We start from the raw sequence: 66,531 nt of genomic DNA on the forward strand, positions 1-66,531 counted from the left end.
CCCACCAAAACTCACAGACCAGGCAAGGAGGGCATTAATCAGAGAGGCAACAAAGAGACCAAAGATAACCCTGAAGGAGCAGCAAAGCTGGAGCATTTGTCCATAGGACCACTTTATGCCGTACACTCCACAGAGCTGGGCTTTATGGAAGAGTGTCCAGAAAAAAAAGCAATTTCTTAAAGAAAAAAATAATCAAACACATTTGATGATCGCCAAAAAGAACGTGGGAGACTCCCCAAACATATGGATAAAGGTACTCTGGTCAGATGAGACTTTGAGCTTTTTGGCCATCAAGGAAAATGCTATGTCTGTCGCAAACCCAACACCTCGCGTCACACCGAGAACACCATCCCCACAGTGAAGTATGGTGGTGGCAGCATCATGTTGTGGGAATGTTTTTCATCGGCAGGGAATGGGAAACTGGTCAGAATTGAAGGAATGATGGATGGCGCTAAATACAGGGAATTCTTGAGGGAAACTGGTTTGTCTTCCAGAGATTTGAGACTGGGACGGAGGTTCACCTTCCAGCGGGACAATGACCCTAAGCATACTGCTAAAGCAACACTTGAGTGGTTTAAGGGGAAACATTTAAATGTCTTGGAATGGCCTAATCAAAGCCCAGACCTCAATCTAATTGAGAATCTGTGGTATGACTTAAAGATTGCTGTACACCAGTGGAACCTATCCAACTTGCACGAGCTGGAGCAGTTTTGGCTTGAAGAATGGGAAAAAATCCCGGTGGCTAGATGTGCCAAGTTTATAGAGACATACCCCAAGAGACTTGCAGACTGTAATTGCTGCAAAAGGTGGCTCTACAAAGTATTGACCTTGGGGGGGGGGGGGTGAATAGTTATGCATGCTCAGGTTTTAATTTTTTTGTCTAATGTCTTGTTTGTTTCACAATAAATATTTTGCATCTTCAAAAATTGTAGGCATGTTGTATAATCAAATGATACAACCCCTAAAAAAATCAATTTTAATTCCAGGTTGTAAGGCAACAAAATAGGAAAAATGCCAAGGGGCGTGAATACTTTCGCAAGCCACTGTAAGTGTCATGTATCAGTTTGCAAACAATGTAAAATAAAAAAAATATATATATATCATTGAGTTAACAAAGCTACATACAAACATGGTCTTTCCTTTTGTTTTCTTAATGAAGGCAGCTCCAAAATGCAGGTATTTCAGTCTTTCTCAGTGCTTTCTGTGGTTCCACGTAGCCCTCTGTGCTTTCTTTCTGCACACACAACATTCTATTATAAGAATTGTGTTATTTGACGTCTTTTTTGACACGCAAAGACCCAAACAGCGTTCAATGTCCCTCCCCCTAATCATTTGGTCTATTTCCACCTCTTAATTCCGCCTACTGTTCTAACTTGGTGGTGAACACGTAGCCTATAACCTGTTTTAGAGAAATGTCATCATTGAATAGTGTAAGAGCTTTCATTGTCTGCTTTATATGCCCCCTTTGTTTATCCTACTGTTCTGACTTGGTGTACACTGTAAGAACGGCCCATGTTCTGAATTTTGTCGCTGTACATTTCAAAAGGTGCTTAACAAATAGTTATATTGACTACTTCCGTCGTCGCTCTGCAAGGGCCGCTGCTTTTGTGACGCGATGGGTAACGATGCTTCGTCCGTGTCAGTTGTCTTAATCAAAATGACGGATTGTCTCTTATCTGCTTGTCGTCCCCTTATGCTATAGTTACATGTACATCTCAATTGTCAGTAGAAACCACATTTGTTTAAGTAGGTCAGCCATATCAGCTATGTTTTTTAAAAAGGCAGTAAATGAGGCTAAATGAACTGTTTCGCTGCCAGACAAGACTCCGCTGATAGCCAGGTGTAGCAGTGGTAAGGTGTTGGGACTCTGCTGATAGCCAGGTGTAGCAGTGGTAAGGTGTTGGGACTCTGCTGATAGCCAGGTGTAGCAGTGGTAAGGTGTTGGGACTGCTGTTGGGACAGCTTTATGTAGGACCTAACAGTTTGTGGGCACCGCTTGGCACCGTTATAGTGCAATTAATGTATTGTTTAGTGTATTTGCTTTTCTGGCATGCATCCCACTTTTATTTTTGTTTCCCCCACCAAGATGTACATGCTAAAAGCCTTATTGCCTTATTGTTGACATTGGAAGCAGCTGTAAATGAAGAGGAGAGCTGCACGTTTTAAAAAACGTGTTCATGATTTTACTCTGACAGCTAGCCTGCATGAGTTAAATGACAGCTAACTATCCACATGTGAAATGCCTGCAGAACTCATGTGCATTGTTTGCTGTCAATCAAGCTAGCTGTCAGAAGATCTCTATCTGATTGGACGTGTCACATTTAAAACAAACATTGCTGCAGAATTACATTTTTAATTGGATCAGTGTGTGTGGGCGGGGCGAGAACGTTTTCGTATTGGTCAGTGAGTGTTTATACCGAAAAACCCTGTTGAGTCCGAACGTAGATATCCATTTCGTCACTGCGACGCGCTGCACGTATAAAGTCAGCAACGATAGGTGTTGCGATGGTATCCTTTCAAAAATAAAAGTGAAGTTGCGGCGATTACCTTTCAAAAAAAATACTATTCTTATTTTGTATATATTCTTGCACAATTCCCGAGACCCCTTAAAATCCTCCGGACCCCCCCCCCCCCCCCCCCCCCCCAGTTGAGAATCACTGCCTGACCTGTGGGGTAACTATAGCCCCTCCCCTCTCCTGAAAACATGGTGTTGACATACAAAGGTAAAGATAAAGGTGGATGATGGTCAAGCGTTGGCAAACAAACTATGAAGAGAAATAAGTGGCTACAGTTGACACTTTTTCTAGGGGGAGGGGGCTATTTAATGAAATGTTGTTTTTAGAAAAGGACCATTTTTCCCAAGGACACGGGGTTATCACTCACTGACTGCTTTATTAAAAAACTGAGTACAATTTGTATCTCTAAACAAGTTGATTATTTATCTTTCGGCTCCCCAAATGGTGTGTGTATATATACTTTGTATATATATATATATATATATATATAGAAGCAGAGTTGCAAAGAAAAAGCCATATCTCAGACTGGCCAATAAAAATAAAAGATTAAGATGGGCAAAAGAACACAGACACTGAACAGAGGAACTCTGCCTAGAAGGCCAGCATCCTGGAGTCACCTCTATACTGTTAACCCTGAGACTGGACAGAGGAACTCTGCCTAGAAGGCCAGCATCCTGGAGTCGCCTCTTCACTGTTGACGTTAAGACTGGTGTTTTGCGGGTACTATTTCATGAAGCTGCCATTTGAGGACTTCTGGGGTGTCTGTTTCTCAAACTAGAAACTCGAATGTACTTGTCCTCTTGCTCAGTTGTGCACCGGGGCCTCGCACTCCTCTTTCTATTCTGGTTAGGGCCAGTTTGTGCTTTTCTGTGAAGGGAGTAGGACACAGCGTTGTACGAGATCTTCAGTTTCTTGGCAATTTCTCACATGGAATAATCTTAATTTCTCAGAACTAGAATAGACTGACGAGTTTCAGAAGAAAGTTCTTTGTTTCTGGTATTTTTGAGCCTGATACTCCAGATACTCATCTAGTCTAAAGAAGGCCAGTTTTATTGCTTCTTCAATCAAATCAAATCCAATTTAATTAGTCACATGCGCCGAATACAACAGAATACAACACCTTACAGTGAAATGCTTACTTACAAGCCCCTAACCGACAGTGCAGTTTCAAAAAATACGGAGAAGAATAAGAGATAAACAATAACAAGTAATTAAAGAGGAGCAGTAAAAAAATACAATATATACAGGGGGGTGTGGAGGCTATATACAGGGTATTACGGTACAGAGTCAATGTGGAGGCTATATACAGGGTATTACGGTACAGAGTCAATGTGGAGGCTATATACAGGGTGTTACGGTACAGAGTCAATGTGGAGGCTATATACAGGGGGTACCGGTACAGAGTCAATGTGGAGGCTATATACAGGGTATTACGGTACAGAGTCAATGTGGAGGCTATATACAGGGTATTACGGTACAGAGTCAATGTGGAGGCTATATACAGGGTATTACGGTACAGAGTCAATGTGGAGGCTACATACAGGGTGTTACGGTACAGAGTCAATGTGGAGGCTATATACAGGGTGTTACGGTACAGAGTCAATGTGGAGGCTATATACAGGGTATTACGGTACAGAGTCAATGTGGAGGCTATATACAGGGTGTTACGGTACAGAGTCAATGTGGAGGCTATATACAGGGTGTTACGGTACAGAGTCAATGTGGAGGCTATATACAGGGTATTACGGTACAGAGTCAATGTGGAGGCTATATACAGGGTGTTACGGTACAGAGTCAATGTGGAGGCTATATACAGGGTATTACGGTACAGAGTCAATGTGGAGGTTATATACAGGGTGTTACGGTACAGAGTCAATGTGGAGGCTATATACAGGGTATTACGGTACAGAGTCAATGTGGAGGCTATATACAGGGTGTTACGGTACAGAGTCAATGTGGAGGCTATATACAGGGTATTACGGTACAGAGTCAATGTGGAGGCTATATACAGGGTATTACGGTACAGAGTCAATGTGGAGGCTATATACAGGGTATTACGGTACAGAGTCAATGTGGAGGCTATATACAGGGTATTACGGTACAGAGTCAATGTGGAGGCTATATACAGGGTATTACGGTACAGAGTCAATGTGGAGGCTATATACAGGGTATTACGGTACAGAGTCAATGTGGAGGCTATATACAGGGTATTACGGTACAGAGTCAATGTGGAGGCTATATACAGGGGGTACCGGTACAGAGTCAATGTGGAGGCTATATACAGGGGGTACTGATACAGAGTCAATGTGCAGGGGGCACCGGTTAGTAATGAGACTATATACAGGGGGTACTGATACAGAGTCAGTGTGCGGGGCACCGGTTAGTAATGAGACTATATACAGGGGGTACTGGTACAGAGTCAATGTGCAGGGGGCACCGGTTAGTAATGAGACTATATACAGGGGGTACTGGTACAGAGTCAGTGTGCAGGGGGCACCGGTTAGTAATGAGACTATATACAGGGGGTACTGGTACAGAGTCAGTGTGCAGGGCACCGGTTAGTAATGAGACTATATACAGGTGGTACTGGTACAGAGTCAGTGTGCGGGGCACCGGTTAGTTGAGTTAGTATGTACATGTAGGTAGAGTTAATTAAAGTAGCAGTGGTATAAAGAGGCGGAATACAGCTCATTCAATGCTATCTTAGTGCCAGCCTCTGAATGAGGTGGTATGTAAACAGCTACAAAGAATACAGATAAACTCTCTTGGTAGGTAGTGTGGTCTACAGCTTATCATGAGAAACTCTACCTCAGGCGAGCAATAGCTTGAGACTTCCTTCGATATCGTGCACCAGCTGTTGTTTACAAAAATACATAGTCCGCCGCCCCTTGTCTTACCAGACGCCGCTGTTCTATCCTGCCGGGACAGCGTATAACCAGCCAGCTGTATGTTGATAGTGTCGTCGTTCAGCCACGGCTCGTGAAGCATAAGATGTTACAGTTTTTAATGTCCCGTTGGAAATGTAATCTTCTCAATAACGTGTCCATTTTAATGTCCAAAGATTGCATGTTTGCAAGCAGAATTGAGGGGAGTGGGGGTTTATTAGATCTCCTCAGAAGGCAGCCCGCCTTCCGGCCTCTCTGAAATAGCTGAGCTGAAATAAAAGATCCCAGAAATGTTCCAGACACACAAATGTTTTGCACAAATTTGTTTACATATCTGTTCGTGAGCATTTCTCCTTTGCCAAGATAATCCATCCACCTGACAGGTGTGGCATATCAAGAAGCTGATTAAGCAACATGATCATTACACAGGTGCACTTCGTTCTGGGGACAATAAAAGGCCACTCTAAAATGTGTAGTTTTGTCACACAACACAATGCCACAGATGTCTCAAGTTTTGAGGGAGAGTGGAGCTGACTGCAGGAATGTCCACCACAGCTGTTGCCATATTATTGAATGTTCATTTCTGTACACAATTCTTGGATGTGAGAATCTCTCCACGTGAGAGACGCAAACTCGGTCTCAACCTTTAAGTCTTTACTGAAGACTCATCTCTTCAGTGGGTCATATGATTGAGTGTAGTCTGGCCCAGGAGTCTAAAGGTGAACGGAAAGGCTCTGGAGCAACGAACCGCCCTTGCTGTCTCTGCCTGGCCGGTTCCCCTCTTTCCACTGCGATTCTCTGCCTGTAACCCTATTACAGGGGCTGAGTCACTGGCTTACTAGGGCTCTTTCATACCGTCCCTAGGAGGGGTGTGTCACTTGAGTGGGTTGAGTCACTGATGTGATCTTCCTGTCTGGGTTGGTGTCCCCCCCTTGGGGTGTGCCGTGGCGGAGATCTTTGTGGGCTATACTCGGCCTTGTATCCCTCTAGTGGTGTGGGGGCTGTGCTTTGGCAAAGTGGGTGGGGTTATATCCTTCCTGTTTGGCCCTGTCCGGGGGTGTCATCGGATGGGGCCACAGTGTCTCCTGACCCCTCCTGTTTCAGCCTCCAGTATTTATGCTGCAGTAGTTTATGTGTCGGGGGGTTAGGGTCAGTTTGTTATATCTGGAGTACTTCTCCTGTCTTATCCGGTGTCTTGTGTGAATTTAAGTATGTATGCTCTCTCTAATTCTCTCTTTCTTTCCCTCTCTCGGAGGACCTGAGCCCTAGGACCATGCCTCAGGACTACCTGACATGATGACTCCTTACTGTCCCCAGTCCACCTGGCCGTGCTGCTGCTCCAGTTTCAACTGTTCTGCCTGTGATTATTATTATTTGACCATGCTGGTCATTTATGATCATTTGAACATCTTGGCCATGTTCTGTTATGATCTCCACCCGGCACAGCCAGAAGAGGACTGGCCACCCCACATAACCTGGTTCCTCTCTAGGTTTCTTCCTAGGTTTTGGCCTTTCTAGGGAGTTTTTCCTAGCCACCGTGCTTCTACACCTGCATTGCTTGCTGTTTGGGGTTTTAGGCTGGGTTTCTGTACAGCACTTTGAGATATCAGCTGATGTACGAAGGGCTATATAAATACATTTGATTTGATTTGGAAGCTGAAAATGTCTCAGTTCTTCCATGGCCTGCATACTCACCAGACATGTCATTAATTCAGCATGTTTGGTATGCTCTGGATTTACGTGTACGGCATTGTGGCTAGTTCCCTCCAATATCCAGCATTTCACTGTGAGGTCTACCTACACCTGTTGTATTCAGCTTTTCACTGTAAGGTCTACTACACCTGTTGTATTCAGCATTTCACTGTAAGGTCTACTACACCTGTTGTATTCGGCATTTCACTGTGAGGTCTACTACACCTGTTGTATTCGGCGCATGTGACAAATAAAATTTGATTTGATTTGAACTTCACACAGTCATTGAAGTGGAGTGGGACAACATTCCACAATCGTCAGACTGATCAACTCTATGCGAAAGGAGATGTGTCGCGCTGCATGAGGCAAGTGGTGGTCACACCAGATACTGACTGGTTTTCTGATCCACGCCCCTACCTTTTTTTTAAGGTATCTATGACCACCAGATGCAGATCTGTATTCCCAGTCATGTGAAATCCATAGATTAGGGCCTAATGAATTAATTTTAATTGACTGATTTCCTTATATGAACTGTAACTCAGTAAAATCTTAGAAATGGTTGAAATTATATTTTTGTTCAGTGTATATATATGTATAAAGTTTATAGCGCTAACTTAAATTGTATATGTATATCTTTTTCTAAATGACGAAATATTAGATTAATTTACCTCAATATCGTTTTGTTAGTGACTTAAACATTTCAGACAGATAGCATTTTTAGTTGAGCAAGAGTAGTGGCAGCAGTGGAACGTGTAGGAAAAATAATTGAGACAAAACAATGGTTTCTGTGAGAATTACAAGGGGGGGGGGGGTAGTTCTCCCTTGGTAGGGTGGGGGGGTAGTTCTCCCTTGGTAGGGTGGGGGGGTAGTTCTCCCTTGGTAGGGTGGGGGGGTAGTTCTCCCTTGGTAGGGGGGGTAGTTCTCCCTTGGTAGGGGGGGTAGTTCTCCCTTGGTAGGGGGGGGTAGTTCTCCCTTGGTAGGGGGGGTAGTTCTCCCTTGGTAGGGGGGGGGTAGTTCTCCCTTGGTAGGGGGGGTAGTTCTCCCTTGGTAGGGGGGGGGGGGGTAGTTCTCCCTTGGTAGGGGGGGGGTAGTTCTCCCTTGGTAGGGGGGGGGGGGTAGTTCTCCCTTGGTAGGGGGGGGGGGGGGGGGTAGTTCTCCCTTGGTAGGGGGGGTAGTTCTCCCTTGGTAGGGGGGGTAGTTCTCCCTTGGTAGGGGGGGGTAGTTCTCCCTTGGTAGGGGGGGTAGTTCTCCCTTGGTAGGGGGGGGGGTAGTTCTCCCTTGGTAGCTTGTTACTCTACTAGAATAAAACGATTGGATGGAAACCTGGTTATTTTAAGAACAAAATCTATGTGATGATTGGGGCGACACTAGCCTCGTCGCGAAACTGTAGCAATAGGATACTGCCTCAAGAACGATTGAACCGAAACTCTTGACCTGTTGCACGTTTTGGCAGGTAAGGCTGGCTCATTTAAATGTAATGTAAAGTCTGCAGTCTTCTCATTATTAGGATCATGTAGATTATTAATAAATAGGGCAGTCAGTTAACTCCATCTACTGATCACATTGTTTCCATGGTTTCGCTTAAGCAGTTAGCTTCTCATCTAATCATCTCGGAATTTGGCCCCTCCACTATAAGGTAAGCCAAGACTGCAAGTCTGGTAAACCAAGCCTGCAAGTCTGGTAAGCCAAGTCTGCAAGTCTGGTAAGCCAAGCCTGCAAGTCTGGTAAGCCTAGACTGCAAGTCTGGTAAGCCAAGCCTGCAAGTCTGGTAAGCCAAGCCTGCAAGTCTGGTAAACCATGCCTGCAAGTCTGGTAAGCCAAGACTGCAAGTCTGGTAAGCCAAGCCTGCAAGTCTGGTAAGCCAAGTCTGCAAGTCTGGTAAGCCAAGCCTGCAAGTCTGGTAAGACTGCAAGTCTGGTAAGCCAAGCCTGCAAGTCTGGTAAGCCAAGCCTGCAAGTCTGGTAAGCCAAGACTGCAAGTCTGGTAAACCAAGCCTGCAAGTCTGGTAAGCCAAGACTGCAAGTCTGGTTAGCCAAGCCTGCAAGTCTGGTAAGCCAAGCCTGCAATCTGGTAAGCCAAGACTGCAAGTCTGGTAAGGCAAGTCTGCAAGTCTGGTAAGCCAAGCCTGCAAGTCTGGTAAGCCAAGACTGCAAGTCTGGTAAGCCAAGACTGCAAGTCTGGTAAGCCAAGCCTGCAAGTCCGGTAAGCCAAGACTGCAAGTCTGGTAAGCCTATAGCCGTTTTCTTTCACACTGGAAGCAAACAAAGAGTAAGCTAAAATAGTTTATTTAATGTCTTGGAATTAAAATATAGTCCTGAATTAGTCAGTCAGCAGAGAGTTAAAGCGTCACTACAAAACTGCAGAATAAACCCTGTTTTTATGGACACAGATCATCAATAGTCGTTCCTGTACACTGCGATGCTCTATGTGTTACATATAGTGTCCCGGGGGCCTCACACAAACCTATTTGACCACAGTAAAAATCCAGCAACACTTCCTATGACCTAACGTCTCTGTTTTATACAGAAAATTGTGTACGGTGCAGTATGTATGTCCAATGTGAAAATGCGATTGTATTTAAACTGATAGTCCACTCTTTCAAGGCAGCAGAATGAGCAATAATGTTCCTTGGGGTGTAAACTCTTGTGGATTTGGAAAGCAGAAGTGCTCCTGTGTAGAATGGACACCTATGTTACTGTGACACAACAGAGAGAGAGAGAGAGAAGTGTGCACAGTGCAGAAAACGATAGGAGTACAGACACAAAAAGACAATCAATACAAAACAATACAAATGTCCCATATGAAACATCGTGCAATGTGAATGAGCTAATTAACAATGCGATTTTAAAAGTGTTTCCAAAAGTTGATTATTATAATTATTATAAAATATATTATTAAAATATACTATTACTGTTGTTATTAATATTAGCATTATAAGTAATGTTTAGTTGTTTGTATTACTGCTGTTACCATGACAACTATCGTGGCTTTTAATGCTGTTAACAATATCAACGCTATAATATTATTTGTGCTATAAAGGCAAATCACTTTTTCCCCCTTTTTTATATTGTTAAACAACATTCTAAGTCTGCTCAACATTTCCTCATAAAATTTTACAAATTTCGCTCATTTCTATTTTTTTTAAATGTTTTTAATTGCCGAGGTCACGGTTTTATTTTTGCTAGGTATTGTTTATTTATTCTGGTTTATTATTGTTGGCGGAATGAAGGTCTGATCTCGCTCTTGAATTTTCACGTGACATTTTTGGAATCAACTCCGTCTGTGAAAATCGGAGACCGCTCAGAGATCAGAATTCCGTTGAAACGGTCAATGAGGGAGTTCTATTCCGCTGGTCTGGATAAAACCGAGCAATGGCCCGGCACGTCATCGGCGAAAGCGGGGAGGGAGGAGCGCAAGTTTCAAATCAAACATTAATCTGCGCCGCCCGATCATCATGGTGCATCGTTCAAAAACATACATCTTTTCCATAAAATAAATGTGTGAATTTTCAAACTAGTTTTCACTGGGTAGGTATAAACAGCGTTTTTATAAATAAAAGTCACTTTTGCATGTAAAAACACAAAATCCTTCTCATCACTGATCACTCCACGTGCTTAATTAAGTCACTTTTGTTTTTAGCCGAGTTGAAGCGGGGAACCTGGCTCATGCCCGCGAGTCAGCCCGGTTACAACGAACACGTTCACTTTTCACCTGTGTAAACTCCTCCCTCGGGGTAAACCGGGCCAGATAAACAAACCCCCTCAATGAGTGGATAACCCCGCACATTGTCATGGAAAAACATTTATCCAATCCACTCCAGAAGTGACGGAGGCAACGAGAATGACTTTCCAACGAACCTCTGATTTACAATGAATGAATGAATTTCTTAATAATTTGCAAATTACTGTTGAATAATTTATTTGTTCTTCCTCATTTGTTTAAGTACAAGTTTGGAATTTCAAAATCATGATTTTGTTAGCCTACCCTTATTCTCGAATGAGACAAGGGAAATGAAATCCAATCTCAGTTGTACAAAGTACATACATTTCCCCCCTCAAATATCACTCAAGAGTATTTTTGGACACAGTGGGCGCACAATGGCAGTTAGTTAGAGCCTGTTGTGTAATAGCTGTGAGTCATTTGGGTAAAGCAGGTTTAAATCTACTAAATCCCAGATGACTAACGAGTGCGGGGGATATTTTGGTCGTATTTGGTCTGATCCAGCCTCATACAGGCTACGTCCCAATGGCATCCACTACTTTCGGCCAGAGCCCTATGGGTCCTGGGTCAAAAGTAGTGCACTATATAGGGAATAGTGTGCTATTTGGGAGGGTAGAATAGTCTCAGAGGCAGTTTACGATGAAGTAAACTCACAGGAATGTGTGGCAAAAAAGCCCCTGGGAATGTCGAATCCTGTGTAAGAAGACGGAGTGTGGATGAGGGTGGAATGGAGAGATGCAAGGGTCAGGAGGGACTGGGGAGGGGAGGTATATAGGAATGTTGACTGATTTGATATGTTATGTTTGGCAGACACTACCCTCTGCTTTAATAGATAATTGAATTACAGTACTGTCTTTGAGAAAATATTTAACAGACATTTTAACTGTCTACATACAAACTATATGAGGTAATGATGACATAAAAGACGCAAAAGTTATTGATGAGTATCAGAAATTAGATTTTGAGAATTTGGTCAGAACCTTCCCTCTAGAGGATATAGATTTACGTCTCTGTGGTTTGATGTGGGGCATGTAGTTTGTCATGCCGTTATTACATACAGGAAATGTTACAAACAAAGACTACAAATGCTAAAATGAGTTAAAAAGTTGTCATTTAGAATCGGCTTGTTATTTCCTGAAAATATTGTTGCAGCATGACTGACCGAGAGCCTCAGCCCCGCACAACGATGACAGTGTTTACAGATTAAAATGAGTGTGGGCTTTTCCTTTTCATTGAAAAGACAATCTGTCTTTTGTCTTGTGGTGGCCCAGGCCAGTCATGCATGTGGCTGTGGGGTTTATCTGACCATGTGACTCAGCATGAATCCGTTCCATGCTTGCGTCTCATAGGGCACCCTATTCCCTATATAGTGCACTACTTTAGACCAGAAGCCTTATGGGCCCTGGTCAGAAATAGGGCTCTGGTCAAAAGTAGTACACTATATTAGCAATGGGGTGCCATTTGGGGCACTGGCCAATGATGGTGCTGGACTTTGACTGATTACATGGGCACGTTTCCTAATGACAAATGACAAACGAACCGCCAAATTCAAAGGGCATTATCACAGGATCATAGGATAAATGCCAGGGGTAATGATGCCAAGCCCTACTATAGTATAGATGCCAGGGGTAATGATGCCAAGCCCTTTCACTATGTCTTCTAGAACCTGATTCACACAGCCATTCCCCTGTCTGCCTTTCACTGTCTTCTAGAACCTGTTTTACCCGTTCCCCTGTCTGTCTTTACTATGTCTTCTAGAACCTGTTTTCCTCGTTCCCCTGTCTGTCTTTCACTGTCTTCTAGAACCTGTTTTACCCGTTCCCCTGTCTGTCTTTCACTATGTATTCTAGAACCCGTTTTACCCATTCCCCTGTCTGTCTTTCACTGTCTTCTAGAACCTGTTTTACCCGTTCCCCTGTCTGTCTTTCACTATGTATTCTAGAACTTGTTTTACCCGTTCCCCTGTCTGTCTTTACTATGTCTTCTAGAACCCGTTTTCCCCGTTCCCCTGTCTGTCTTTCACTGTCTTCTAGAATCTAGTCTACATATTCATTCACCACACACACAATTACTATCCTGATACAGGAATGCAAATTCATGGAAACATAATTAATGTGTGAAGTCCCAATGATATCTCTGTAACCTTTCTTTGTATTTAAAAGGGGAGGAAGTTCAGTATTTATCGAATAATTCCAGATAAATAGTGCTACCGATATACATTTAAATGAAGCCGTCAGAAAAGCCAGTATTTATAAAACACTTAGTCAACTATTTAGGCCATGATTACAATTTATTAACAGCGAATCAAAATCACAAGGAGTAAAATACCTTGCTTTACATGAATAAATAAAAATATACTCAAAATCAATATAACCAACCCAATAAATATTTCATTTTGAAAACATTCCCACTGACTTCTGATCAGGTTTAAATTAAAGCCGTATGAAGGAAAAGACAGGGCAGATCAGCACATCAATTAAAGAATGATAATCTCCTGTTATTAACTGGGATTTCTGAGTGGCAGACAGTCAGACGCATTTTAAAATAAAAAATGAATTTTTAAAAGGAGGAAAACAAGAGTTTGTAAAGTTGTCAACATTTAGTCCTCTGGTTGTTCTGCTGGAGAAAAGGATCTTTGTCTTTTGGATGCCGAGGAACAAAGAGGGCTGTGAGATTCCCAGGGCGAGGTTGTTATTGTTAATTGTGCAACATCATCATTCACTTTTAAGCCTTTTGTCCATGGAGTGAGCCGCCCAAACTCAAGAGACAATTCAACACAAATAAGTTGATTCAATTCAAAAACGAGCCGATTTCTATTTGATTCAATTAAAAAACGAGCCGATTTCTATTTGATTCAATTCAAAAACGAGCCGATTTCTATTTGATTCAATTAAAAAACGAGCCGATTCAGTTAAATTCAGCCCTTGTCTTGTTGGTCCAGATTCAGCGTGTCGAGCTCCTCCTCTACCTCGCCCAGATAATCTCCAGTGAACAGGTTCTCGTCTACAGGGACATCCTCCGTGTCCTCCTTCGTGTCCCCCTCTCCGTTCACTCCGTTCTCCTCCACCACAAGCCTCACTCAGTTTGTCTGTATGGAGGAGAAGAGCGGCAGATGGATTTATTCAGCGATATGAAACGGTCCAATTTTTATTTATTTTTTAAACGTTGACAGTCCCCTATTTAAAACATGATCTAGACTATACCTTTCTATCTAAAAGTTCTGTAACGTTGCACTCTCCGGAACAGACCCCAGGCCATGTGCCAACAATATCAGTGGATGAAGTGATCATTGAAACCCCCGCCACCCCACCTGACTCTGCCTGGTCAGATAAAAATGATTACAACAGGAAATGAGTAGTACAGTTTCTCTGAGGGAAACTTTTGGACGGACAGACGTCCTGTAGAAACAGTTAAACAAGCCAGGCTGTGCATCACCATCTGTGTCCTTAGTGGGCCGAGGTCTGGCAACGACCCGGTCTGCTGACGCCACTGTGATCCCAGCATCCTTTAGGAATAAACCTACATCAATGTTCAGGAAGTCCTCAGCCTCCACTACCTGTCAGAGAAGCATAGATTATATATATATATATATATATATATATATATATATATATATATATATATATATATATATATATATGATACTAATCTACCTATTAAAACCAAATGACCGGATTTTTCAGGACAATACAGGAAACAAACAAGGAGTCCTCAGAGTTGTAGAACTACATATAAAACATCTCTATTTTCAAAGTAACATTACACTTTATTATATTATAACTTTGGTATTTAGTTGAATCTGTCATCCCATCTAACAGTAAATTTACCTCGTCACCATCATCATCGCCCTTGGTATCATCTGCCTCTTCATCATCATCGTCAACCAGGTCGGGGAGGAACTCAAACACTTCACGACCACTCACCTGGAAGAGAGAGACATTTTCACACCACATACACTGACTGGACAAAACATTAGGAACACCTTCCTAAGATTGAGTTGCACCCCCCCTTTCCCCTCAGGACAGCCTCATTTTGCCAGGGCATGGACTCTACAAGGTGTTGAAAGTGTTCCACAGGGATGCTGGTCCATGTTGACTCCCAATGCTTCCCACAGTTGTGTCAAGTTGGCTTGTTGAGCGTTAAAAGCCGGTGCGCCTGTCACCTACAACCGTACTCCGTTCAAAAGGCATTTAACTATTTCTTCCTGCCCGTTCACCTTCTGAATGGCACACATACACAATCCATGTCTCAATTGTCTCAAGGCTCCTCCCCTTTCATCTACACTGATTTGAAGTGGATTTAACAGGTGACATCAATAAGGGATCATAGCTTTCACCTGGATTCACCTGGTCAGTCTATGTCATGGAAGGAGCAGGTGTTCTTCATTTTTTTTTGTACACTCAGTGTACCAGGACAATGTTCAGGGCAGGACATTTCATTCAAGGGGTTTTGTCACCACCCTGTGGTAGGAGAGGAGGTGGCTCATGTGCTTCAGTGTATCGTGAAATATGGTCCTTCCTCCCAGGCCATTACAGAGGGCATGTAAATACTGTATCTACCAGTACAATTACAAAGACCTGGATCAACACGAGCTCAAAAAGGAGACCCACAAACCAATAAAGTCTGCTAGATATACTCACGGCTTCTGTACCAGACTTATTATTGCTCCTGTCTCAAATAACAATAACAATAAACCTAGTAGCAACTCACCCCCAGTGGCCTGCCTGCTGAGAAATCAGCCCTCTTCCTCTTCCTGTCCTGCTCATCCTCTAGTGTCTCTTCCTCTTCATGTCCTGCTCATCCTCTAGTGTCTCTTCCTCTTCATGTCCTGCTCATCCTCTAGTGTCTCTTCCTCTTCATGTCCTGCTCATCCTCTAGTGTCTCTTCCTCTTCCTGTCCTGCTCATCCTTAGCGATCCTCTAGTGTCTCTTCCTCTTCCTGTCCTGCTCATCCTCTAGTGTCTCTTCCTCGTCTTCCAGGCTAGGAACGTCTCCAGAGTGATACGGGTGACGTTAGGACCCAGGGCTGATCACTGCAAATACAGATGATTTTTTGTCACAGACATGTTTGGGAACAAATAGCCATTAATACACCATTTTAGGAACTATGAATAAATACATATAAATGTTTACAACAACAAAAATGTCATAAGAGGTTACAAGACTTTATTCATGTAAATGGTAATAACATGTTATACCAACATTTACTTCACAACTCTACTACATTAGGAATGATCCTAGACATAGATTATGTTTCACAACTCTAGTACATTAGGAATGATCCTAGACATAGAATATGTTTCACAACTCTACTACATTAGGAATGATCCTAGACATAGAATATGTTTCACAACTCTACTACATTAGGAATGATCCTAGACATAGAATATGTTTATCAACTCTACTACATTAGGAATGATCCTAGACATAGAATGACATAGAATATGTTTCACAACTCTAGTACATTAGGAATGATCCTAGACATAGAATATGTTTATCAACTCTAGTACATTAGGAATGATCCTAGACATAGAATGACATAGAATATGTTTCACAACTCTAGTACATTAGGAATGATCCTAAACATAGAATGACATAGATTATGTTTATCAACTCTACTACATTAGGATTGATCCTAGACATAGAATGACATAGATTATGTTTCACAACTCTAGTACATTAGGAATGATCCTAGACATAGAATATGTTTATCAACTCTAGTACATTAGAAATGATCCTAGACATAGAATGACATAGATTATGTTTCACAACTCTAGTACATTAGGAATGATCCTAGACATAGAATGACATAGATTATGTTTATCAACTCTAGTACATTAGAAATGATCCTAGACATAGAATGACATAGATTATGTTTCACAACTCTAGTACATTAGGAATGATCCTAGGAATGATCCTAGACATAGATTATGTTTATCAACTCTAGTACATTAGGAATGATCCTAGACATAGAATGACATAGATTATGTTTCACAACTCTAGTACATTAGGAATGATCCTAGACATAGAATGACATAGATTATGTTTCACAACTCTAGTACATTAGGAATGATCCTAGACATAGAATGACATAGATTATGTTTCACAACTCTAGTACATTAGGAATGATCCTAGACATAGATTATGTTTCACAACTCTAGTACATTAGGAATGATCCTAGACATAGAATGACATAGATCATGTTTATCAACTCTAGTACATTAGGAATGATCCTAGACATAGAATGACATAGATTATGTTTCACAACTCTAGTACATTAGGATTGATCCTAGACATAGAATGACATAGATTGTTTCACAACTCTAGTACATTAGGAATGACCCTAGACATAGAATGACATAGATTCTGTTTCTATGGGGATGATCAACCGACCTCATTCTCGATCAGCTCCTCCAGTGAGTCTTCTTTCGTCTTGTCCTTCCTGAGGACCAACCCGGCAGGAAGAGCACGGAGGTACATACAGTTGTCTCCTCCCCCGGGACAGACCCGGAACCAACCATACTCGTTGCTCTCTATGTCATCCAGGAAGTACTTACAAAACCTATGGGAGAAAACATTACTGCAGTCCGTCCTCGTAGAAGAGCAAAGCATTGGAGCAATAACAAACGCTGTTAGTTACAATATGTGACACGCATTGTAGCAGGTAACAATATGTAGGTTAACAGAGATCCTATAGGTCCTTCTATGGACAAACAAGCATGTAACAATATGTAGGTTAACAGAGATCCTATAGGTCATTCTATGGACAAACAAGCATGTAACAATATGTAGGTTAACAGAGATCCTATAGGTCCTTCTATGGACAAACAAGCATGTAACAATATGTAGGTTAACAGAGATCCTATAGGTCCTTCTATGGACAAACAAGCATGTAACAATATGTAGGTTAACAGAGATCCTATAGGTCATTCTATGGACAAACAAGCATGTAACAATATGTAGGGTAACAGAGATCCTATAGGTCAAACAAACATTGTTACAATATTTAGCCTTCCAGTAATTTGTTTGTTGATACGTACAATCGGAGTTTGTTGAGTTTTGGCTTTCTTCATCTCTGCCTCTCCGTGTTTCTTGTGGACGACTTCCTCAAGCTTCTTCTCATCCCAGTTGTCCGTGGTGTCTATAACAGATTGAAAAATACATTCATTTCACATCACAACGAGACAATCATCAAAGTGCAGATAAGTGCATCCCTGACACTGTGGTGGGCACAGCGTGTCAGGCACAAACCTGATGGCAAAATGCATAGTTTATAACATCATTTACTATGACATTCAGGCTACAAAACGGCATCAACAAGCCTATGAATTTTAATCATAGAGACAACAAGCGTACCTTTTTCCAGGTCTTCATCTCTGCCATCGACACACAGACTGCGCTTTTCACACTTCCTCTCAAGAGTCAGGTCGTGGGAGAACTTACACTCCTTACGTGCACTGGTCTTTTATTTTTTACTGTTATTTAACTAGGTAAGTCAGTTAAGAACAAATTCTTATTTTCAATGACGGCCTAGGAACAGTGGGTTAACTGCCTGTTCAGGGGCAGAACGACAGAGCCTTGTCAGCTCAGGGGTTTGAACTTGCAACCTTCCGGTTACTAGTCCAACCACTAGGCTACCCTGCACTGGTCTTGCTTGAAGAAGGCACAAAGCACAGATTTGGGATCAACACCTGACCACAAGAATTAGGAGACATGGGGAGAGGAAATGAAATAATAATTATAATCATTATAATTATACTACATGGGGGTAATATACTGTAGCCTTTCTCAAGGACCCTCGGGTTTCCTAGTGGTTAGAGTGTAGGGGCGGCAGGTAGCCTAGTTGTTAGAGTGTAGAGGCGGCAGGTAGCCTAGTGGTTAGAGTGTAGGGGCGGCAGGTAGCCTAGTGGTTAGAGTGTAGGGGTGGCAGGTAGCCTAGTTGTTAGAGTGTAGAGGTGGCAGGTAGCCTAGTGGTTAGAGTGTAGGGGCGGCAGGTAGCCTAGTGGTTAGAGTGTAGGGGCGGCAGGTAACCTAGTGGTTAGAGTGTAGAGGAGGCAGGTAACCTAGTGGTTAGAGTGTAGAGGTGGCAGGTAACCTAGTGGTTAGAGTGTAGGGGCGGCAGGTAGCATTGTGGTTAGAGTGTAGGGGCAACAGGTAGCCTAGTGGTTAGAGTGTAGGGGCAACAGGTAGCCTAGTGGTTAGAGTGTAGGGGCGGCAGGTAGCCTCGTGGTTAGAGTGTAGGGGCGGCAGGTAACCTAGTGGTTAGAGTGTAGGGGCGGCAGGTAAACTAGTGGTTAGAGTGTAGGGGCGGCAGGTAACCTAGTTGTTAGAGTGTAGGGGCGGCAGGTAGCCTCGTGGTTAGAGTGTAGGGGCGGCAAGTAGCCTCGTGGTTAGAGTGTAGGGGCGGCAGGTAGCCTCGTGGTTAGAGTGTAGGGGCTGCAGGTAGCCTCGTGGTTAGAGTGTAGGGGCAACAGGTAGCCTAGTGGTTAGAGTGTAGGGGCAACAGGTAGCCTAGTGGTTAGAGTGTAGGGGCTGCAGGTAGCCTCGTGGTTAGAGTGTAGGGGCAACAGGTAGCCTAGTGGTTAGAGTGTAGGGGCAACAGGTAGTCTAGTGGTTAGAGTGTAGGGGCAACAGGTAGCCTCGTGGTTATAGTGTAGGGGCGGCAGATAGCCTCGTGGTTAGAGTGTAGGGGCGGCAGGTAGCCTTGTGGTTAGAGTGTAGAGGCGGCAGGTAGCCTTGTGGTTAGAGTGTAGAGGCGGCAGGTAGCCTTGTGGTTAGAGTGTAGGGGCGGCAGGTAGCCTTGTGGTTAGAGTGTAGAGGCGGCAGGTAGCCTTGTGTTTAGAGCGTAGAGGCGGCAGGTAGCCTTGTGGTTAGAGTGTAGAGGCAGCAGGTAGCCTTGTGGTTAGAGTGTAGGGGTGGCAGTTAGCCTTGTGGTTAGAGTGTAGGGGTGGCAGGTAGCCTCGTGGTTATAGTGTAGGGGCGGCAGGTAGCCTTGTGTTTAGAGCGTTGGGCCGGTAACCGGAAGGTTGCTGGATCGAATCCCCGAGCTGACAAGGTAAAACGTATGTTTTTCTGCTCCTGAGCAAAAGGCAGTTAACCCACTGTTCCACAGGGCGCCGATGTCAATTACGGCATCCCCCGCACCTCTCTGAATCAGGTTAAATGTGGAAGACACATTTTAGTTGAATACATTCAGTTGGACAACTGACTAGGTATCCCCTCTTTCTCTTTCTCACTCCAACTTCAATGATGTTAAAGAGAATGAGAGGCAGTTATGTCGTTTTACAGCTAGGGTATGGAGGGGTGTGAGGGACAATTTGAAAATAATGTAGGTCTATTAGAGACTTTTTAACAACACTGCCAAGAATCTTATCACTCAATCATAAATAGAGTCCCAGTACCTTTGGTGACTTTTTGTGTAACAGGCTTGAAAAAAAAGCTAATTCATCTCTTCCAGCTCCTTCTTCTTGTCAATCTTCTTCTTCTTATCTCCTTCAGCAGCTGCAAACCTGATAACATCAGGCACAGACACACATTGAAGTGCATTAGACCGGGTGGGTTGGGACACTAAGGTCCAGTCACACCAAAAGATGTATTGGGGACGGGGGGGCAGGAGCTACAACGCTTTTGAAAATGTATTCATCCCCCCCTTTGTCGTTTTTCCCATTTATGGAAATTTGTGGAGTGCCACCCCTCATAGCCTGGTTCCTCTCTAGGTTTCTTCCTAGGTTCTGGCCTTTCAAGGGAGTTTTTCCTAGCCACCGTGCTTCTATACCTGCATTGCTTGCTGTTTGGGGGTTTTAGGCTGGGTTTCTGTACAGCACTTTGAGACATCAGCTGATGTAAGAAGGGCTTTATAAATACATTTGATTTGGAGTAGTTGAAAAACGAGTTTTAATGACTCCAACCTAAAGTGTATGTAAACTTCCGACTTCACCTGTAGCTGGCTGGTGTTCCCACCTGTCGTCCGTTCGTAGCTGGCTGGTGTTCCCACCTGTCGTCCGTTCTGCTGTTCATGCTTGACTTGATGAGTGACAGTTTTGATGAACTTCTGCTGCTTGGCTCCTTTCTTGTTTTTCAGTCCAAATGTCTTGTCCTGGTGAATGTACAATCAGCACAAGGGTCATATTTAGGCTAACTACCTGACACATGACATTGACTCCCAAGATGACTCCCAAAAGATTCAGCCATGGCTCAGGACAACACGATCAATCAACAAGTATGATCTGCCTCCTGAACAATTAAACTTGATGTTGTTGCTATTGTTAGCAAATCGGATTAACCACAGCAGATACAGTCAGATGAAGACTAGCACATGCTACACCGCAAAGTGTGCAGAAGGAAACGCGGAGTACGCATGATTATGCCCTGATCACACCAATAGTGCTTCAAAAAGCGCAAAATTTGAGACGCAGCATTATCTGGTTATGTTGTGTGCAACAAAAAAGTTCAACCACATTCAATTTCTGCTACCATTTATGTCATTTATGTTTTTTTACACATACAGTTTGATGCATAAATTCGAGAAATCCAATGTAACAAAGAGTATAGACTTTACGCCCGTCCCCTCGCTAACCAGGGACGCTCTACACACAGACAACAGTCACGTTCGAAGCATCGTTACCCATCGCTTCACAAAAGCCTCAGCACTTGCAGAGCAAGGTCTCAGAGCGAGTGACTTCACCGATTGAAACGCCACTAGCGCGCACCACCGCTAACAAGCTAGCCATTTCACATCGGCTACATAACCACCACACAGAAACAAACTAAAACTGCCTCTTGCAACTCTACACTCTAAGGCAAAATCAGGATACCATTGGAAATGAATGTGCTTCTAGTTTGCCAAAATGCAAATATCACTGTCGGTGGGATCAAGGCGTTAGCGTATTTATTTAAATTATTATTATTATTATTTACCTTTATTTAGCTAGGCAAGTTAGTTAAGAACACATTCTTATTTTACAATGACAACCTAGGGTAGTCATTTACATTTAAATAGTAGCAAAGACAGCGTAGGAAACTTAAAAGCCTACAGTAAATAAATACTTTCTCTCAACAATATTTCTAATTTCACATGAATATAGATTCATATTTGTCCCGTAATGGAATATTTGCATGTGTCTGAAGAAAATAGAGCCCCACAGTGGAGGTGTCATAATACCCATAAAACCTAAGCGGTCAAACAGGGAAATAGTTCCAATTGATTTTCCACCATTCATTTTTTCCCCAAAGGGACTTTTAGAAACCCTTATAATAAGAGTGGTGTTTCCTGTCGACTAAACCTGGAGTGACGCTTTGATAGACATGTAAATCTGTCTCGGACAAGGTCGCTTTTATCAATATATTCGGCTGTATATACTATCAGATACGAAAATGGTAATTAGCATCCAAGTAGACATCGTGTAAGACTACAAATCCCAGCATGCTCATGCACATCATCTTTCACTGACACCTTTATTAACAAGTATTGTGTCAATGTAAAACTTGTACATTTAAAGAAATGTTGCCAATTTATTCATTACTCAGTTTAGCTAACATTAAATAGTTAATCCAGGGATTCTTACCTTTGTCTCGATTCGTCAGTCTCGTCCAGATCATCATGGGATTTGTAGTTCTTTATGATAGCCACATTAGCCGCAAATTAGCGTTTCATTTTGTTTTTTTGGGGGGGGGAGATAAATACAGGCGAATACATGGATGAAAGTCACTTTGTCCTTGAGCGATTTATCAAAACATCACGTCAGGGAAAGCCTACACGAAACACAGCCCTTATTTGAAGTGTTTCTAAAAAAAATCTCCTATGGAGAAAAGTGAAGGGTGAGAAAACTACTGGAACCATTTCCTTGTTTGACCGCTAGGTTTTATGGGTATTATGACCTACACTGCGGTACTCTATTTAAACAATACAAAAGTATTGCATCATATTATAATTCTATACAATATCTGGGCTAAATCCTTCTTATCATCAGACCAACTGTAATACATCATGAGCATAAATGTCAGTGTACACTATCACTTAGAAGAAATGAGATTTTGTAACAGCAGCTTAATGTGTTCCCCTTGCCTGGTTGATGGCTAATGCCTAATCTCAAATGGACAGCAACACCCTGCTGTAGAGCCATTATTAACCCTGGTGTAATTCAGACATTAACCCTGGTGTAATTCAGACATTAACCCTGGTGTAATTTATGTATCGTTGCACCCTCTGTACAGACAGATACCATTAACCCTGGTGTAATTCAGACATTAACTCTGGTGTAACTCAGACACCATTAACCCTGGTGTAATTCAGACACCATTAACCCTGGTGTAATTCAGACATTAACCCTGGTGTAATTCAGACACCATTAACCCTGGTGTAATTCAGACATTAACTCTGGTGTAATTCAGTATCATTAACCCTGGTGTAATTCAGACATCATTAACCCTGGTGTAATTCAGACACCATTAACCCTTGTGTAATTCCTACATCATTAACCCTGGTGTAATTCAGACATCAACCCTGGTGTAATTCAGACACCATTAACCCTGTTGTAATTCCTACATAATTAACCCTGGTGTAATTCAGACATTAACCCTGGTGTAATTCCTACATCATTAATCCTGGTGTAATTCCTACATCATTAACCCTGGTGTAATTCCTACATCATTAACCCGGGTGTAATTCATACATCATTAACCCTGGTGTAATTCCTACATCATTAACCCTGGTGTAATTCCTAAAACATTAACCCTGGTGTAATTCCTAAAACATTAACCCTGGTGTAATTCCTACATCATTAACCCTGGTGTAATTCAGACATTAACCCTGGTGTAATTCCTACATCATTAATCCTGGTGTAATTCCTACATCATTAACCCTGGTGTAATTCCTACATCATTAACCCGGGTGTAATTCATACATCATTAACCCTGGTGTAATTCCTACATCATTAACCCTGGTGTAATTCCTAAAACATTAACCCTGGTGTAATTCCTAAAACATTAACCCTGGTGTAATTCATACATCATTAACCCTGGTGTAATTCCTACATCATTGACCCTGGTGTAATTCCTACATCACCAACCCTGGTGTAATTCATACACCATTAACCCTGGTGTAATTCCTACATCATTAACCCTGGTGTAATTCAGACACCATTAACCCTGGTGTAATTCAGACACCATTAACCATGATGTAATTCAGACACCATTAACCCTGGTGTAATTCAGACATCATTAACCCTGATGTAATTCCTACATCATTAATCCAGGTGTAATTCAGACATCATTAACCCAGGTGTAATTCCTACATCATTGACCCTGGTGTAATTCAGACTTAACCCTGGTGTAATTCCTACATCATTGACCCTGGTGTAATTCAGACTTAACCCTGGTGTAATTCCTACATCATTGACCCTCAGCCCTCTTTTCCCATCAACTCCCTCCATCTACTGGACAGGGTTTAGTGACCTGATGACTTTCCCATACATCAGGCTAACCCAGCTATGTGGTTTTATAATATTCAGATACACAATGCCTGCACGTAGACCTGGTAAAACTGCTGCCAATGACTGGAACTAACTACAAAAATCTCTGAAACTGGGAACACTTATCTCCCTCACGAGCTTTAAGCACCAACTGTCAGAGCAGCTCACAGATTACTGCACCTGTACATAGCCCATCTATAATTTAGCCCAAACAACTACCTCATCCCCATACTGTATTTATGTAACGCTTGTCGTCTGGGGAAAAAGAGGAGGACCAAAATGCAGCGTGATGATTATCCATTTAAATAGAATACTTTAACAACGAAAAAAACAAAAACAATAAACCAACAAAATTAAAGAAGATGAAACAGTCCCGTAACGTGGACACAGGAAACAGGAACAATCACCCACAGTAACAAAACAGGCTACCTAAATATGGTTCTCAATCAGGGAAAACGATTGACACAGCTGCCTCTGATTGAGAACCATACCAGGCCAAACACAGAAATAGAAGAAATATACAAACTAACATAGACAACCCACCCAACTCAAGCCCTGCCCATACTAAAACAAAAGACAAAACAAAGGAACTAAAGTCAGAACGTGACAATTTATTTATTTATTTTGGAATGACATGGAGGATAACATGATATATGACAGGATAACATGCAGGATAACATGATATATGACAGGATAACATGATATATGACAGGATAACATGATATATGACAGGATAACATGCAGGATAACATGATATATGACAGGATAACATGATATATGACAGGATAACATGATATATGACAGGATAACATGATATATGACAGGATAACATGATATATGGCAGGATAACATGATATATGACAGGATAACATGCAGGATAACATGATATATGACAGGATAACATGATATATGACAGGATAACATGATATATGACAGGATAACATGATATATGACAGGATAACATGATATATGACAGAATAACATGATATATGACAGGATAACATGCAGGATAACATGATATATGACAGGATAACATGCAGGATAACATGACATATGACAGGATAACATGCAGGATAACATGATATATGACAGGATAACATGATATATGACAGGATAACATGATATATGACAGGATAACATGATATATGACAGGATAACATGATATATGACAGGATAACATGATATATGACAGGATAACATGATATATGACAGGATAACATGATATATGACAGGATAACATGATATATGACAGGATAACATGCAGGATAACATGATATATGACAGGATAACATGCAGGATAACATGACATATGACAGGATAACATGATATATGACAGGATAACATGATATATGACAGGATAACATGATATATGACAGGATAACATGATATATGACAGAATAACATGATATATGACAGGATAACATGATATATGACAGGATAACATGCAGGATAACATGATATATGACAGGATAACATGATATATGACAGGATAACATGATATATGACAGGATAACATGCAGGATAACATGATATATGACAGGATAACATGATATATGACAGGATAACATGATATATGACAGGATAACATGCAGGATAACATGATATATGACAGGATAACATGATATATGACAGGATAACATGATGTATGACAGGATAACATGATATATGACAGGATAACATGATATATGACAGGATAACATGATATATGGCAGGATAACATACAGGATAACATGATATATGACAGGATAACATGATATATGACAGGATAACATGATATATGACAGGATAACATGATATATGACAGGATAACTTGATATATGACAGGATAACATGATATATGACAGGATAACATGCAGGATAACATGATATATGACAGGATAACATGCAGGATAACATGATATATGACAGGATAACATGATATATGACAGGATAACATGATATATGACAGGATAACATGATATATGACAGGATAACATGATATATGACAGGATAACATGATATATGACAGGATAACATGCAGGATAACATGATATATGACAGGATAACATGATATATGACAGGATAACATGATATATGACAGGATAACATGCAGGATAACATGATATATGACAGGATAACATGATATATGACAGGATAACATGATATATGACAGGATAACATGATATATGACAGGATAACATGCAGGATAACATGATATATGACAGGATAACATGATATATGACAGGATAACATGATATATGACAGGATAACATGCAGGATAACATGATATATGACAGGATAACATGATATATGACAGGATAACATGATATATGACAGGATAACATGATATATGACAGGATAACATGCAGGATAACATGATATATGACAGGACAACATGCAGGATAACATGATATATGACAGGATAACATGATATATGGCAGGATAACATACAGGATAACATGATATATGACAGGATAACATGATATATGACAGGATAACATGATATATGACAGGATAACATGATATATGACAGGATAACATGATATATGACAGGATAACATGATATATGACAGGATAACATGATATATGACAGGATAACATGCAGGATAACATGATATATGACAGGATAACATGCAGGATAACATGACATATGACAGGATAACATGATATATGACAGGATAACATGATATATGACAGGATAACATGATATATGACAGGATAACATGATATATGACAGGATAACATGATATATGACAGAATAACATGATATATGACAGGATAACATGATATATGACAGGATAACATGCAGGATAACATGATATATGACAGGATAACATGATATATGACAGGATAACATGATATATGACAGGATAACATGCAGGATAACATGATATATGACAGGATAACATGATATATGACAGGATAACATGATATATGACAGGATAACATGCAGGATAACATGATATATGACAGGATAACATGATATATGACAGGATAACATGATGTATGACAGGATAACATGATATATGACAGGATAACATGATATATGACAGGATAACATGATATATGGCAGGATAACATACAGGATAACATGATATATGACAGGATAACATGATATATGACAGGATAACATGATATATGACAGGATAACATGATATATGACAGGATAACTTGATATATGACAGGATAACATGATATATGACAGGATAACATGCAGGATAACATGATATATGACAGGATAACATGTAGGATAACATGATATATGACAGGATAACATGATATATGACAGGATAACATGATATATGACAGGATAACATGATATATGACAGGATAACATGATATATGACAGGATAACATGATATATGACAGGATAACATGCAGGATAACATGATATATGACAGGATAACATGATATATGACAGGATAACATGATATATGACAGGATAACATGCAGGATAACATGATATATGACAGGATAACATGATATATGACAGGATAACATGATATATGACAGGATAACATGATATATGACAGGATAACATGCAGGATAACATGATATATGACAGGATAACATGATATATGACAGGATAACATGATATATGACAGGATAACATGCAGGATAACATGATATATGACAGGATAACATGATATATGACAGGATAACATGATATATGACAGGATAACATGATATATGACAGGATAACATGATATATGACAGGATAACATGCAGGATAACATGATATATGACAGGATAACATGATATATGACAGGATAACATGATATATGACAGGATAACATGATATATGACAGGATAACATGATATATGACAGGATAACATGCAGGATAACATGATATATGACAGGATAACATGATATATGACAGGATAACATGATATATGACAGGATAACATGATATATGACAGGATAACATAATATATGACAGGATAACATGCAGGATAACATGATATATGACAGGATAACATGCTGGATAACATGATATATGACAGGATAACATGCAGGATAACATGATATATGACAGGATAACATGATATATGACAGGATAACATGCAGGATAACATGATATATGACAGGATAACATGATATATGACAGGATAACATGATATATGACAGGATAACATGATATATGACAGGATAACATGCAGGATAACATGATATATGACAGGACAACATGCAGGATAACATGATATATGACAGGATAACATGATATATGACAGGATAACATGATATATGACAGGATAATATGATATATGACAGGATAACATGCAGGATAACATGATATATGACAGGATAACATGATATATGACAGGATAACATGCAGGATAACATGATATATGACAGGATAACATGATATATGACAGGATAACATGATATATAACAGGATAACATGATATATGGCAGGATAACATGATATATGACAGGATAACATGATATATGACAGGATAACATGATATATGACAGGATAACATGCAGGATAACATGATATATGACAGGGTAACATGATATATGGCAGGATATCATGATATATGACAGGATAACATGATATATGGCAGGATAACATGATATATGACAGGATAACATGATATATGACAGGATAACATGATATATGGCAGGATAACATGATATATGACAGGATAACATGATATATGACAGGATAACATGATATATGACAGGATAACATGATATATGACAGGATAACATGATATATGACAGGATAACATGATATATGACAGGATAACATGAAGGATAACATGATATATGACAGGATAACATGATATATGACAGGATAACATGATATATGACAGGATAACATGCAGGATAACATGATATATGACAGGATAACATGATATATGACAGGATAACATGATATATGACAGGATAACATGATATATGACAGGATAACATGATATATGACAGGATAACATGCAGGATACCATGATATATGACAGGATAACATGATATACGACAGGATAACATGCAGGATAACATGATATATGACAGGATAACATGATATATGACAGGATAACATGATATATGACAGGATAACATGATATATGACAGGATAACATGCAGGATAACATGATATATGACAGGATAACATGATATATGACAGGATAACATGATATATGACAGGATAACATGCAGGATAACATGATATATGACAGGATAACATGATATATGACAGGATAACATGATATATGACAGGAAAACATGATATATGACAGGATAACATGCAGGATAACATGATATATGACAGGATAACATGATATATGACAGGATAACATGATATATGACAGGATAACATGATATATGACAGGATAACATGATATATGACAGGATAACATGCAGGATAACATGATATATGACAGGATAACATGATATATGACAGGATAACATGATATATGACAGGATAACATGATATTTGACAGGATAACATGATATATGACAGGATAACATGATATATGGCAGGATAACATACAGGATAACATGATATATGACAGGATAACATGATATATGACAGGATAACATGATATATGACAGGATAACATGATATATGACAGGATAACATGATATATGACAGGATAACATGATATATGACAGGATAACATGATATATGACAGGATAACATGCAGGATAACATGATATATGACAGGATAACATGCAGGATAACATGACATATGACAGGATAACATGATATATGACAGGATAACATGATATATGACAGGATAACATGATATATGACAGGATAACATGATATATGACAGAATAACATGATATATGACAGGATAACATGATATATGACAGGATAACATGCAGGATAACATGATATATGACAGGATAACATGATATATGACAGGATAACATGATATATGACAGGATAACATGCAGGATAACATGATATATGACAGGATAACATGATATATGACAGGATAACATGATATATGACAGGATAACATGCAGGATAACATGATATATGACAGGATAACATGATATATGACAGGATAACATGATGTATGACAGGATAACATGATATATGACAGGATAACATGATATATGACAGGATAACATGATATATGGCAGGATAACATACAGGATAACATGATATATGACAGGATAACATGATATATGACAGGATAACATGATATATGACAGGATAACATGATATATGACAGGATAACTTGATATATGACAGGATAACATGATATATGACAGGATAACATGCAGGATAACATGATATATGACAGGATAACATGCAGGATAACATGATATATGACAGGATAACATGATATATGACAGGATAACATGATATATGACAGGATAACATGATATATGACAGGATAACATGATATATGACAGGATAACATGATATATGACAGGATAACATGCAGGATAACATGATATATGACAGGATAACATGATATATGACAGGATAACATGATATATGACAGGATAACATGCAGGATAACATGATATATGACAGGATAACATGATATATGACAGGATAACATGATATATGACAGGATAACATGATATATGACAGGATAACATGCAGGATAACATGATATATGACAGGATAACATGATATATGACAGGATAACATGATATATGACAGGATAACATGCAGGATAACATGATATATGACAGGATAACATGATATATGACAGGATAACATGATATATGACAGGATAACATGATATATGACAGGATAACATGCAGGATAACATGATATATGACAGGACAACATGCAGGATAACATGATATATGACAGGATAACATGATATATGGCAGGATAACATACAGGATAACATGATATATGACAGGATAACATGATATATGACAGGATAACATGATATATGACAGGATAACATGATATATGACAGGATAACATGATATATGACAGGATAACATGATATATGACAGGATAACATGATATATGACAGGATAACATGCAGGATAACATGATATATGACAGGATAACATGCAGGATAACATGACATATGACAGGATAACATGATATATGACAGGATAACATGATATATGACAGGATAACATGATATATGACAGGATAACATGATATATGACAGGATAACATGATATATGACAGAATAACATGATATATGACAGGATAACATGATATATGACAGGATAACATGCAGGATAACATGATATATGACAGGATAACATGATATATGACAGGATAACATGATATATGACAGGATAACATGCAGGATAACATGATATATGACAGGATAACATGATATATGACAGGATAACATGATATATGACAGGATAACATGCAGGATAACATGATATATGACAGGATAACATGATATATGACAGGATAACATGATGTATGACAGGATAACATGATATATGACAGGATAACATGATATATGACAGGATAACATGATATATGGCTGGATAACATACAGGATAACATGATATATGACAGGATAACATGATATATGACAGGATAACATGATATATGACAGGATAACATGATATATGACAGGATAACTTGATATATGACAGGATAACATGATATATGACAGGATAACATGCAGGATAACATGATATATGACAGGATAACATGTAGGATAACATGATATATGACAGGATAACATGATATATGACAGGATAACATGATATATGACAGGATAACATGATATATGACAGGATAACATGATATATGACAGGATAACATGATATATGACAGGATAACATGCAGGATAACATGATATATGACAGGATAACATGATATATGACAGGATAACATGATATATGACAGGATAACATGCAGGATAACATGATATATGACAGGATAACATGATATATGACAGGATAACATGATATATGACAGGATAACATGATATATGACAGGATAACATGCAGGATAACATGATATATGACAGGATAACATGATATATGACAGGATAACATGATATATGACAGGATAACATGCAGGATAACATGATATATGACAGGATAACATGATATATGACAGGATAACATGATATATGACAGGATAACATGATATATGACAGGATAACATGATATATGACAGGATAACATGCAGGATAACATGATATATGACAGGATAACATGATATATGACAGGATAACATGATATATGACAGGATAACATGATATATGACAGGATAACATGATATATGACAGGATAACATGCAGGATAACATGATATATGACAGGATAACATGATATATGACAGGATAACATGATATATGACAGGATAACATGATATATGACAGGATAACATAATATATGACAGGATAACATGCAGGATAACATGATATATGACAGGATAACATGCTGGATAACATGATATATGACAGGATAACATGCAGGATAACATGATATATGACAGGATAACATGATATATGACAGGATAACATGCAGGATAACATGATATATGACAGGATAACATGATATATGACAGGATAACATGATATATGACAGGATAACATGATATATGACAGGATAACATGCAGGATAACATGATATATGACAGGACAACATGCAGGATAACATGATATATGACAGGATAACATGATATATGACAGGATAACATGATATATGACAGGATAATATGATATATGACAGGATAACATGCAGGATAACATGATATATGACAGGATAACATGATATATGACAGGATAACATGCAGGATAACATGATATATGACAGGATAACATGATATATGACAGGATAACATGATATATAACAGGATAACATGATATATGGCAGGATAACATGATATATGACAGGATAACATGATATATGACAGGATAACATGATATATGACAGGATAACATGCAGGATAACATGATATATGACAGGATAACATGATATATGGCAGGATATCATGATATATGACAGGATAACATGATATATGGCAGGATAACATGATATATGACAGGATAACATGATATATGACAGGATAACATGATATATGGCAGGATAACATGATATATGACAGGATAACATGATATATGACAGGATAACATGATATATGACAGGATAACATGATATATGACAGGATAACATGATATATGACAGGATAACATGATATATGACAGGATAACATGAAGGATAACATGATATATGACAGGATAACATGATATATGACAGGATAACATGATATATGACAGGATAACATGATATATGACAGGATAACATGATATATGACAGGATAACATGCAGGATAACATGATATATGACAGGATAACATGATATATGACAGGATAACATGATATATGACAGGATAACATGCAGGATAACATGATATATGACAGGATAACATGATATATGACAGGATAACATGATATATGACAGGATAACATGATATATGACAGGATAACATGCAGGATAACATGATATATGACAGGACAACATGCAGGATAACATGATATATGACAGGATAACATGATATATGGCAGGATAACATACAGGATAACATGATATATGACAGGATAACATGATATATGACAGGATAACATGATATATGACAGGATAACATGATATATGACAGGATAACATGATATATGACAGGATAACATGATATATGACAGGATAACATGATATATGACAGGATAACATGCAGGATAACATGATATATGACAGGATAACATGCAGGATAACATGACATATGACAGGATAACATGATATATGACAGGATAACATGATATATGACAGGATAACATGATATATGACAGGATAACATGATATATGACAGGATAACATGATATATGACAGAATAACATGATATATGACAGGATAACATGATATATGACAGGATAACATGCAGGATAACATGATATATGACAGGATAACATGATATATGACAGGATAACATGATATATGACAGGATAACATGCAGGATAACATGATATATGACAGGATAACATGATATATGACAGGATAACATGATATATGACAGGATAACATGCAGGATAACATGATATATGACAGGATAACATGATATATGACAGGATAACATGATGTATGACAGGATAACATGATATATGACAGGATAACATGATATATGACAGGATAACATGATATATGGCAGGATAACATACAGGATAACATGATATATGACAGGATAACATGATATATGACAGGATAACATGATATATGACAGGATAACATGATATATGACAGGATAACTTGATATATGACAGGATAACATGATATATGACAGGATAACATGCAGGATAACATGATATATGACAGGATAACATGTAGGATAACATGATATATGACAGGATAACATGATATATGACAGGATAACATGATATATGACAGGATAACATGATATATGACAGGATAACATGATATATGACAGGATAACATGATATATGACAGGATAACATGCAGGATAACATGATATATGACAGGATAACATGATATATGACAGGATAACATGATATATGACAGGATAACATGCAGGATAACATGATATATGACAGGATAACATGATATATGACAGGATAACATGATATATGACAGGATAACATGATATATGACAGGATAACATGCAGGATAACATGATATATGACAGGATAACATGATATATGACAGGATAACATGATATATGACAGGATAACATGCAGGATAACATGATATATGACAGGATAACATGATATATGACAGGATAACATGATATATGACAGGATAACATGATATATGACAGGATAACATGATATATGACAGGATAACATGCAGGATAACATGATATATGACAGGATAACATGATATATGACAGGATAACATGATATATGACAGGATAACATGATATATGACAGGATAACATGATATATGACAGGATAACATGCAGGATAACATGATATATGACAGGATAACATGATATATGACAGGATAACATGATATATGACAGGATAACATGATATATGACAGGATAACATAATATATGACAGGATAACATGCAGGATAACATGATATATGACAGGATAACATGCTGGATAACATGATATATGACAGGATAACATGCAGGATAACATGATATATGACAGGATAACATGATATATGACAGGATAACATGCAGGATAACATGATATATGACAGGATAACATGATATATGACAGGATAACATGATATATGACAGGATAACATGATATATGACAGGATAACATGCAGGATAACATGATATATGACAGGACAACATGCAGGATAACATGATATATGACAGGATAACATGATATATGACAGGATAACATGATATATGACAGGATAATATGATATATGACAGGATAACATGCAGGATAACATGATATATGACAGGATAACATGATATATGACAGGATAACATGCAGGATAACATGATATATGACAGGATAACATGATATATGACAGGATAACATGATATATAACAGGATAACATGATATATGGCAGGATAACATGATATATGACAGGATAACATGATATATGACAGGATAACATGATATATGACAGGATAACATGCAGGATAACATGATATATGACAGGATAACATGATATATGGCAGGATATCATGATATATGACAGGATAACATGATATATGGCAGGATAACATGATATATGACAGGATAACATGATATATGACAGGATAACATGATATATGGCAGGATAACATGATATATGACAGGATAACATGATATATGACAGGATAACATGATATATGACAGGATAACATGATATATGACAGGATAACATGATATATGACAGGATAACATGATATATGACAGGATAACATGAAGGATAACATGATATATGACAGGATAACATGATATATGACAGGATAACATGATATATGACAGGATAACATGCAGGATAACATGATATATGACAGGATAACATGATATATGACAGGATAACATGATATATGACAGGATAACATGATATATGACAGGATAACATGATATATGACAGGATAACATGCAGGATACCATGATATATGACAGGATAACATGATATACGACAGGATAACATGCAGGATAACATGATATATGACAGGATAACATGATATATGACAGGATAACATGATATATGACAGGATAACATGATATATGACAGGATAACATGCAGGATAACATGATATATGACAGGATAACATGATATATGACAGGATAACATGATATATGACAGGATAACATGCAGGATAACATGATATATGACAGGATAACATGATATATGACAGGATAACATGATATATGACAGGATAACATGATATATGAAAGGATAACATGATATATGACAGGATAACATGATATATGACAGGATAACATGATATATGACAGGATAACATGATATATGACAGGATAACATGCATGATAACATGATATATGACAGGATAACATGATATATGACAGGATAACATGATATATGACAGGATAACATGATATATGACAGGATAACATGATATATGACAGGATAACATGATATATGACAGGATAACATGATATATGACAGGATAACATGCAGGATAACATGATATATGACAGGATAACATGATATATGACAGGATAACATGCAGGATAACATGATATATGACAGGATAACATGATATATGACAGGATAACATGCAGGATAACATGATATATGACAGGATAACATGATATATGACAAGATAACATGATATATGACAGGATAACATGCAGGATAACATGATATATGACAGGATAACATGATATATGACAGGATAACATGATATATGAAAGGATAACATGCAGGATAACATGATATATGACAGGATAACATGCAGGATAACATGATATATGACAGGATAACATGATATATGACAGGATAACATGCAGGATAACATGATATATGACAGGATAACATGATATATGACAGGATAACATGATATATGACAGGATAACATGATATATGACAGGATAACATGATATATGACAGGATAACATGATATATGACAGGATAACATGAAGGATAACATGATATATGACAGGATAACATGATATATGACAGGATAACATGATATATGACAGGATAACATGATATATGACAGGATAACATGATATATGACAGGATAACATGCAGGATACCATGATATATGACAGGATAACATGATATACGACAGGATAACATGCAGGATAACATGATATATGACAGGATAACATGATATATGACAGGATAACATGATATATGACAGGATAACATGATATATGACAGGATAACATGCAGGATAACATGATATATGACAGGATAACATGATATATGACAGGATAACATGATATATGACAGGATAACATGCAGGATAACATGATATATGACAGGATAACATGATATATGACAGGATAACATGATATATGACAGGATAACATGATATATGACAGGATAACATGATATATGACAGGATAACATGATATATGACAGGATAACATGATATATGACAGGATAACATGATATATGACAGGATAACATGCATGATAACATGATATATGACAGGATAACATGATATATGACAGGATCACATGATATATGACAGGATAACATGATATATGACAGGATAACATGATATATGACAGGATAACATGATATATGACAGGATAACATGATATATGACAGGATAACATGCAGGATAACATGATATATGACAGGATAACATGATATATGACAGGATAACATGCAGGATAACATGATATATGACAGGATAACATGATATATGACAGGATAACATGCAGGATAACATGATATATGACAGGATAACATGATATATGACAAGATAACATGATATATGACAGGATAACATGCAGGATAACATGATATATGACAGGATAACATGATATATGACAGGATAACATGATATATGAAAGGATAACATGCAGGATAACATGATATATGACAGGATAACATGCAGGATAACATGATATATGACAGGATAACATGATATATGACAGGATAACATGCAGGATAACATGATATATGACAGGATAACATGATATATGACAGGATAACATGATATATGACAGGATAACATGATATATGACAGGATAACATGATATATGACAGGATAACATGCAGGATAACATGATATATGACAGGATAACATGATATATGACAGGATAACATGCAGGATAACATGATATATGACAGGATAACATGATATACGACAGGATAACATGCAGGATAACATGATATATGACAGGATAACATGATATATGACAGGATAACATGCAGGATAACATGATATATGACAGGATAACATGATATATGACAGGATAACATGATATATGACAGGATAACATGCAGGATAACATGATATATGACAGGATAACATGCAGGATAACATGATATATGACAGGATAACATGATATATGACAGGATAACATGCAGGATAACATGATATATGACAGGATAACATGATATATGACAGGATAACATGATATATGACAGGATAACATGATACATGACAGGATAACATGATATATGACAGGATAACATGATATATGACAGGATAACATGCAGGATAACATGATATATGACAGGATAACATGATATATGGCAGGATAACATGATATATGACAGGATAACATGATATATGGCAGGATAACATGATATATGACAGGATAACATGATATATGGCAGGATAACATGATATATGACAGGATAACATGATATATGACAGGATAACATGATATATGACAGGATAACATGCAGGATAACATGATATATGACAGGATAACATGATATACGACAGGATAACATGATATATGACAGGATAACATGTTATATGACAGGATAACATGATATATGACAGGATAACACGATCTATGACAGGATAACATGCAGGATAACATGATATATGACATGATAACATGATATATGACAGGATAACATGATATATGACAGGATAACATGATATATGACAGGATAACATGCAGGATAACATGATATATGGCAGGATAACATGATATATGGCAGGATAACATGATATATGACAGGATAACATGATATATGGCAGGATAACATGATATATGACAGGATAACATGATATATGACAGGATAACATGATATATGACAGGATAACATGATATATGACAGGATAACAGGCAGGATAACATGATATATGACAGGATAACATGATATATGACAGGATAACATGATATATGACAGGATAACATGATATATGACAGGATAACATGATATATGACAGGATAACATGCAGGATAACATGATATATGACAGGATAACATGATATATGACAGGATAACATGATATATGACAGGATAACATGATATATGACATGATAACATGATATATGACAAGATAACATGATATATGACAGGATAACATGATATATGACAGGATAACATGATATATGACAGGATAACATGATATATGACAGGATAACAGGCAGGATAACATGATATATGACAGGATAACATGATATATGACAGGATAACATGATATATGACAGGATAACATGATATATGACAGGATAACATGATATATGACAGGATAACATGCAGGATAACATGATATATGACAGGATAACATGATATATGACAGGATAACATGATATATGGCAGGATAACATGATATATGACAGGATACCATGATATATGACAGGATAACATGATATATGACAGGATAACATGATATATGACAGGATAACATGATATATGGCAGGATAACATGATATATGACAGGATAACATGATATATGGCAGGATAACATGATATATGACAGGATAACATGCAGGATAACATGATATATGACAGGATAACATGCAGGATAACATGATATATGACAGGATAACATGATATATGACAGGATAACATGATATATGACAGGATAACATGCAGGATAACATGATATATGGCAGGATAACATGATATATGGCAGGATAACATGATATATGACAGGATAACATGATATATGGCAGGATAACATGATATATGACAGGATAACATGATATATGGCAGGATAACATGCTATATGACAGGATAACATGATATATGACAGGATAACATGATATATGACAGGATAACATGCAGGATAACATGATATATGACAGGATAACATGATATATGACAGGATAACATGATATATGACAGGATAACATGATATATGACAGGATAACATGATATATGACAGGATAACATGCAGGATAACATGATATATGACAGGATAACATGATATATGACAGGATAACATGATATATGACAGGATAACATGATATATGACAGGATAACATGATATATGACAGGATAACATGATATATGACAGGATAACATGCAGGATAACATGATATATAACAGGATACCATGATATACGACAGGATAACATGATATATGACAGGATAACATGATATATGACAGGATAACATGATATATGGCAGGATAACATGATATATGACAGGATAACATGATATATGGCAGGATAACATGATATATGACAGGATAACATGCAGGATAACATGATATATGACAGGATAACATGCAGGATAACATGATATATGACAGGATAACATGATATATGACAGGATAACATGATATATGGCAGGATAACATGATATATGACAGGATAACATGATATATGACAGGATAACATGATATATGACAGGATAACATGCAGGATAACATGATATATGACAGGATAACATGATATATGACAGGATAACATGATATATGACAGGATAACATGCAGGATAACATAATATATGACAGGATAACATGATATATGACAGGATAACATGATATATGGCAGGATAACATGATATATGACAGGATAACATGATATATGACAGGATAACATGATATATGACAGGATAACATGATATATGACAGGATAACATGCAGGATAACATGATATATGACAGGATAACATGATATATGGCAGGATAACATGATATATGACAGGATAACATGCAGGATAACATGAAATATGACAGGATAACATGCAGGATAACATGATATATGACAGAATAACATGCAGGATAACATGATATATGACAGGATAACATGATATATGACAGGATAACATGATATATGGCAGGATAACATGATATATGACAGGATAACATGATATATGACAGGATAACATGATATATGACAGGATAACATGATATATGACAGGATAACATGATATATGACAGGATAACATGATATATGGCAGGATAACATGATATATGACAGGATAACATGCAGGATAACATGATATATGACAGGATAACATGATATATGACAGGATAACATGCAGGATAACATGATATATGACAGGATAACATGCAGGATAACATGATATATGACAGGATAACATGATATATGACAGGATAACATGATATATGACAGGATAACATGATATATGACAGGATAACTTGATATATGACAGGATAACATGATATATGACAGGATAACATGCAGGATAACATGATATATGACAGGATAACATGCAGGATAACTTGATATATGACAGGATAACATGCAGGATAACATGATATATGACAGGATAACATGATATATGACAGGATAACATGCAGGATAACATGATATATGACAGGATAACATGATATATGACAGGATAACATGATATATGACAGGATAACATGATACATGACAGGATAACATGATATATGACAGGATAACATGATATATGACAGGATAACATGCAGGATAACATGATATATGACAGGATAACATGATATATGGCAGGATAACATGATATATGACAGGATAACATGATATATGGCAGGATAACATGATATATGACAGGATAACATGATATATGGCAGGATAACATGATATATGACAGGATAACATGATATATGACAGGATAACATGATATATGACAGGATAACATGCAGGATAACATGATATATGACAGGATAACATGATATACGACAGGATAACATGATATATGACAGGATAACATGTTATATGACAGGATAACATGATATATGACAGGATAACACGATCTATGACAGGATAACATGCAGGATAACATGATATATGACATGATAACATGATATATGACAGGATAACATGATATATGACAGGATAACATGATATATGACAGGATAACATGCAGGATAACATGATATATGGCAGGATAACATGATATATGGCAGGATAACATGATATATGACAGGATAACATGATATATGGCAGGATAAAATGATATATGACAGGATAACATGATATATGACAGGATAACATGATATATGACAGGATAACATGATATATGACAGGATAACAGGCAGGATAACATGATATATGACAGGATAACATGATATATGACAGGATAACATGATATATGACAGGATAACATGATATATGACAGGATAACATGATATATGACAGGATAACATGCAGGATAACATGATATATGACAGGATAACATGATATATGACAGGATAACATGATATATGACAGGATAACATGATATATGACATGATAACATGATATATGACAAGATAACATGATATATGACAGGATAACATGATATATGACAGGATAACATGATATATGGCAGGATAACATGATATATGACAGGATACCATGATATATGGCAGGATAACATGATATATGACAGGATAACATGATATATGGCAGGATAACATGATATATGACAGGATACCATGATATATGACAGGATAACATGATATATGACAGGATAACATGATATATGACAGGATAACATGATATATGGCAGGATAACATGATATATGACAGGATAACATGATATATGGCAGGATAACATGATATATGACAGGATAACATGCAGGATAACATGATATATGACAGGATAACATGCAGGATAACATGATATATGACAGGATAACATGATATATGACAGGATAACATGATATATGACAGGATAACATGCAGGATAACATGATATATGGCAGGATAACATGATATATGGCAGGATAACATGATATATGACAGGATAACATGATATATGGCAGGATAACATGATATATGACAGGATAACATGATATATGGCAGGATAACATGCTATATGACAGGATAACATGATATATGACAGGATAACATGATATATGACAGGATAACATGCAGGATAACATGATATATGACAGGATAACATGATATATGACAGGATAACATGATATATGACAGGATAACATGATATATGACAGGATAACATGATATATGACAGGATAACATGCAGGATAACATGATATATGACAGGATAACATGATATATGACAGGATAACATGATATATGACAGGATAACATGATATATGACAGGATAACATGATATATGACAGGATAACATGATATATGACAGGATAACATGCAGGATAACATGATATATAACAGGATACCATGATATACGACAGGATAACATGATATATGACAGGATAACATGATATATGACAGGATAACATGATATATGGCAGGATAACATGATATATGACAGGATAACATGATATATGGCAGGATAACATGATATATGACAGGATAACATGCAGGATAACATGATATATGACAGGATAACATGCAGGATAACATGATATATGACAGGATAACATGATATATGACAGGATAACATGATATATGGCAGGATAACATGATATATGACAGGATAACATGATATATGACAGGATAACATGATATATGACAGGATAACATGCAGGATAACATGATATATGACAGGATAACATGATATATGACAGGATAACATGATATATGACAGGATAACATGCAGGATAACATGATATATGACAGGATAACATGATATATGACAGGATAACATGATATATGGCAGGATAACATGATATATGACAGGATAACATGATATATGACAGGATAACATGATATATGACAGGATAACATGATATATGACAGGATAACATGCAGGATAACATGATATATGACAGGATAACATGATATATGGCAGGATAACATGATATATGACAGGATAACATGCAGGATAACATGAAATATGACAGGATAACATGCAGGATAACATGATATATGACAGAATAACATGCAGGATAACATGATATATGACAGGATAACATGATATATGACAGGATAACATGATATATGGCAGGATAACATGATATATGACAGGATAACATGATATATGACAGGATAACATGATATATGACAGGATAACATGATATATGACAGGATAACATGATATATGACAGGATAACATGATATATGGCAGGATAACATGATATATGACAGGATAACATGCAGGATAACATGATATATGACAGGATAACATGATATATGACAGGATAACATGCAGGATAACATGATATATGACAGGATAACATGCAGGATAACATGATATATGACAGGATAACATGATATATGACAGGATAACATGATATATGACAGGATAACATGATATATGACAGGATAACTTGATATATGACAGGATAACATGATATATGACAGGATAACATGCAGGATAACATGATATATGACAGGATAACATGCAGGATAACTTGATATATGACAGGATAACATGATATATGACAGGATAACATGATATATGACAGGATAACATGATATATGACAGGATAACATGATATATGGCAGGATAACATGATATATGACAGGATAACATGATATATGACAGGATAACATGATATATGGCAGGATAACATACAGGATAACATGATATATGACAGGATAACATGATATATGACATGATAACATGATATATGACAAGATAACATGATATATGACAGGATAACATGATATATGACAGGATAACATGATATATGGCAGGATAACATGATATATGACAGGATACCATGATATATGGCAGGATAACATGATATATGACAGGATAACATGATATATGGCAGGATAACATGATATATGACAGGATACCATGATATATGACAGGATAACATGATATATGACAGGATAACATGATATATGACAGGATAACATGATATATGGCAGGATAACATGATATATGACAGGATAACATGATATATGGCAGGATAACATGATATATGACAGGATAACATGCAGGATAACATGATATATGACAGGATAACATGCAGGATAACATGATATATGACAGGATAACATGATATATGACAGGATAACATGATATATGACAGGATAACATGCAGGATAACATGATATATGGCAGGATAACATGATATATGGCAGGATAACATGATATATGACAGGATAACATGATATATGGCAGGATAACATGATATATGACAGGATAACATGATATATGGCAGGATAACATGCTATATGACAGGATAACATGATATATGACAGGATAACATGATATATGACAGGATAACATGCAGGATAACATGATATATGACAGGATAACATGATATATGACAGGATAACATGATATATGACAGGATAACATGATATATGACAGGATAACATGATATATGACAGGATAACATGCAGGATAACATGATATATGACAGGATAACATGATATATGACAGGATAACATGATATATGACAGGATAACATGATATATGACAGGATAACATGATATATGACAGGATAACATGATATATGACAGGATAACATGCAGGATAACATGATATATAACAGGATACCATGATATACGACAGGATAACATGATATATGACAGGATAACATGATATATGACAGGATAACATGATATATGGCAGGATAACATGATATATGACAGGATAACATGATATATGGCAGGATAACATGATATATGACAGGATAACATGCAGGATAACATGATATATGACAGGATAACATGCAGGATAACATGATATATGACAGGATAACATGATATATGACAGGATAACATGATATATGGCAGGATAACATGATATATGACAGGATAACATGATATATGACAGGATAACATGATATATGACAGGATAACATGCAGGATAACATGATATATGACAGGATAACATGATATATGACAGGATAACATGATATATGACAGGATAACATGCAGGATAACATGATATATGACAGGATAACATGATATATGACAGGATAACATGATATATGGCAGGATAACATGATATATGACAGGATAACATGATATATGACAGGATAACATGATATATGACAGGATAACATGATATATGACAGGATAACATGCAGGATAACATGATATATGACAGGATAACATGATATATGGCAGGATAACATGATATATGACAGGATAACATGCAGGATAACATGAAATATGACAGGATAACATGCAGGATAACATGATATATGACAGAATAACATGCAGGATAACATGATATATGACAGGATAACATGATATATGACAGGATAACATGATATATGGCAGGATAACATGATATATGACAGGATAACATGATATATGACAGGATAACATGATATATGACAGGATAACATGATATATGACAGGATAACATGATATATGACAGGATAACATGATATATGGCAGGATAACATGATATATGACAGGATAACATGCAGGATAACATGATATATGACAGGATAACATGATATATGACAGGATAACATGCAGGATAACATGATATATGACAGGATAACATGCAGGATAACATGATATATGACAGGATAACATGATATATGACAGGATAACATGATATATGACAGGATAACATGATATATGACAGGATAACTTGATATATGACAGGATAACATGATATATGACAGGATAACATGCAGGATAACATGATATATGACAGGATAACATGCAGGATAACTTGATATATGACAGGATAACATGATATATGACAGGATAACATGATATATGACAGGATAACATGATATATGACAGGATAACATGATATATGGCAGGATAACATGATATATGACAGGATAACATGATATATGACAGGATAACATGATATATGGCAGGATAACATACAGGATAACATGATATATGACAGGATAACATGATATATGACAGGATAACATGATATATGACAGGATAACATGCAGGATAACATGATATATGACAGGATAACATGATATATGACAGGATAACATGCAGGATAACATGATATTTGGCAGGATAACATGATATATGACAGGATAACATGATATATGACAGGATAACATGCAGGATAACATGATATATGACAGGATAACATGATATATGACAGGATAACATGATATATAACAGGATAACATGATATATGACATGATAACATGATATATGACAGGATAACATGATATATGACAGGATAACATGATATATGACAGGATAACATGCAGGATAACATGATATATGACAGGATAACATGATATATGACAGGATAACATGCAGGATAACATGATATATGACAGGATAACATGATATATGACAGGATAACATGCAGGATAACATGATATATGACAGGATAACATGATATATGGCAGGATAACATGATATATGACAGGATAACATGATATATGGCAGGATAACATGATATATGGCAGGATAACATGATATATGACAGGATAACATGATATATGACAGGATAACATGATATATGGCAGGATAACATACAGTATAACATGATATATGACAGGATAACATGACAGGATAACATGATATATGACAGCATAACATGATATATGACATGATAACATGATATATGACAGGATAACATGATATATGACAGGATAACATGCAGGATAACATGATATATGACAGGATAACATGATATATGACAGGATAACATGATATATGACAGGATAACATGCAGGATAACATGATATATGACAGGATAACATGATATATGACAGGATAACATGATATATGACAGGATAACATGCAGGATAACATGATATATGACAGGATAACATGATATATGACAGGATAACATGATATATGACAGGATAACATGATATATGACAGGATAACATGATATATGACAGGATAACATGATATATGACAGGATAACATGATATATGACAGGATAACATGATATATGACAGGATAACATGATATATGACAGGATAACAGGTAGGTCTACAGCAGAACAGGTGCAGAACAGGTAGGTTTACATCAGAACAGATATGTCTACAGCAGAACAGATAGGTCTACATCAGAACAGGTAGGTAAACGCAGCAACAACAAAAAACGTCTCCTTTTCAGGATTCTGTCTTATGTATGACATGATAACATGATATATGACAGGATAACATGATATATGACAGGATAACATGCAGGATAACATGATATATGACAGGATAACATGATATATGACAGGATAACATGATATATGACAGGATAACATGCAGGATAACATGATATATGACAGGATAACATGATATATGACAGGATAACATGATATATGACAGGATAACATGCAGGATAACATGATATATGACAGGATAACATGATATATGACAGGATAACATGATATATGACAGGATAACATGATATATGACAGGATAACATGATATATGACAGGATAACATGATATATGACAGGATAACATGATATATGACAGGATAACATGATATATGACAGGATAACATGATATATGACAGGATAACAGGTAGGTCTACAGCAGAACAGGTGCAGAACAGGTAGGTTTACATCAGAACAGATATGTCTACAGCAGAACAGATAGGTCTACATCAGAACAGGTAGGTAAACGCAGCAACAACAAAAAACGTCTACTTTTCAGGATTCTGTCTTTCAAAGATCATTCGTAAAAATCCAAATAACTTCACAGATCATTGTAAATGTTTTAAACACTGTTTCCCATGCTTGTTCAATGAACCATAAACAATTAATAAACATGCACCTGTGGCACGGTCGTTAAGACACTAACAGCTTACAGACGGTAGGCAATTAAGGTCACAGTTATGAAAACTTAGGACACTAAAGAGGCCTTTCTACTGACTCGAAAAACAACAAAAGAAAGATGCCCAGGGTCCCTGCTCATCTGCGTGAACATGCCTTAGGCATGCTGCAAGGAGGCATGAGGACTGAAAATGTGGCCAGGGAAATAAATTGCAATGTCCGTACTGTGAGATGCCTAAGACAGCGCTACAGGGAGACAGGACGGACAGCTGATCGTCCTCGCAGTGGCAGACCACGTGTAACAACACCTGCACAGGATCGCTACATCCAAACATCACACCTGCAGGACAGGTACAGGATGGCAACAACAACTGCTTGAGTTACACCAGGGAACGCACTATCCCTCCATCAGTGCTCAGACTGTTCGCAATAGGCTGAGAGAGGCTGGACTGAGGGCTTATAGGCCTGTTGTAAGGCAGATCCTCACCAGACATCACCGGAAACAATGTCGCCTATGGGCACAAACCCACCGTCAATGGACCAGACAGGACTGGCAAAAACTGCATTTCACTGACAAGTAGCGGTTTTGTCTCACCAGGGGTGATGGTCGGATTCACGTTTATCGTCAAAGGAATGAGCGTTACACCGAGGCCTGTACTCTGGAGCGGGATCTATTTGGAGGTGGAGGTGTCATGGTCTGGGGCGGTGTGTCACAGCATCATCGGACTGAACTTGTTGTCATTGCAGGCAATCTCAACGCTGTGCGTTACAGGGAAGACATCCTCCTCCCTCATGTGGTACCCTTCCTGCAGGCTCATCCTAACATAACCCTCCAGCATGACAATGTCACCAGCCATACTGCTCATTCTGTGCGTGATTTCCTGCAAGACAGGAATGTCAGTGTTCTGCCATAGCCAGTGAAGAGCCCAGATTTCAATCCCATTTAGCACATTTGGGACCTGTTGGTTCGGAGGGTGAGGGCTAGGGCCATTGCCCCCAGAAATGTCCGGGAACTTGCAGGTGCCTTGGTGAAAGAGTGGGAGATGTTACATCTCACAGCAAGAAGTGGCAAAGCTGGTGCAGTCCATGAGGAGGAGATGCACTGCAGTACTTAATGCAGCTGGTGGCCACACCAGATACTGACTGTTACTTTTGATTTTGACCCCCCCCCTTTGTTCTGGGACACAATTTTACATTTCTGTTAGTCACATATCCGTGGAACTTGTTCAGTTTACATCTCAGTTGTTGAATCTTGTTATGTTCATACAAATATTTACACATGTTAAGTTTGCCTTAAATAAACGCAGTTGACAGTGAGATTACGTTTATTTTTTTACAGAATTTATATATTTCTTGTTAGATTGAAACAACAACAACATAAGCAACTTGTTACTTCCTCCCCTGTTGTGTGGGGAGAGTTATCAGTCTAGCAGGGACAGTCCAGGTGATACCTGTTGTGTAGGGAGAGATATCAGTCTAGCAGGGACAGTACAGGTGATACCTGTTGTGTAGGGAGAGATATCAGTCTAGCAGGGACAGTCCAGGTGATACCTGGTGTGTGGGGAGAGTTATCAGTCTAGCAGGGACAGTACAGGTGATACCTGGTGTGTGGGGAGAGTTATCAGTCTAGCAGGGAGAGTCCAGGTGATACCTGTTGTGTAGGGAGAGTTATCAGTCTAGCAGGGACAGTACAGGTGATACCTGTTGTGTAGGGAGAGATATCAGTCTAGCAGGGACAGTACAGGCGATACCTGTTGTGTAGGGAGAGATATCAGTCTAGCAGGTACAGTACAGGCGATACCTGTTGTGTGGGGAGAGATATCAGTCTAGCAGGGACAGTCCAGGTGATACCTGGTGTGTGGGGAGAGATATCAGTCTAGCAGGGACAGTCCAGGTGATACCTGGTGTGTGGGGAGAGTTATCAGTCTAGCAGGGAGAGTCCAGGTGATACCTGTTGTGTAGGGAGAGTTATCAGTCTAGCAGGGACAGTACAGGTGATACCTGTTGTGTAGGGAGAGATATCAGTCTAGCAGGGACAGTACAGGCGATACCTGTTGTGTAGGGAGAGATATCAGTCTAGCAGGGACAGTCCAGGTGATACCTGGTGTGTGGGGAGAGTTATCAGTCTACCTGTTACCTGTTAATAATGAGTTTTGTTTAGGCAATTCCAAGGACGCCTGCTTGTGTTCATACTGCAGAGGTGGTTCCAAGGAAGCCTGTCTGTGGTCAGTCTGCAGAGCTTTCACAAGCCAACTGTAGCTCAGAGTGAAGGCACGGCACATCGGCAGCTGTACTGGGTCCTCTCGTGGAGTTTAGCCAAGGCAAGGTGTCTAGCCTGATGCCTAATGCCAGAACGGCCCCTCCTCGCGTCGCTCTGCGTCGGTCTGTCGACCGGCCCAGCCGTTGGTCTTATCTGCAGCCGCCATGTTCAGTTTACAGGGCACGAGGGGGCAGGGGGAGAAGGGGGGGGGGGGGGGGGGGGGTTGGAGAGATGGAGAGAGGGAACGAGAGAGGGACAGAGAGAGAGATGGAGGGATGGAGGGAGGGGAAAGCGGGAAGGGGAGAGAGAGAGAGAGAGGGAGGGAGAGAAGGAGAAAGAGAGAGAGAGAGACTTGTGTTCTGCCGCAGAAATGTCTCCCTTTTCTGCTCAGTGAGCACATTGAGGCTGACAGGTAGCTATCCCCACGGCGGGCTGGAAGCAGATGGCTGGGGACACAGCTCTCATCAGCAGAACAACAGGAGCTGAGGCAGGCAGGCAGGCATCTATCTCCCTCTCTCTCCGTCTCTCTTCCTCTCTCCAGGATACTCAATTCAAATGAAAGTTATTGGCACAGGAAAACACATATACGGCGCCCTAGCAATTGAAATAAACAACAAACAAAAAACGAAATAAACAAATTGAACATCGACAAAGATTTTAAACGTTGCATTCAAAAAGTTTTAAATGGATAAAGATATTTAAAGTGTTTTATTATCAGCTATGTGCAGTGCAATGTGCAAATAGTTGTAGTGGGAACATTGTGGGAAGATAAATAACGAGATCAATATTGGTGGTGTTTACTATGTTGTTTGTGTTCCTCCGGGTTGCCCTTTTCCTCTTGGCAACGGGCCACAAATGTTGCTGCAGTGATTGCACATTGTGGTATTTGTGTGATCTGTGGGAAATATGTATCTCTAATATGGTCATACATTTGGACAGGAGGTTAGGAAGTGTAGCTCAGTTTCCACCTCATTTTGTGGACAGTGTGCACATAGCCTGTCTTCTCTTGAGAGCCAGGTCTGTCTACGGCGGCCTTTCTCAATAGCAAGGCTATGCTCACTGAGTCTGTACATAGTCAAAGCTTTCCTTAAGTTTGGGTCAGTCACAGTGGTCAGGTATTCTGCCACTTTGTACTCTCTGTTTAGGGTCAGATAGCGTTCTAGTTTGCTCTGTTTTTTGGCTGATTCTTTCCAGTGTGTCAAATAGTTAGCTTTTTGCTTACTCATAATTTGGTTGGGTTTATATGTTCTGCTGTCCTGGGGCTCTGTTTGTGTTTGTGATACTCTGTCTGTCTATCTCTCTCTCCCCTCCCCTCTCTCTCTCTCTCTCCCTCCCTCTCGCTCTCTCTCTCCCCTCCCCTCCTCTCCTCTCTCCCTCCCTCTCGCTCTCTCTCTCCCCCCTCTCTCTCTCTCTCTCTCTCTCTCCCCCCCTCTCTCTCTCTCTCTCTCTCTCCCCCCCCTCTCTCTCTCTCTCTCTCCCCCCCCCCTCTCTCTCTCTCTCTCCCCTCCCCTCCTCTCCTCTCTCCCTCCCTCTCGCTCTCTCTCTCCCCCCCCTCTCTCTCTCTCTCTCTCTCTCCCCCCCTCTCTCTCTCTCTCTCTCTCCCCCCCTCTCTCTCTCTCTCTCCCTCCCCCCTCTCTCTCTCTCTGTCTCTCTCTCTCTCTCCCCCCTCTCTCTCTCTCCCTCCCCCCCCCCTCTCTCTCTCTCTCTCCCTCCCCCCTCTCTCTCTCTCTGTCTCTCTCTCTCTCTCCCCCCTCTCTCTCTCTCTCTCTCCCCCCCTCTCTCTCTCTCTCTCCCCTCCCCTCCTCTCCTCTCTCCCTCCCTCTCGCTCTCTCTCTCCCCCCCCTCTCTCTCTCTCTCTCTCTCCCCCCCCCCCTCTCTCTCTCTCTCTCTCTCCCCTCCCCTCCTCTCCTCTCTCCCTCCCTCCATCTCCCACTCTCTCTCTCTCTCTCTCACACACACACACACACACACACACACACACACACACACACACACACACACACACACACACACACACACACACACACACACACACACACACTCCTGGTTTCTAAAGAGTAGCCTGGGGATATTCTGCTGTTCATTGATGTCTCTACATCCCTGAGGATGTACAGGGACTCCTGATCAGTAGTAGCATGGTATCGGATTATTTACGACGAGTGACAGACAAGTCATGTGGAGAAAAAAAAATAACTTTTCTAATGTGAATGGCACAGTGAGAAACAATGAGAAAACACTTTACAGACTAGATGCAAAAAAAGACATACAGTAGCCGAAGCCTAATTATAATATAGGCTTTAATTATAATCATTTTCACGTAGCCTTCACGAAACATGTGAGTGATGAGCTGGTAATGTTAACAGCAATACATCCAGTTTACTTCAGTAGCAGAAGACATGATGCCTTACAAGTGTATATTGTCTCTTACGGAACAGTAAACACTTATGTACAACAACACTTATGGAATACAGTTGTATTGCATTCATCTCAGAAACCCAGGACTCTGCATCAGCTACTCGTTACGTCCGCCTGTCCATGAGAGATTAACATTAAAGGGCCAGTCAGTTCAGTTTATTAAAAGGCTAGATATTTTACCCAAAGGACTAGTTAGTTCACTTGATTAAAGGGCTAGTTAGTTCACTTTACTAAAGGGCTAGATAGTTCACCTAAAAGGTGAGTTAGTTCACCCAAAGGGTTAGTTCACTTGATTAAAGGGCTAGTTAGTTCACTTGATTAAAGGGCTAGTTAGTTCACTTTGTATAATGTGATAACCTGCTATACTGTGATAACCTGCTATACTGTAATAACCTGATATAATGTGATAACCTGCTATACTGTAATAACCTGATATAATGTGATAACCTGCTATAACCTGCTATACTGTGATAACTTGCTATACTGTGATAACTTGCTATACTGTAATAACCTGATATAATGTGATAACCTGCTATAACCTGCTATAACCTGCTATAATCCTATACTCGTATTTGTGGCCAAAGCATACATTGGAGAAAAAACACCACCTCTAATCAGGGCCATAACCATGGTCTGAGATTTAGGGAAGTCTGGACAGGGGACAGTCTGGACAGGGGACAGGAGACAGTCTGGACAGGAGACAGGGGACAGCCTGGACAGGGGACAGGGGACAGTCTGGACAGGGGACAGTCTGGACAGGGGACCAGGGACAGTCTGGACAGGGGACAGGGGACATTCTGGACAGGGGACAGTCTGGACAGGCGACTGTCTGGACAGGGGACCAGGGACAGTCTCGGCAGGGGACAGTCTGGACAGGGGACCAGGGACAGTCTCGGCAGGGGACAGTCTGGACAGGGGACAGACGACAGTCTGGACAGGGGACCAGGGACAGTCTCGGCAGGGGACAGTCTGGACAGGGGACCAGGGACAATCTGGACAGGGGGAATTAGGAATGTGAGTGAATAAGTGCCTCAGAAAGAACAAATGTAACTGAATGAAAGTATAAGGAGATATCAGTGAAAAAATGCAGTGATCAAGACATTGCACCAGTACAATGAATGAAGCTCACTCAGGCGTTCATAGGTTCATTCATTGCTTATTTCCCCCAGTGTATTTATCCCTGTGTTTCCTGTCTCTCTGTACCAGTGTATTTATCCCTGTGTTTCCTGTCTCTCTGTACCAGTGTATTTATCCCTGTGTTTCCTGTCTCTCTGTACCAGTGTATTTATCCCTGTGTTTCCTGTCTCTCTGTGCCAGTGTATTTATCCCTGTGTTTCCTGTCTCTCTGTGCCAGTGTATTTATCCCTGTGTTTCCTGTCTCTCTGTACCAGTGTATTTATCCCTGTGTTTCCTGTCTCTCTGTACCAGTGTATTTATCCCTGTGTTTCCTGTCTCTCTGTGCCAGTGTATTTATCCCTGTGTTTCCTGTCTCTCTGTGCCAGTGTATTTATCCCTGTGTTTCCTGTCTCTCTGTACCAGTGTATTTATCCCTGTGTTTCCTGTCTCTCTGTGCCAGTGTATTTATCCCTGTGTTTCCTGTCTCTCTGTACCAGTGTATTTATCTCTGTGTTTCCTGTCTCTCTGTGCCAGTGTATTTATCCCTGTGTTTCCTGTCTCTCTGTGCCAGTGTATTTATCCCTGTGTTTCCTGTCTCTCTGTACCAGTGTATTTATCCCTGTGTTTCCTGTCTCTCTGTACCAGTGTATTTATCCCTGTGTTTCCTGTCTCTCTGTACCAGTGTATTTATCCCTGTGTTTCCTGTCTCTCTGTACCAGTGTATTTATCCCTGTGTTTCCTGTCTCTCTGTACCAGTGTATTTATCCCTGTGTTCCCTGTCTCTCTGTGCCAGTGTATTTATCCTTGTGTTTCCTGTCTCTCTGTGCCAGTGTATTTATCCCTGTGTTTCCTGTCTCTCTGTACCAGTGTATTTATCCCTGTGTTCCCTGTCTCTCTGTGCCAGTGTATTTATCCTTGTGTTTCCTGTCTCTCTGTACCAGTGTATTTATCCCTGTGTTTCCTGTCTCTCTGTACCAGTGTATTTATCCCTGTGTTCCCTGTCTCTCTGTGCCAGTGTATTTATCCTTGTGTTTCCTGTCTCTCTGTACCAGTGTATTTATCCCTGTGTTTCCTGTCTCTCTGTACCAGTGTATTTATCCCTGTGTTTCCTGTCTCTCTGTACCAGTGTATTTATCCCTGTGTTCCCTGTCTCTCTGTGCCAGTGTATTTATCCTTGTGTTTCCTGTCTCTCTGTACCAGTGTATTTATCCCTGTGTTTCCTGTCTCTCTGTACCAGTGTATTTATCCCTGTGTTCCCTGTCTCTCTGTGCCAGTGTATTTATCCTTGTGTTTCCTGTCTCTCTGTGCCAGTGTATTTATCCCTGTGTTTCCTGTCTCTCTGTACCAGTGTATTTATCCTTGTGTTCCCTGTCTCTCTGTACCAGTGTATTTATCCCTGTGTTTCCTGTCTCTCTGTACCAGTGTATTTATCCTTGTGTTCCCTGTCTCTCTGTACCAGTGTATTTATCCCTGTGTTCCCTGTCTCTCTGTACCAGTGTATTTATCCCTGTGTTTCCTGTCTCTCTGTTGCCAGTTCGTCTTCTCTTCTTCTTCGTCTTCAACCAGTGTGTTTTTCCCGTGCTTTTGCTGTTCTCTCTTTTGCTAGTCCTCCCGGTTTTGACACCTGTTTTCTGGACTCTGTACCCGCCTGCCTGACCAGTCCACCTGCCTTGACCTCGAGCCTGCCTGACCAGTCCACCTGCCTTGACCTCGAGCCTGCCTGACCAGTCCACCTGCCTTGACCTCGAGCCTGCCTGACCAGTCCACCTGCCTTGACCTCGAGCCTGCCTGACCAGTCTGCCAGCCTTAACCTCGAGCCTGCCTGACCAGTCCACCTGCCTTGACCTCGAGCCTGCCTGACCAGTCCACCTGCCTTGACCTCGAGCCTGCCTGACCAGTCTGCCTGCCTTGACCTCGAGCCTGCCTGACCAGTCTGCCTGCCTTGACCTCGAGCCTGCCTGACCAGTCTGCCTGCCTTGACCCCGAGCCTGCCTGACCAGTCTGCCTGCCTTGACCTCGAGCCTGCCTGACCAGTCTGCCTGCCTTGACCTCGATCCTGCCTGACCAGTCTGCCTGCCTTGACCTCGAGCCTGCCTGACCAGTCTGCCTGCCTTGACCCCGAGCCTGCCTGACCAGTCTGCCTGCCTTGACCTCGAGCCTGCCTGACCAGTCTGCCTGCCTTGACCTCGAGCCTGCCTGACCAGTCTGCCTGCCTTGACCTCGAGCCTGCCTGACCAGTCTGCCTGCCTTGACCTCGAGCCTGCCTGACCAGTCTGCCTGCCTTAACCTCGAGCCTGCCTGACCAGTCTGCCTGCCACTCTGTTCCTCCTGGATCTGGTTTTGACCTTCTGGCCTGTCCACGACCATTCTCTTTCCTACCCCTTTTGGAACTAATAAATATCAAAGACTCAAACCATCTGCCTCCCGTGTCTGCATCTGGGTCTGGCCCTGAGCCCTTATACAGGGATGGTAAAAACAGCTCGATTGCCATAGCAACATCAGGGAAACTGGGCAGAATCTTTAATTAAGCCTCTCATTATCCTTAATTGCAGGCCTCGACGAGTTACGTAAGCAGATCTGTCTGTATAGGAAGTTCTGGGGACAAGTCGTCTGGATTCTGGACAGCCAATAAATTGGCAGACGCAAACAGATGATCAAGAAAACTTTAAGCAGACAAAAGTTATTGAGGGCTTAAACAAAAAACAACAACAACAACAACAGTTTGTGATTTTTGACTTGTGTGGTTGCAATATCAACACTCCCTTATCTCTGGTATGTCTTGGTATTGCATTAAAAAACAAAAACAAACAGATAGTCTAGTTGAGAACAAGTTCTCATTTACAACTGCGACCTGGCCAAGAAAAAGCAAAGTATTTATCCCTGTGTTTCCTGTCTCTCTGTACCAGTGTATTTATCCCTGTGTTTCCTGTCTCTCTGTGCAAGTGTATTTATCCCTGTGTTTCCTGTCTCTCTGTACCAGTGTATTTATCCCTGTGTTTTCTGTCTCTCTGTACCAGTGTATTTATCCCTGTGTTTCCTGTCTCTCTGTGCCAGTGTATTTATCCCTGTGTTTCCTGTCTCTCTGTACCAGTGTATTTATCCCTGTGTTTCCTGTCTCTCTGTACCAGTGTATTTATCCCTGTGTTTCCTGTCTCTCTGTACCAGTGTATTTATCCCTGTGTTTCCTGTCTCTCTGTGCCAGTGTATTTATCCCTGTGTTTCCTGTCTCTCTGTACCAGTGTATTTATCCCTGTGTTTCCTGTCTCTCTGTGCCAGTGTATTTATCCCTGTGTTTCCTGTCTCTCTGTACCAGTGTATTTATCCCTGTGTTTCCTGTCTCTCTGTACCAGTGTATTTATCCTTGTGTTTCCTGTCTCTCTGTACCAGTGTATTTATCCTTGTGTTTCCTGTCTCTCTGTAACAGTGTATTTATCCTTGTGTTTCCTGTCTCTCTGTACCAGTGTATTTATCCCTGTGTTTCCTGTCTCTCTGTACCAGTGTATTTATCCCTGTGTTTCCTGTCTCTCTGTGCCAGTGTATTTATCCCTGTGTTTCCTGTCTCTCTGTGCCAGTGTATTTATCCCTGTGTTTCCTGTCTCTTTGTTGCCAGTGTATTTATCCCTGTGTTTCCTGTCTCTCTGTACCAGTGTATTTATCCCTGTGTTTCCTGTCTCTCTGTACCAGTGTATTTATCCCTGTGTTTCCTGTCTCTCTGTACCAGTGTATTTATCCCTGTGTTTCCTGTCTCTCTGTGCCAGTGTATTTATCCCTGTGTTTCCTGTCTCTCTGTGCCAGTGTATTTATCCCTGTGTTTCCTGTCTCTTTGTTGCCAGTGTATTTATCCCTGTGTTTCCTGTCTCTCTGTACCAGTGTATTTATCCCTGTGTTTCCTGTCTCTCTGTGCCAGTGTATTTATCCCTGTGTTTCCTGTCTCTCTGTACCAGTGTATTTATCCCTGTGTTTCCTGTCTCTCTGTGCCAGTGTATTTATCCCTGTGTTTCCTGTCTCTCTGTACCAGTGTATTTATCCCTGTGTTTCCTGTCTCTCTGTACCAGTGTATTTATCCCTGTGTTTCATGTCTCTCTGTGCCAGTGTATTTATCCCCGTGTTTCCTGTCTCTCTGTACCAGTGTATTTATCCCTGTGTTTCCTGTCTCTCTGTACCAGTGTATTCATCCCTGTGTTTCCTGTCTCTCTGTGCCAGTGTATTTATCCTGTGTTTCCTGTCTCTCTGTACCAGTGTATTTATCCCTGTGTTTCCTGTCTCTCTGTGCCAGTGTATTTATCCCTGTGTTTCCTGTCTCTCTGTGCCAGTGTATTTATCCCTGTGTTTCCTGTCTCTCTGTACCAGTGTATTTATCCCTGTGTTTCCTGTCTCTCTGTGCCAGTGTATTTATCCCTGTGTTTCCTGTCTCTCTGTGCCAGTGTATTTATCCCTGTGTTTCCTGTCTCTCTGTACCAGTGTATTTATCCCTGTGTTTCCTGTCTCGCTGTGCCAGTGTATTTATCCCTGTGTTTCCTGTCTCTCTGTACCAGTGTATTTATCCCTGTGTTTCCTGTCTCTCTGTACCAGTGTATTTATCCCTGTGTTTCCTGTCTCTCTGTGCCAGTGTATTTATCCCTGTGTTTTCTATCTCTCTGTACCAGTGTATTTATCCCTGTGTTTCCTGTCTCTCTGTACCAGTGTATTTATCCCTGTGTTTCCTGTCTCTCTGTGCCAGTGTATTTATCCCTGTGTTTCCTGTCTCTCTGTGCCAGTGTATTTATCCCTGTGTTTCCTGTCTCTCTGTACCAGTGTATTTATCCCTGTGTTTCCTGTCTCTCTGTACCAGTGTATTTATCCCTGTGTTTCCTTTCTCTCTGTACCAGTGTATTTATCCCTGTGTTTCCTGTCTCTCTGTACCAGTGTATTTATCCCTGTGTTTCCTATCTCGCTGTACCAGTGTATTTATCCCTGTGTTTCCTATCTCTATGTACCAGTATATTTATCCCTGTGTTTCCTATCTCTCTGTACCAGTGTATTTATCCCTGTGTTTCCTGTCTCTCTGTACCAGTGTATTTATCCCTGTGTTTCCTGTCTCTCTGTGCCAGTGTATTTATCCCTGTGTTTCCTGTCTCTCTGTACCAGTGTATTTATCCCTGTGTTTCCTGTCTCTCTGTACCAGTGTATTTATCCCTGTGTTCCCTGTCTCTCTGTACCAGTGTATTTATCCCTGTGTTTCCTGTCTCTCTGTACCAGTGTATTTATCCCTGCGTTTCCTGTCTCTTTGTTGCCAGTTCGTCTTCTCTGTTTCAAGTCAACCAGTGTGTTTTTCCCGTGCTTTTGCTAGTCCTCCCGGTTTTGAGGTATGAGAGGTAGAGAGGTATGTGACTGTAGGTGGAGGTATGTGACTGTAGGTGGAGGTGAAGAGGTATGTGACTGTAGGTGGAAGTATAGAGGTATGGGACTGTAGGTGGAGGTAAAGAGGTATGTGACTGTATGTGGAGGTATAGAGTTATGTACCTGTAGGTGGAGGTAAAGAGGTATGTGACTGTAGGTGGAGGTATAGAGGTATGTGACTGTAGGTGGAGGTAAAGAGGTGTGGGACTGTAGGTGGAGGTATAGAGGTATGGGATTGTAGGTGGAGGTAAAGAGGTATGGGACTGTAGGTGGAGGTATGTGACTGTAGGTGGAGGTAAAGAGGTATGTGACTGTAGGTGGAGGTAAAGAGGTATGGGACTGTAGGTGGAGGTAAAGAGGTATGGGACTGTAGGTGGAGGTATAGAGGTATGGGACTGTAGGTGGAGGTAAAGAGGTATGTGACTGTAGGTGGAGGTAAAGAGGTATGGGACTGTAGGTGGAGGTGTAGAGGTATGTGACTGTAGGTGGAGGTATAGAGGTATGTGACTGTAGGTGGAGGTAAAGAGGTATGTGACTGTAGGTGGAGGTAAAGAGGTATGGGACTGTAGGTGGAGGTAAAGAGGTATGGGACTGTAGGTGGAGGTAAAGAGGTATGGGACTGTAGGTGGAGATAAAGAGGTATGTGACTGTAGGTGGAGGTAAAGAGGTATGTGACTGTAGGTGGAGGTATGTGACTGTAGGTGGAGGTATGTGACTGTAGGTGGAGGTAAAGAGGTATGTGACTGTAGGTGGAGGTAAAGAGGTATGTGACTGTAGGTGTAGGTAATGATGACAGAGACAGAGAATATTACCTAACAGGGATTTTATATCATTAACGTTGTAAATGTGGGGAAAAAGGGGCTGGATGAAACCAGAGCAGAGAAAGTAAAAGTTAAGGAGTCCCCTCTCCTACCTTACCTGCCTACCCACTACTTACCTAACCTACCGTCTCCTACCTTACCTGCCTACCCACTACTTACCTAACCTACCCTCTCCTACTACTTACCTAACCTACCCTCTCCTACCTACCCACTACTTACCTAACCTACCCTCTCCTACTACTTACCTAACCTACCCTCTCCTACCTACCCACTACTTACCTAACCTACCCTCTCCTACTACTTACCTAACCTACCCTCTCCTACCTACCCACTACTTACCTAACCTACCCTCTCCTACTACTTACCTAACCTACCCTCTCCTACCTACCCACAACTTACCTAACCTACCCTCTCCTAACTTACCTGCCTACCCACTACTTACCTAACCTACCCTCTCCTACCTTACCTGCCTACCCACTACTTACCTAACCTACCCTCTCCTACCTTACCTGCCTACCCACTACTACCTAACCTACCCTCTCCTACCTTACCTGCCTACCCACTACTACCTAACCTACCCTCTCCTACCTTACCTGCCTACCCACTACTTACCTAACCTACCCTCTCCTACCTTACCTGCCTACCCACTACTTACCTAACCTACCCTCTCCTACCTTACCTGCCTACCCACGACTTACCTAACCTACCCTCTCCTACCTTACCTGCCTACCCACTACTTACCTAACCTACCCTCTCCTACCTTACTGCCTACCCACTACTTACCTAACCTACCCTCTCCTACCTTACCTGGCTACCAACTACGTACCTAACCTACCCTCTCCTACCTTACCTGCCTACCCACTACTTACCTAACCTACCCTCTCCTACCTTACCTGCCTACCCACTACTTACCTAACCTACCCTCTCCTACCTTACCTGCCTACCCACTACCTACCTAACCTACCCTCTCCTACCTTACCTGAATACCCACTACTTACCTAACCTACCCTCTCCTACCTTACCTGCCTACCCACTACTTACCTAACCTACCCTCTCCTACCTTACCTGCCTCCCCACTACTTACCTAACCTACCCTCTCCTACCTACCCACTACTTACCTAACATACCCCCTCCTACCTTACCAGCCTACCCACTACTTACCTAACCTACCCTCTCCTACCTTACCTAACTACCCACTACTTACCTAACCTACCCTCTCCTACCTTACCTAACTACCCACTACTTACCTAACCTACCCTCTCCTACCTACCCACTACTTACCTAACCTACCCTCTCCTACCTTACCTGCCTACCCACTACTTACCTAACCTACCCTCTCCTACCTTACCTGCCTACCCACTACTTACCTAACCTACCCTCTCCTACCTTACCTGCCTACCCACTACTTACCTAACCTACCCTCTCCTACCTTACCTGCCTACCCACTACTTACCTAACCTACCCTCTCCTACCTTACCTGCCTACCCACTACTTACCTAACCTACCCTCTCCTACCTTACCTGCCTACCCACTACTTACCTAACCTACCCTCTCCTACCTTACCTGCCTACCCACTACTTACCTAACCTACCCTCTCCTACCTTACTGCCTACCCACTACTTACCTAACCTACCCTCTCCTACCTTACCTGCCTACCAACTACGTACCTAACCTACCCTCTCCTACCTTACCTGCCTACCTACTACTTACCTAACCTACCCTCTCCTACCTTACCTGCCTACTCACTACTTACCTAACCTGCCCTCTCCTACCTTACCTGCCTACCCACTACTTACCTAACCTACCCTCTCCTACCTTACCTGCCTCCCCACTACTTACCTAACCTACCCTCTCCTACCTACCCACTACTTACCTAACATACCCCCTCCTACCTTACCAGCCTACCCACTACTTACCTAACCTACCCTCTCCTACCTTACCTAACTACCCACTACTTACCTAACCTACCCTCTCCTACCTACCCACTACTTACCTAACCTACCCTCTCCTACCTTACCTGCCTACCCACTACTTACCTAACCTACCCTCTCCTACCTTACCTGCCTACCCACTACTTACCTAACCTACCCTCTCCTACCTTACTGCCTACCCACTACTTACCTAACCTACCCTCTCCTACCTTACCTGCCTACCAACTACGTACCTAACCTACCCTCTCCTACCTTACCTGCCTACCTACTACTTACCTAACCTACCCTCTCCTACCTTACCTGCCTACTCACTACTTACCTAACCTGCCCTCTCCTACCTTACCTGCCTACCCACTACTTACCTAACCTACCCTCTCCTACCTTACCTGCCTCCCCACTACTTACCTAACCTACCCTCTCCTACCTACCCACTACTTACCTAACATACCCCCTCCTACCTTACCAGCCTACCCACTACTTACCTAACCTACCCTCTCCTACCTTACCTAACTACCCACTACTTACCTAACCTACCCTCTCCTACCTACCCACTACTTACCTAACCTACCCTCTCCTACCTTACCTGCCTACCCACTACTTACCTAACCTACCCTCTCCTACTTTACCTGCCTACCCACTACTTACCTAACCTACCCTCTCCTACCTTACCTGCCTACCCACTACTTACCTAACCTACCCTCTCCTACCTTACCTGCCTACCCACTACTTACCTAACCTACCCTCTCCTACCTTACCTGCCTACCCACTACTTACCTAACCTACCCTCTCCTACCTTACCTGCCTACCCACTACTTACCTAACCTACCCTCTCCTACCTTACCTGCCTACCCACTACTTACCTAACCTACCCTCTCCTACCTTACCTGCCTACCCACTACTTACCTAACCTACCCTCTCCTACCTTACCTGCCTACCCACTACTTACCTAACCTACCCTCTCCTACCTTACCTGCCTACCCACTACTTACCTAACCTACCCTCTCCTACCTTACCTGCCTACCCACTACTTACCTAACCTACCCTCTCCTACCTTACCTGCCTACCCACTACTTACCTAACCTACCCTCTCCTACCTTACCTGCCTACCCACTACTTACCTAACCTACCCTCTCCTACCTTACCTGCCTACCCACTACTTACCTAACCTACCCTCTCCTACCTTACCTGCCTACCCACTACTTACCTAACCTACCCTCTCCTACCTTACCTGCCTACCCACTACTTACCTAACCTACCCTCTCCTACCTACCCACTACTTACCTAACCTACCCTCTCCTACCTTACCTGCCTACCCACTACTTACCTATTCTTTACACCACCTGGTGCGCTAACCAAAATACAGGGGGTGGTCGGGCCAGGTCTTACCTAGTGTGCATAGACAGAGTACATACTACAGGTACCGCAGGCCTCTCGCCTAAGCACTCCCAAGGTGACTCCCCCCCCCCCCCCCCCCCTGGGAACAAATGGAACAGAATAATTACAAGCTTAAAGGGAACCAATTCAATAATCAATAACACTGAGTCCTATTTGCATACACATACCTCAGAAGCAGCAGCTATAAAATACTTTCAACAAAACTGTTACCGGGGAAACAACCAAAACAGGACATCAAAGCAACTTCCACTCCTAACAAGGGAACACTGGGTTTTAAAGATGCAGGAGGCAGTAATTGCAGACAGCTGTATCCCCTGACGAGAGGGAGGGGTCAGAGCTCCACTCTGCACTGGCGCCGACCAATCAGCTGCATGGAATCAAGGAAGTCATCCTGAAACATATACACATACATACAAACACAAACAAATCCAAAACAACACAGAAACTTTGGAACATAACACTATTACAGGCCAGTCTCAAACTATAGCTACTATAGGCCTCTACATACTGTAGCTACTATAGGCCTCTACATACTGTAGCTACTACAGGCCAGTCTCATACTGTAGCTACTACAGGCCAGTCTTATACTGTAGCTACTACAGGCCAGTCTCAAACTGTAGCTACTACAGGCCTCTACATACTGTAGCTACTACAGGCCTCTACATACTGTAGCTACTCTAGGCCAGTCTCATACTGTAGCTACTACAGGCCAGTCTCATGCTGTAACTACTATAGGCCAGTCTCATACTGTAGCTACTATAGGCCAGTCTCATACTGTAGTTACTATAGGCCAGTCTCATACTGTAGCTACTATAGGCCAGTCTCATACTGTAGCTACTATAGGCCAGTCTCATACTGTAGTTACTATAGGCCAGTCTCATACTGTAGCTATTATAGGCCAGTCTCATACTGTAGCTACTATAGGCCAGTCTCAAACTGTAGCTACTACAGGCCTCTACATACTGTAGCTACTATAGGCCAGTCTCATACTGTAGCTACTACAGGCCAGTCTCATACTGTTGCTACTATAGGCCAGTCTCATACTGTACCTACTATAGGCCAGTCTCATACTGTAGCTACTATAGGCCAGTCTCAAACTGTAGCTACTACAGGCCAGTCTCATACTGTAGCTACTATAGGCCAGTCTCATACTGTAGCTACTACAGGCCAGCCTCATACTGTAACTACTATAGGCCAGTCTCATACTGTAGCTACTACAGGCCAGTCTCATACTGTAGCTACTACAGGCCAGTCTTATACTGTAGCTACTACAGGCCAGTCTCAAACTGTAGCTACTACAGGCCTCTACATACTGTAGCTACTACAGGCCTCTACATACTGTAGCTACTCTAGGCCAGTCTCATACTGTAGCTACTACAGGCCAGTCTCATGCTGTAACTACTATAGGCCAGTCTCATACTGTAGCTACTATAGGCCAGTCTCATACTGTAGTTACTATAGGCCAGTCTCATACTGTAGCTACTATAGGCCAGTCTCATACTGTAGCTACTATAGGCCAGTCTCATACTGTAGTTACTATAGGCCAGTCTCATACTGTAGCTATTATAGGCCAGTCTCATACTGTAGCTACTATAGGCCAGTCTCAAACTGTAGCTACTACAGGCCTCTACATACTGTAGCTACTATAGGCCAGTCTCATACTGTAGCTACTACAGGCCAGTCTCATACTGTTGCTACTATAGGCCAGTCTCATACTGTACCTACTATAGGCCAGTCTCATACTGTAGCTACTATAGGCCAGTCTCAAACTGTAGCTACTACAGGCCAGTCTCATACTGTAGCTACTATAGGCCAGTCTCATACTGTAGCTACTACAGGCCAGCCTCATACTGTAACTACTATAGGCCAGTCTCATACTGTAGCTACTATAGGCCAGTCTCAAACTGTAGCTACTATAGGCCAGTCTCATACTGTAGCTACTATAGGCCTCTACATACTGTAGCTACTATAGGCCAGTCTCACACTGTAGCTACTATAGGCCAGTCTCATACTGTAGCTACTATAGGCCAGTCTCATACTGTAGCTACTATAGGCCTCTACATACTGTAGTTACTATAGGCCAGTCTCATACTGTAGCTACTACAGGCCAGTCTCATACTGTAGCTACTATAGGCCTCTACATACTGTAGCTACTACAGGCCAGTCTCATACTGTAGCTACTATAGCCCTCCAAT

General features: G+C 40.1%; 1 pseudogene; it reads right to left on the reverse strand.

Annotated features, from left to right (window-relative positions):
- Window positions 1–13,730: 13,730 nt before the first annotated feature.
- LOC139404907 (zinc finger CCCH domain-containing protein 15-like) lies at window positions 13,731–54,663 on the reverse strand (annotated as a pseudogene).
- Between the last annotated feature and the right edge of the window lie 11,868 nt (window positions 54,664–66,531).

Source organism: Oncorhynchus clarkii, unplaced genomic scaffold (assembly GCF_045791955.1).
Source record: "Oncorhynchus clarkii lewisi isolate Uvic-CL-2024 unplaced genomic scaffold, UVic_Ocla_1.0 unplaced_contig_4696_pilon_pilon, whole genome shotgun sequence".
NCBI classification, from domain to species: Eukaryota; Metazoa; Chordata; class Actinopteri; order Salmoniformes; family Salmonidae; genus Oncorhynchus; species Oncorhynchus clarkii.